Source organism: Atractosteus spatula, chromosome 3 (assembly GCF_055471065.1).
Source record: "Atractosteus spatula isolate fAtrSpa1 chromosome 3, fAtrSpa1.hap1, whole genome shotgun sequence".
In the NCBI taxonomy this organism is placed as follows: domain Eukaryota; kingdom Metazoa; phylum Chordata; class Actinopteri; order Semionotiformes; family Lepisosteidae; genus Atractosteus; species Atractosteus spatula.
Genome location: NC_142708.1, coordinates 16,966,537 through 17,038,625, shown reverse-complemented (window position 1 = coordinate 17,038,625; position 72,089 = coordinate 16,966,537). Strand labels below are relative to the sequence as shown.

The 72,089-nt window shown below is 35.7% G+C and overlaps 3 protein-coding genes across 3 annotated transcripts in view; 2 read left to right on the top strand and 1 right to left on the bottom strand.

Moving 5' to 3' along the window:
• tmc1 (transmembrane channel-like 1) overlaps nt 1–12,176 on the top strand; it is a 19,310-nt gene extending 7,134 nt beyond the window's left edge. Inside the window, exons 8-17 of the mRNA XM_088911506.1 lie at nt 742–936; nt 2,838–3,017; nt 3,475–3,627; nt 5,190–5,318; nt 7,119–7,186; nt 7,687–7,926; nt 9,297–9,422; nt 9,871–9,949; nt 11,144–11,267; nt 11,947–12,176. Coding sequence (XP_088767632.1) covers nt 742–936; nt 2,838–3,017; nt 3,475–3,627; nt 5,190–5,318; nt 7,119–7,186; nt 7,687–7,926; nt 9,297–9,422; nt 9,871–9,949; nt 11,144–11,267; nt 11,947–12,176 — 1,524 coding nt within the window. The remainder of the gene's footprint in view (nt 1–741; nt 937–2,837; nt 3,018–3,474; nt 3,628–5,189; nt 5,319–7,118; nt 7,187–7,686; nt 7,927–9,296; nt 9,423–9,870; nt 9,950–11,143; nt 11,268–11,946) is intronic.
• A 6,078-nt stretch (nt 12,177–18,254) lies between these two features.
• tmc2b (transmembrane channel-like 2b) lies at nt 18,255–38,312 on the top strand. Its single transcript, XM_088911379.1, has 20 exons — nt 18,255–18,300; nt 18,948–18,989; nt 21,144–21,492; nt 21,815–21,967; nt 26,030–26,120; nt 26,216–26,297; nt 27,173–27,279; nt 27,896–27,994; nt 28,310–28,452; nt 29,053–29,200; nt 29,405–29,593; nt 30,949–31,128; nt 31,630–31,782; nt 32,991–33,119; nt 33,496–33,563; nt 34,699–34,938; nt 35,825–35,950; nt 36,643–36,721; nt 36,837–36,963; nt 38,059–38,312. The coding sequence occupies exons 1-20, from the start codon at nt 18,255–18,257 to the stop codon at nt 38,310–38,312; spliced, it is 2,805 nt and encodes a 934-aa protein (XP_088767505.1).
• Nucleotides 38,313–40,026: 1,714 nt separating this feature from the next.
• LOC148837497 (aldehyde dehydrogenase 1A1-like) lies at nt 40,027–71,084 on the bottom strand. The gene is made up of 14 exons (XM_088910164.1): nt 71,030–71,084; nt 63,234–63,358; nt 57,859–57,963; nt 55,846–55,986; nt 55,421–55,550; nt 55,214–55,275; nt 53,881–54,009; nt 53,588–53,701; nt 53,005–53,107; nt 52,145–52,329; nt 49,188–49,352; nt 48,721–48,878; nt 46,582–46,656; nt 40,027–41,661 (listed from the first exon to the last, which is right to left on the bottom strand). The coding sequence occupies exons 1-14, from the start codon at nt 71,082–71,084 to the stop codon at nt 41,589–41,591; spliced, it is 1,620 nt and encodes a 539-aa protein (XP_088766290.1). The 3' UTR covers nt 40,027–41,588.
• Nucleotides 71,085–72,089: the final 1,005 nt, after the last annotated feature.

Here is a 72,089-nt window from a genome sequence, read left to right as displayed (position 1 = left end):
TACTTACTTCAGAGTCAGGGCTGGTACTGTATATTTCAAAACTATAAAGTGTGTGACATGCCCTTACCTATTCAGAGTCATTATACATTAACCATAAAATGTTCTTATGTTTTCTGTGAGCATCAATGAGTTTTATCTGTCACTACCTTTGCTCTATATTATAGAATTTGCAATTAGAGCTTACACATAACTATTTTAGAAATGTGCTTCATTTAAAGCCCAATTTCTTTTGTAATCTTTAAATCAGTAACTGCATGCATGTTACTAGTAGTTCATAGTGCATAGAAAAAAAATCACTTATATATTCAAGAAATATGATAATAAAATACAATAGAAACCTTTGGAATTGTTTTTGAATTGTTCTTAAAGATTAACTGAATTTGAATTGAACACAAATATGGACAAGGTGAGACTTGGGAGATGAAGAAAGTGTTAACTTTATTTTGAGGAGAAAAAGTAAGGTGACAGATGAATTCAAAGAACCTGTATTGGATTTGACTGTGACTATATTGGGATTAAATGTCTAGTCTTTTAGGTTCCAAAGTTTAGACAGAACTGGCACCTCAGTACCACCTAAAGCAGACTACATTTCAGCTTTGAGTGCATTCTCCTTATATTCACTGGTTTGTCTTTTTGTGCTGTGTAAAAGCTGCCACTGTTAATGCCGACTGCCACTGTTTTTGCTTCAGAGAAGGGCACAGGCCTCTTTAAAATCTGAAATGGCTTTTCTTTTCCTCACAGGAATCCATTGTTGAAGAGCAGGAAAGCCGTAAAGAAGAAAACATTCATTTAACTCGCTTCCTGCGAGTGCTTGCTAACTTTCTCGTACTCTGCTGCCTCGCTGGGAGTGGATACCTCATCTATTTTGTGGTGAGGAGGTCTCAGAAGTTTGCTCTGGAAGGCCTGGAGAACTACGGCTGGTGGGAAAGGAATGAAGTAAGTTGAAACTCATGATGAATACTAGCCATCAAAGTCAAACGTGAATGGATTTTTGTGGGGGTTGTGGCCCTGGCATACTCAGGTAACAGAGATCCTTTAATAGGCAGGGCTTGGGGAAACGATACACACAAATGCAGCTATCATGTCAAAAAGTGTTCTTAAAAGTGCAAGAAAAAATTAAGCAAAAAGAAGAGTCTAGCTCTGTCTCAGCTCTAACTAAACCTTTTCACTCTATGAATGCAGCTGGGCAGCTGAACTGCTTCACAGCTCCAACACAAATCTCTCTCAGAAACATAGGTGAACTGGGCAACTGATGTTGTTGAGGGCCCCCTCAAGTCACTATAGTGACACTTTCTGTTGTCGCTGTGAATTATCCTAATGGAAGACCAGTCGACAAATGACCAGTCTTAACTGAGGACATAATATGTTTCTGAAGTGCAGAAAAAAAGACCAGGATAAGTGGTTTCAAAACAGAGGTATGCTCCAGTCTTTGTAATAATGCATAATATGCATATTAATGTTATTTGCATTTCATTTGGTTTTGAGTCCATCAGATCCATGTAATTAGACATGTCACATTTTCAAGCTGGACACATAGCCTACTTGAGGTGTTTTACTGGAAGTTAGCAGATTCAAGTATCCTGCCATTGTACATATGCTGTGTGGGTCCCCTGGCTAAATATTGGCGCTTCTTGGCCAAGCAAAAGCATGAAAGCAAATGAACAGTAAAAAAAGACTGTTCAGTGATTATACATAACCAGCATTGAAATTCATTGTTTTCCTTGCGGGTTCTCTGTATTTTATTAAATGGGGGTAAATGTACCCCTTCGGATTGCAGTCGCTCTCCCAGTGACAGTGGCAGGAGCAGGCAGGAGGTTCTTGATGTTGATAAAACATACCTGAGGTCAGCCATGGCATAAGACCACCATAGTGGACTCTCCATCATGAGCATCAATCCTGCAGTGTGTCGACTACTATCATGAAGACGTAATTGATCTAGGCAAACTTATTTATAGAATGTTTTTTTATAAAACTTTCCCATATGGTTAGACATTCTGATCTCACCTTTTACTGAGTGCACTTAGCTAATTAAATACCTGTATCAATTTCTACAATTCCTTTCTACAAAGGTTTCAGTGCAGTGATTTGTAAGCTATGATTTGCTATAATTTTCCTATTTATTACTTTCTATGTTACAATACATGTTATCCTTGTAAAATTTGTGCTTCTTGTTCTTGTTTGTAACGCATTTTTTATGTGTTCTTCAAATCTGGTTAATAAAGGTTTTCTAATTATATAATTAAATTATTTATTGTATGCACAAATTGTGATCTGGAGGGGCCCCTTTCCAAGATTTTGCCTAAGGCCTCAAAAAAGCTAGGGCCAGCCCTGCTCAGACACCTTCAAATAATTTCTCTCAAATAAAAAAACTCACAACACATCCTGGGGTCTGTCAGTCCTTCAGTCACTTCCTTGTTCATATGTATTCTCAGAGTATCTCAGAGGCTCTGCTCACCTCCTGAGTAGCATAGGTCAATGGCCAGCCCAGAAGCTTTCTGCTTCCTGGTTTTTAACTGTTACACAACCAATGGTCTTCCTCCAATTGGTCAGAAGACAGAAGATGGCAGGTCATTCCCCCACTGCTTTCTGGGAAATGTAGTTCTAACAAAAATTTACATCTTGTCTTCATCTGCCACCCTATGACAAAGCATGAATTCCACAACATTTATATCTACTCATTATTACAATACCTCCTCCAACATTCCACAAAAGGAGAAGTAAATTGTTCTTCACTTTTTTTTAATCTTGAGGACTTTTATAAAATTGACTTTCGACAGAAATGATTTAAATGCTTCAGACACGTAAAGGATTGTGTTGTGTTGTGTTTCCTTTGTCAGGTGAATATGGTGATGTCATTGTTAGGAATGTTCTGTCCAACATTATTCGATGTCATCAGTGCTTTGGAGAACTACCACCCTCGAATCGCTCTGCAGTGGCAGCTCGGACGCATCTTTGCCCTTTTTCTAGGAAACCTGTACACCTTCATTATTGCTCTCATGGATGAGATCAATCTTAAAGTGAGTCTAATATTTTACATGTTGTTAAAGATTTCCATAGTTTTACCATGTAGTTATACATTTCCATTTTTTTATATGTAGTTAAAGATTTCAATGCAATCTTTAGACTATATAGTAATGATAAGCATTTGCACGAGGTAATATTACTGATACCCCTTCGTTCTCTTATGCAGATTGAATCAGATCATTACACTGCTAATGTCCGAGTCCATATCATCAGAATTAGAATTATATGGTAAATATATATATTTTAATGAAAGATGAAAACCAAAAAAATGAAAAAAATTGTAACCACTGGCTGGAAAGATCCCAAATGAATGTTTTAGAGAGGCTTATAATATGGCTTACAGTAGGCTGTTGTTTTAATATATCATGACATGATACAGCAGAGAGAGAGAGAAAGATCTTTCTGACTACTGTGATAAATGATGCATTGCTTTATTTTCATGTTCTGTAGCGAGAAGAGGAGGAAATAGTCAAGTTCAATATGACAATATGGGAAGCGGGTCTTTACAATGGGACTTCAACTGGCAATGCTACTGCCCGCCCGATACAAGTGGATCCTGCTGACGTGCCAAGGGGTCCGTGCTGGGAAACCATGGTGGGGCAGGTAACAGACGACTCTAAATATAACACTGCTTTCTACAGCAGGTCATGAGGATCAACTGACTGACATGGTTTCAGGCTTTTATTGAGATGTCTTTATCTGGGTGTTCTGTTAAGTGAAGACACAAACCCTGCAATACTACTACTTATGACTTTGTATGACAATGCATATATTGTTTAACACAACCCCCTTGTACAGAAAAACATTGCAAAGAGTGATCATGTTACTACAGCAAAGACTGCTTTTCTTTGATAAGGAGACAAGCATTTACAGCTCCATTACTTTGATGTGATAATACATTTACAGCTTCATTAGCAACAACATCAATAGATCATCACTGATCTGGAGTTGTTTCGTCGTTGTAGAGTATTCTAGCTAGGTGGGTGATCTATTAATTTAGTTAAAATACAAAATGCCTAGGTGGTAATCTCCCTTCATGTAAAACAAATTAAATTTAGCAAAGAAAGCTCCAATACAAACATTGGAATTACAGGGTATATTAAATCACCGGTAGCTATTTTAATCAATCAATTTAATTCATATGCAATACCTTTCTATTAGAGAATTCTCAAGGCACTCTACTCTCCTATAACACAACACAATGCAAAAATTATGAAAGAAAGGCATATGTTAGGTATTGAAGGCCATTGAATAGAAGTAAGTCTTGAACTGAGATTGAAAAACATACAGTACGCAAAGGATGCTGTGTTAGTATCGTTCAGCAGAGAAGACAGACTGTTGTAGCTTTGGATAACAAGAGCATTTTAAAGAAACTGGTAGCCAGTGTAGCTTTTTCAGCACAGGAGAAATACAGTATGTTTGGATTTTTTAGATTTGGTCAGCACTTGAGCAGTACATTTCTGGACATATTGTAGTTCCTGGAGTTATTTCTGAAGATCCAGGTAGCAAAACATAACAGTAGTCTAGTCTTAAGGAAATGAGGGACTGAACTAGTTTCTCAGCATCAATAAGAGAAAGAATTGGTCTTAAACGGGATATGTTTTGTAAATAGAAGAAGAATGCACTACAGACTTACATGTGACTCAGGAGACAGGGAAGGGTCAACAATCACCCCTACGTTTTCAATAGAATTTGGGGGAATCATTTCTGTATTGAGTTTCAGACAGTCTAAGTTTGTGACTTGATGGGAAAAATGTCCCTAAATCTTTGTCCCATAGTTATTTGTTAGGTGGGAGACAAGAAGTCATACTTCATTAATGCTGCTCTCTAAGCAATAATCAGATCAGTCCAGAATGCTGTTTTACACTGATATATCTGTGTCTCATTTCTGTGGAATTTATTCTAAATTCTGTGTTTCACAGTATCAGTTTAAAAGAATAAACAAGAAATTAAAAAAGTCTTCACATAATGATGTAAAGTTGTCTTCCACATCTAAGAATCTGATCTGTAACACAATAAATAATATACCCTCCTACCTGAAATGAGTTTGTATTTTTAAGGGGAACATGTTGTCGACTCATTATAAACCATAATAAACATGATCTTCGGAAAAGGTCGATTTATTTTTTATGTTTTATCAAATCTTTTTTTCAATGTGTTGATAGGAATTTGTGCGGCTCACCATTTCTGACACTATGACCACATATATAACACTCCTGATCGGAGACTTTCTAAGAGCTGTCTTTGTACGATTCCTCAATTACTGCTGGTGCTGGGACTTGGAGTATGGTTTTGTAAGTATCTCTTTTTGTGGTGTCTAGAGCCTGTTTAATGTGTTTTTTAAATAAGATGTACTATAGTATACCACAAAGAGAAAAATACTCTTCCACTCGCTCCATTAACATTTTATGAACATGAAAAACAGGTTGAGGCTTTCTTTGTAATACTGTCACAAAAGCCAATAAAACATTTTTTATTCAATTCAAAAATGTGCCACAAAAATCAGTGCCTTAAGTGCATGTCCAGACAGGTACAGTACTGTAGAAGGCAATGTAAATACAAATTCTTAAGAGCATAAAAAAAGACTGCAAGTGAGATGAAGTCATTTGGCTCATCTTATTCATTTGGTTCTTAGAAACTATTAAATCCAAGGATCACACATTGCTGTTTCTTGAAAGAAGGTAGGACATCTACTTCAACAACAAGACTGGGTAGCTTCTCCCAAGCTCACAATACCTTTTGTATGAAGAAGAAAGACCTTTTCTTCTTTAGTGCACTTCAGTCTTTTAAATGCACTACACTTTAGTTTCCATTTGTGTCCACTATTGGGTTGACTTTGGCAATGCCCTTTTCAATTTCGAATACTGGAATCAAATCCCCTTGAAGTTCAGGGTTCAGAAAAATTATTTTATTTTGTCAGCGTAGGACTTTCCTTTAAATCCAGGAATGCATCTGGTTGCTTATCTCTGCACTGATTCCAGAACAGCCATTTCTTTTTTGGACTATGGTGACCAAAATACACAGTGATGCTGTACACAGTATTTTACAGGATTGCCAGTGCATTGTACAACTGTACAATCTCTTGATTTGCATTTTCCACTTTTCAGTATATATCCAAAGATTCTGTTTGCTTTCCTTCATTGTCCATATAGAAGATGAAAATGAGGTGGCAATATAAAATCTTTTTCTTAAGCAGCTTCAAGGTTTCTCATCTTATGTTTATACAGCCTGTATGTAACACTATGCACTTGACTACATTTTTCCAGTTTACACCATCTCAATTCATTTACAAATCATTTTGAACTTCCTTTTGCAGTTTTGTAGTCTTTGCTAAACCTCTTGTTTTCCTATCATCAACAAACATGACTAATTTACCAAGTACATGTATAACAGAATTTAGACAACATGAATTAAGAAGATTGGTGTACTTAATACATATCCATGTTATGGTGAATGATATTAAAAGTCTTATGACCCTCTACTTTAGATGTAATAATCCCAACCCCAACCTTTCAAGTAAAAGCATCAAGATGTACTGACATATAATTACTTCAGTTTTGTTACCTTTTTATGGGTGGGTGCTCCATTAGCAATTTGACAGGCAAACTCTTGATATTGTATAATAAATTGTAGTTTAATGCCTTTAAGAAGTGGAAAACATTATTCCAAAGCTCTGTTCATTCCAAAAGGTAGGGATGTTTCATTATGACTAATTTACTAATTATGCTATAGTATTATTAATTTATACTTATTATGATAATATACTTAATTATATTAAAAAGTAACATAAATTAATACACACATAATTTATATGAAAAACAGAGAACATAGGAATATGTAAACCTGTATTTCTGAATAGTCATTGTTTGGCAAATTGTGAAAACACCATTTAGGATTTAGACCAGAAGATGCAGATCAAAAGATTAAAAACACCATAGTTAAGTCATGTTAAACATAATCTGGGGGATACAACTATTAATCTAATTATCTGTTCTATTAAATTCTATTAAACAGTTCCCTTTAACTTAGAAATGAATTTATATTGCATCGCATATTCTCAATTTTCTCATTATTTTCTTTTTTCTCAATTAAAGCCATCCTACTCGGAGTTTGATATCAGTGGGAATGTACTTGGTCTGATTTTCAATCAAGGAATGATATGGTATGAAATCAATGATTTTGTATCACAGTACCACAGATGACAGACTAGTAAGCACTAGCATGTCCTCTATACAGGATAATATATGGACAGCCTAACATCCGTGACAGTAAAAACTCTACGAATAGGTTTATCCTTAACATATGTTACAAATGTGTAAAATTAGCAAGGGAAAGGTAGCGTAAGATACCATATATATCTAATATGTCTATGTATACTGTTTAAGCAATATTTAAATATATATTATATAAAGAAGCAAACACTTAAATCAATAGAATGTAATAATTTTAGTTTTTCAGTATGGGTCCTGAAAAAATAATGGAATTAACTTTATCCTCATGTGTATGTAAGTACAAATATCATATCAAATACTGCATATATGTGTAAACATATTTGATGATAAGATATACAAGTAGTTAACAATCTGAGGACAACTTCATTGAAATCATGTGGATTAAGTACTGCGTCGTTAACTGTCGGCTGTGTTCACCGTTTCTCGTTAGGATGGGCGCCTTTTACGCTCCCTGCCTCCCGGCCATCAATGTCCTGCGGCTGCATGTGTCCATGTACCTGCAGTGCTGGGCTGTAATGTGCTGCAACGTTCCTCAGGAGCGAGTGTTCAAAGCCTCTGGGTCGAACAACTTCTACATGGCCATGCTGCTCGTCATCCTCTTCCTGTCAACACTGCCCACCGTGTACACCATCGTTTCCATCCCGCCTTCCTTCGACTGCGGGCCCTTCAGGTGAGCTTCAGCAGAAAAGCGGATCTCCTGATCTGAATGACGAAGGTCAAGTGGGAAGCTTCTGGTTCACCCCTGAAAAAAACTCTACAGCAGAAACAGCTGCGTTTCTTCTTACTGCTTTCCTGTTATACTGTACTTTTACCATTGTGTGACTGATACAATGCAACTCCACTAGAGGGCACTGTAAGATAGGTCTACAGTGCTCTTGAGCTCTGACCGGCACCTACATCTTCTGAAACAGCTCAGCGAAGTCCATTTCCAGCACACAACCACACTCACTCCTACTAATAAGTAAATGTTGTAAGGAAACAGTGTATAAAGGAATTTGCCTGTGCAAAATGAGTATGTTGCCCAGTTTATCGTGTGTTATCATTGCTTTCCCTTTTAATTTTTTTTTTATTTTCCCCTTCAAGGGTTGATACAAACTTGTGCAACCCCTGAGTGCTTAAGAGCACATTCCACAACATCCCAACATGTCTTTGTATAATGACCCATGAAAACATTATTTACTTAATGTTAACACAAAAGATTACTTGGGAGTTCTTTACTATAATAAAACTTTTTTTAACTATTAACTTTACTCTTCTATCATAATCCACATATTTTATAACCTCTATTGTTAAATTATTTGACTGTTCTTACTTATTTACCAACCCAACACCAAGGCTAAGGGATTTAGGCATAATTGCTTCTTAAAAAGACTCCAATACCAGAGAAATGCTCATCACGCACGTATAGCGCTTTTATTCAAATTGACACCAAAACCCACTGCTGTTCTAAGCATGAGGGTCAAGCTGAAAGTTTTGAAAGCTTTCCAGGTTATTCAGTTACTCTAGTCTGTCTGTGACTGCTGAAGCAGTAGGAGGGTTCTTCTGTATAACTGTAGTCTACAGTAGTTTTGCTTTTCTGTTTTTTTGGGGGGTTTTACCACACTTTCTTCATTTTATGATTTTTACCTATGGATGGAAGAATTGAAAAAAATGCCTTTTATCAAGTAAAAAGGTAATAGTTTCAGCTGACTTGCCACTGGAAGTCGTTTAGGCCTCTATTGTTTGTAGGTTCGCATGTAATGAGTTAATTGATGAATTAGATAATTGGTGAAGGGCTGAGAGCCTCATTCTAAGAGCCTCACATTCACATCGGTTTAACTTAGACTAGTGTGGTATATAAAGGGATTCATTATGATAGTTTTTGTTGTTGTGTAGAAGACAGTTTGGGAGACTAAAGTCTCCCAGCACAAATATTTTATCTGTCCATTGTGATTGTCCTCAAATCTCGTGAGCTACAGTACCTGTGGAGAGGTAGGCCTGTCATAAGCACATTTTTAAAAAGTATGGTAAATAAAGTCCTACAATTATCCCTTTTTTCAGTGGGAAAAACAGGATGTTTGATGTCATTCAAGAGACACTAGAAAATGATTTTCCAGCCTGGTTTGGGAAAGTCTTCAGCTATGTATCAAACCCTGGATTAATTCTACCATTCATACTGCTCATGGTGTAAGTCAATCTTTGATGTATACCTTAATCACACTTCTGACTTTAACACACATGATTGAGGTAGTTGTTAGCCCTTTATAAAAGGAACCAATTAGCTTCTGACTACCAGATTGCTAACCTTAGCAGTTTCAGTGAATTTGGTACAAGGTCATTTGGAAAAAGGATACTGACATGGTAGACTAAAGTCCTGTATTTATACCCTAGAGTACAGGTGATTGATTAGAGGATTGGTCTGTATCTTACCCTTTCCTTACAGTTTCAACCAAACATTCCAGCTACAAAACCACTTGTAAATAATTTTGCTTTCAGAGTTTCTTAGCAAATACATGAAAGTGCCATTATCTTACAACTGATTTATCCTTGTTCTGTTTTATTTTAACCAGCACTTAAAACAGATTTTATATAATATAGTTTTATATAAAATGTTAATATTTTTTTGTTATCAAAGATTGGCAATCTATTATCTGCAGTCAACATCTAAGGCATACAAGGCTGCCAACCTTGATTTAAAAAAGAAACTTCAGACGGTAAGTACTCTATACTGAATGTTGCTGAATTATTTTAGAATTACATTTCACACAAAATGAGACATGTTAATAACTGGACATTTTGCCCTGTTTTTCTACATTTTAAAGCCAATTTAAAACCTGATTGAGGAGCTTTGTCACAGCTTTCAAGATATGAATTTTTCACAATGCACATAAAGTAACTAGTCATTGAGGGGGTAATTACTACTCTGATTTGATTATAGAAGGGGAGTGTGAACTGTGGTAGCCATGCTATCAACCTGTAGGCCCGATCTTGTTAGATCTGAGAGGCAGGACATGTTCGGTACTGGGAGGGGTGATTTCCAAGGAAAGCCAGTTGGAGTTAGCAAGTGATGCTAATGGGACATTAGGTAGTATCGCTCTGTCAGCCGCAGTATGCTGACTAGGAACACCGTGCTGTCTTTCTGATGAAACATTAAACCTGCGTGATCATTAAAGATTGCCATGGTACTTTTTGAAAGGTTTGAATATTTACCTGGCTAAATTCCATCCTAGGCATCTACCACCTGCTCTCCCTAAAGCTACTAATTCATTCAATCGGTGAAGTCATTTCTCACTTGTTCAGCTGACCTGCTGGGTGGGGAAGCAGCTAGTGGATCACAGCTGGCTCACCTCCCGCGGGTGGGTGCAGCACATCAGTAGTGGATGAAATGGAGACTGATCTCGATGTGAAAGGATCTGCTCTGGGAACCTTTGGGATCAATAGCGCAATAGACAATATTTGTATGCTTCTTTATACTGAGAACTGTGCTAGCTATGTAACATCAGGAGTATCCCACTAGCTTGAATCTCATTTTTTCCTTAATACAAAAACTCACCAATACCTTGGAGCACAGTTGTTGCTATCAGAGGGTGAGAACTGAATCAATTGAACTAATCAGTCATCTATAGTAAGGGATGTATAAAAAGCTTATGAAGAATAAAATACCTAATTATATTTATAATCCCATACTGCATTTTTTCCCCTTTATAAAGATGAGTTTTACATTGATCTATGTATTTTGATATTCTGAGGGAACAGAATTTCTGAGAGAGAGGCGTGCAATCCAGCTTGCAGCACATATGTGACATTCTGCATCGTGCATTCCAATATCGTTATCCAAGAGTATGTTTCCAGTTCATAAAAAGCAGATGTGGTTGTCTTAATTATACTTTCTGTGGCTTTTAATGTAGCAAAATGAAGAAAATAAAAAGAAGAACAAAAAAGCTGCTTTAAAGGCAGCTAGTGATTTAGAAGAAGCTAAAAAAGCAGCTCAAAACAAACCGGACAGCAACACATCACAGAACAGCATGAAAGGTAAGGTGTTCTCATACTGTAGGATACAAAGTTATATTTTTTGTAACATTTCCGTATTAAGTGTTGATCTACTGTAGTTTGAGATAAAGACAGAGACTGGGTGATATAAATGTTCACACTATTAAAAAGGATCTTCTTTAATATAAAAAACCGCACACATGCAAATTTCATTAATTCTCTCAGAATAAGATTTTATTAGAGCCCTAATCCTTCTAAATGAAAATATTAAGTTATATATATCTTATATATTTATATATACAGTATATTTATTTAAATATAAATATTTTCAAGGGATAGACCCTAGTCAAATAATTATTAACTTTTCAGATTTGAACACTAATATTTACAGTACTTTTAAAAGTATTTCATATGATCTAAATAGTTTAAAGAATCCCATTAGAAGACTTGTTATCTAAGGCATTGTCAGTCAATACTGAAATATGAGTATCGTATTAACATCTTTGGTTAATTAATTAATTAATTAATTAATTAATTAATTAATTAATCACTGTCCTTAAATCGCCATATTCGGTCATCCTTTGAGAATTTTGAGTCCAATCATCTTTCTATTCCCTTTTCTGTATGCAAAAAAGAAAGAAAATAAGTTTTTCTTTTGTGTTCCCATTCTTTGCTGATGAGGTGATCAATGATACTGGGGACCACTTCTTTGTTTTGTCAGAGAAGAAAGTAGCAAGCAGAGAAGGGGAAAGATCCTGTCCTGGACAGAACAACGGACAACTGCACCCTCCAAAAGGAAGAGGAATGCGCCACGCAGGGCTCCCACCACCCCGTATTGCTTTGACGCGACCGCCAGTGTCTAGGGGACAAGGAATGTCGGGGTATTTACCTGGAAACCCAAGATACGCGGGTCCTAGAATGCCAAGATCTCCAAATACATACCGGTATTGAAATGGTTTACATGGACATGCACTACAACGAGTCACATCATTTCCTTGGTACAGCAGGGTCTTGACTAACATTTGCAAATTCGCGATTCATTCTGGCAGATGGGCTCTTGCGTGGCAGAAGAGCAGAGCAGAATAAAACCGAGCCAAAAGTTTTTTAACCGCAGTTTTCAAATTAGCAGTTTAACAGACTAGGCTCGTGAGACAAATCCAGCTAGTGAGTGAGTTTCTCCCTGGTTCCACATCTACAGTGGTCTTGTTTTTATACCGTAAAGAACAGTCCCGTTCCTGTGTCGGTGGCATGGGGGATGACAGGCTGGAGATGACTTTACAGGCAGTTTTGTTGCCCTTTTCATTACTTTTCGTTTTCATTAATCACGGAGGCAGAAGGAGAAAATGCAGCCATCTGCCGGTCGCAGGGATGCATGGTTTTTATTTGAGCAGATTCCTGCCATTTCTATTGTGATTCCTGTTGTTTTAGTTGATCAACGTTATTTTAATGAACTTAAAGCCAATACATCACCACTTTAATTATCATATACGGGATTACCTATTTCTTTTAACCACAGGTGCTATATACTGTAGTAGATTATGCGAAGGTATATAGTGTTGGACATAGTCTGCCTATTTGTGCCTGTTCTCTGTTCCGGACCCTCACGAATGTTGGGACCCTTTTTTACTTACAAATTGAGATGCACTTGAGATGAATAAAAAGTGAAATCCCACTCAGTGTGAATAAGAAACTTTTTTTAAAAGGACATATATAGTCCAACCTTTTTGGAAGCTTTTTAAATGTTCTAACTTATTTCTATGTTTTATTTACACAGGAAGCATAGACTATTAACACTTCTCTGCTAGACTTTTCCTCACTTTCCCATGTAATTTTGCCTATAACAGGACATGGAGGTTATCAGGGTAATATACAATGTAAAAAAAAAAGTTAATTATTTGTAAATATTTTTTCACCTGGAGAACTGGATTTTCTGAGCATATGAGAGTGGAGGTATAACTGCTTTTTCAAAAATAAGATAAGATTACTTTATTGGCCATATACAGTTTCTTGTATTAGGAATTTGTCTTTTTGCATAACCCAACTTGCTCTCCATGAGACACACAGACAGAAAGAGAAGCTTGGGATAAGAGCACAGGGTCAGCCATTTATATGGCACCCCTGGAGCAGTTGGGGTTAAGCGCCTTGCTCAGTGGCCCAACAGCGTAGGATTCCTCTGCCAGCCACGGGATACAAACCGGCAACCTTCCAGCCACAGGCACAGATCCTTAGCAACAGACCCACTGCACCGCCGAAATAAGTCTTAATTTCACAGTCAAAATGACATTGTTTTTCAGCAGAGAGCAGTGTTATATTCAAACCGAGAAAGGTTGAAAAAAGCCTGCGAGTGAGGAGGGCCTGATACTCTTGAGTAAATCAGATCATTGGTTAGGCAGGCTCATTACAAGCAAATGAAAGATTAGCGCTTACTCTGTTCAAAAGATTAGTGAACACCAGCGTCTTGAGAACGATCATGCTCGTGGGGACCCATGACTGTTAGCTGATCAACACAAACTTGACTGATTTGACGCGTGCCATTATTTGGGGCGACACTGTGGTGTGGAAAGGGATGCATTCGACATCTGTCAAGTTTACCATTCTGGCTTGACATGTTGACCAATGGACAATCGTCTCTGTTTGTGATCACAAAATCATTACTTTTTAAAAAAATACCCTTTTAACTTAACAGCTTAGGGCTTCAAAATCATTTTAACCCTTTATAATAAAATGTTCATATTTAATACTGCTATGCTTCATTTTACAACTTTTATTAATTTGCATGAGGCTGAAAAAGGTAACCACTGTTTCCATAAAATTACAGCCTGTTGAAAAAATAATGTACGGAAATACAACAGCAAGTAAAGCAGGCATCAAAATCATCCCAAAAGTTGAATCTTCCATTTGCAGGTTTTCTGTATTTTTCAAGCTAAAGCTAAACACAGCCAAGCCACAGCTTCTAAGATACTATCCTTATTAAATAAATGGGACTGAAAATATTTTGTTTCTGATTCTCTACCCTCTCTTCTTCTCTCACCATATGGCAGCCCATAACCAGGCCTTGCTGAGCCTGAACCAAATCCATACGTGCTTCTCGTCTGGACCTTACTATGGTTGGCCAGAGACTTTGAAGCATTTTTCATGTTTAAATTTTCATGTCAGATTCACTTTTTCCTAATCCCTAATTTACATTTTACACTTGCTATGTTTCTATATTCTAACAGGTGCATTCATTGCATATGCACTGCAGGTTCCTAAGGTAGCCACAGAGACAAAAGAAAAGTTACAAAAGAGAGGAGGCCTATTTTAGTTACTAGTCGATTAGTATTGTTTACAGATTCGAAGGGAACAAGTTCACCTTTAATGGGCACTTTGTTCCAGACACCGGCCACTCTTTGCACCTGCCTTTGTTTCTACCTGGAGCTCATTATGCCTTTTCCACTGTGGTCAAGAAACCACAGAGAAGCCACAGTTTTGGCAATGTAACAATCATGTTCTGATCAAATAGGTCATCTCCCGCCTTCCCTGGCATGGCCACACTTCAAAATAGAGGATATTTGTTTAACCGCACATATCTGCTGATTGCTGAAGCAGAGCTTCTTAATTTACGAGCAGCTTCTCTGACAGACATGAAGCCTTCAATAATGGGGAGATCAACACACTTAATTGAGGCATTATCAAACTCGGATTAATGCACATCGTCCTCCTTTCTTCACACATGAGTGAAAATCATATTGTTCTTGGCTGTATACACAATCACAGTGCAATGCATTTGAGGGATTTCTATACTGCTTAACACAGACTGGTCCAATTTTTGCTAATCATGTGACAGTACCTAAAAGTCAATTCCAAGACAACAATTTCCCTAAAAAGAGGTTTTGTCAGCTCTTGTAGATAGTAATGATTGACATAAATCTTTGACATACCCTTTAGTCTTCACACTTTTGAGGACCACAGTGTGCATGTCCTCAGAAATGCAAGTGATTCTGTTTATGAGGAAGGGAAAGCAGAAATTAGGGAACAAAGCAATGCAGGATATTGTAATTTAACATACTTGAAATGTTATAACAGCTTCAAATAACGTTCGTCTTTCACCTTTCAATACTTTATTGTCATAACAACTCGTTGCATGGAATTTGGTTCCATAGTAAAGACATATGACATAACATAAAGCCAATAACAGAATGCATCCACCCAACAAGCTCACTCACCATCCTAAACACAAGCCAGTATTAATACATAATACTATAGATCGGAATCGGCTGATTTCTGTTCTAAATATGTGATCGGCGATCGGCTGATGTTCCTTTCATTTGGCTGATACTGAGAGCAGTGTTTTAAAATATCTGATCCATATCAAATCAATGCTATTTGCAATGTTTGTAAAACTAATGTGTCTCGTGGGGGGAGCAACACAATGAATTTTAATACAACTAACCTGATACGACACTAAGAGCACATCACCCGCCCGAGTACAGTGAGTATAAGAAACTAGCAGAGCTAGCAAAGACGGATAAAACTACACCGACGTTAAGACAACTGTCAGTGCAGACGGCATTTGAGAGATACCAAAAGTACGACAGCAATAGCCCGAAAGCAAAAGGAATCACGACCAAAATAATGGTATTTATTGCGCTACATAACCAACCATTTTCGTTTGTTGAACATGAAGGATTCTGCCGCTTGATATCTCACCTAGAGCCGCGCTATGCCATTCCTGGTCGGAAATACTTTTCGTATTATGACGTTTGGTCATCTTCATTAGATAAAAGAACTGTTAGACTGCAGCTTGTTACTTCATGTGAGTTGGTTGATACAATCGTTGTCTTACTTGTTAATAAAACAATTTTAGCTTATACTATGTTTTGTGTCTTTGGCTGGATAGTAACACACCAGCCGATCCGGCTGACAGAAAGTCCTCGATCGGTATGGGGCCTGACAAAACCTTGATCGGTCCACCTCTACTTTGAAGAATTTTAAACCAGTTTTTAATTTTTCAAATTGAAAACCTTTTGTCAAAATTAACACCGCACAAAGAAAAACACAGACTGCTTAAAACAAACATTTCTGACAAGTCAAAAAATCTGAATCTCTGGCAGCCTTTCCTGTTGTCAATATACATGTAGATAATTACATTAACATTTAAATAGTTATGTAAAATTTATGGCCTGTGAACATTAAGAATTTATTTTCTGTCATTTGACTCCTATACAGGCTAGCAAGTTCGTGCTATTCATGCGGAGTCTGCCCTTGCTGTAATTCCAAATATGCTAAACTGTTTTAAAGCTTCATTAAAAGGTAGTTGTGATAAACATTTAAGGGTTTCATATTTTATTACTAATTTTTCATAAAATGAGAACATGATATTTTCGACTACACTTCTTATATACTGTAAATAATGACATGTAAATAGACTGATGTTTATTTTATATCTTCTATACATTTTATACAAGATTGTAGTTATTTCAAAATGTCAAGGAATGAGTATTATTATTATTTAGATTTCCATCTTCAAATTTTTCTTAACTGTTTGAAACCTTGAACCTTTGAAAGCCTTTTTATTGTAATCACAAGGAACTGAATCCATTGAATTTTATACAATTATAAAAATATTATGAAGGAGTTTACAAATAATACATTTTTAAACAAAATACACTGAGGAAAAGTTATACTTAGACAATTACTATTTTCGTTATTACATTTTATAAGGTTTGCATCTGAACAACATAAGCTGTACAACACAAACACATACTTGAAAAGATCTCAAAGTCGTCCTCGAGCAGCGTCTAACATGAGAGCTAGTGCATGTGCTCATGTTCTTCTGCATTATTCAGCAGAGGCTGCCTGAGCCTTGCTGACCATATGAAACAGTTGTGTTAATTCCAGAGGGCAGGGTCTGTGTTCATATGTTTTTGCGTCATTATCTTATTTGTTTTTATATTATATGTCAGGGATCAAATTAATTATGTTAATATCAGCCTTTCCCACATCCCTCCCGATTTTAAAATAATACTTATTGACTCAGAAGTTGGTTTAATCTGATGCATAAGGTAACATAAAACGTCATTAAATCTTTAAGACTTGATTCTTGGACTATGCTGTCACGGTGTTGTATTTCCAGATAATGACATCAAGGAGAAGAGTGGGAAATTTCCAGAAGCACAGGTGGCAGGAATGCTTTAGAATTTTAGTTTCATTTTGAGCAAAAAACAAATCCAATTTCAATGATAAACAAGACATTTTTACCGATTTCTATGGAAAATATAAACCAATTTTGTATATTTTGTTTTATATAAAAATATAAAACCATTTTAGACTTGTATATAGATATGTAAGATGTATTTGGTCATGGTCATGTTTGTCAGTTAGAAACCAATTTTAACTTTTGGTATCCATAACATACATTTGGCAGACATTTCTAAAAAAAATAGAATTGTGGTAAATTATAAAAAAAAGGTTTCTGTGCCCTGTATGCAGCACTGAAAATTACATGTTGGAAGAATGCTTCCTCAATGAAAAGTATTCTGACTTAAAAACAATAGATTAAAATATTTAGAATAATGTTTTAAACATAAGTATAATTTCAAAGCTCAGCAGAAGATGTTGTAACACTGCAATAAGCATTTATCTTGCGTATAGACACAATTCAAGAGTCTAGAATTATTCAAGTCAAGAGTTACTTAATGTATAAGTTGTTTAAATTTATCAAACCATTTAAGATATTACTAGACTTTGTAAGAAAAAAACATAGTATCTGAGTAAGATTTCTAAACATATTGTTTACATTTTTAGTTGAATTTTTAAGCCCATTGCTGTATTTTTTCCTTGAACTTCAAAGTCTTGGGTCATCGTGTGTTGTGGGCCATCACTGGCAGTTGCCATGGAGACAGCTGGGCTGTAGCTCCAGCTCTCCCCGGACTTTGCAACAGCCATTTTATCACATGAGCAAGGTGATCATTTGTGACTACCGTGCAATTAATCCCAAACTGAATAGGGACCTTGCGGACAAATTGTTTATCAGAAAATTATTCAAACATGCCTAGGAGAACCAAAAGTGACATAGAAATCACAATGGAAGATGGTAAGTACAACTTTATTTTTAACTTTTTAACCTGTAGTTTCTTGGGTGCTTTTAATATACCAGTGTTTCAAAAATATTTTATAGACAACTTTTATTTTTCAGTGTTCTTTTGTGATATGATTTATTTTAGAATAGTGAAAAAAAGCCAAATTGCTAAAAGTAACACAAGTAATAAAAAATGATAAGTATACAGTTTACTGTATTTACATTACATACTGTAGTTAATGTAGTATTTTTACATAACCGTTTGTGTGTTAACAGTTCTGTTTTATTAAAAAAATAAAATAAATTCTAAAACATTTAATTTTTAACACATAATGTAACCATGTAAGCTTCTAGTTTGATTTAGTTTCTAGTACTTACTAAACATTACAATAGAATATGTCTGTTAATGTAATAATAATAATAATGGTGATGTTTGGCCCTGTAGAAGTAATGGAATTGAAAGCAATGAGTTGTAAGTGATAATGAAGTCACAGACACACTTGTTTGTGTTTATTACTGTGGACCTCACTTTCACTCGCATTTTATTTTTACTTACTTTAAAATAACATTCCGCATTCCGTTTGTAACTATTTTGTCTCTTTTAAATAGAAAAAGATCTGTATATTTAAAAAAAAAACTCCATGTTTGTATTTTTATCATAGTGGGAATCGAAATTGATGGACACGTGGACAGTGACAGTGATGGTAAGTAACAATATGTCTGTTTTCTTCTAATGTATGTTTATTGGCTTACTAAGATTACAATTAAATTGCTGTGTTTTATTACACTTTATCTGATTCATATTTCTTGTTGATATAAAAAATGGTAGATTTTTCCAGTCAGAGCTGTTCAGTTATTTTTATCGCTTGAAATGTTTGCTTTTGAAGACCTGACAGGTCTAGCTGCCAGCTCATATTACAAATGTGCTGTAAGTGACATTCAAAATACTCTTTCAGGCAGATGAGGAGTAAAACAGACAACAGAAGGTTATAGTTTCATGCTTGTTTTTTGCGGTACATTACCTAGTACAGTACATAGGTATTGTCAAACGTGTAAAATTAGAAGCAATTTACTTCACTTTTTGTAAATCTCAACCACTTCTTAATCACATAGTAGCCAAAGAGTAAATTTAGGCTATGGACAATTTTATTAGTGTATTAAGTGACAAAAAGAAGAAAAGGTTCAGAGAAGAATTCTCGCTGTCTAATTGATGTACCTACTGTTCATAAGAATGCTAGGAATGTTTTTGCTAGGAATGCTAGGGATGAGAGGTTTTTTTGAGGGTCAAAATGCCATTGGATAAACCCTAATTCAATTATATGTGTTAGCTACGTATGTGAGCTACATTCACAAACCAGAACTAGTAGAATAGTTTCAATTTGTGCAAAAGCTACAATTTTGTCATATTCTCCCTGTGCTTTAAATGATCCCATCATTACTGTGTGCAGCTTACAGTCAAAATGTGTTATGTATTTATCTTAGTATGCAAGTGCCTTGTGTGTGATTTGTGTACTTTTATGCTATACTAATGCTTGTTTCACAGAGAAAACCCTGTTTGTGTGCACTCATTAATTGGACCGATTGAACTAATTGGCCAGATATTGGGTGTCCATTACATTGTTTGTGTAGATCAATTTTTGAAACATTTGTCCAGCAAAACTGCCGCATTAAGATTAAAAAAATCACTAAACCAGCATCATAATAATAATAATAATAATAATACACTTATTTTGTGCTTTTCTGGATAATCCAAACAAAGTGCTTTACAGATAATGGGGACTCCCCTCCACCACCAATGTGCAGCCCCCACCTGGATGATGCGACAGCAGCCATTGTGCACCAGTATGCTCACCACACATCAGCTATCAGTGGGGAGGAGAGCAGAGTAATGAAACCAATTCATAGATGGGGATTATAAGGAGGCCGTGATTGGTAAAGGTCAATGGACGATTTGGCCAGGATGCCGGGGTAACACCCCTACTCTTTTCGAGAATGCCCTGGGATTTTTAATGACCACAGAGGGTCAGGATCTTGGTTTTACATCTCATCCAGAGGAGGCACCTTTTTACAGTATAGTGTCCCCATCACTATACTGGGGCATTAGGACCCACACATTAAGACCGCCCCGTACTGTACCGCTCTAACACCACTTCCGGCAGCAACCTTTGCTTTCCCAGGAGGTCTCCCATCCAGGTACTGGCCAGGCTCACACCCACTGAGCTCACTGGGTTGTCAGTCTTGGTGTTAGTGGAGCCAGTAGAGGAAGTTCACTCTGCAGCCTGTGTGAGTCCAAGTATATTGATTGCCCCAATATATTGATTGGCACATTATACTGTATAAAATGTGCCATCTTTCAGATGAGAAGTAAAACTAAGGTCGTGACTCTCCCTGATCATTACAAATTGCAGGACGCTTCTCAAAAAGAGTAAGGGTCTTAACCCCAATTTCCCCTTTACCAATCATGGCCTCCTATTAATTCCTATCTATGAACTTGCTTCATCACTCTGTTCTCCTCCCCACTGAGAGCTGATGTGTGCTGAGCGTTCTGGCGCACTATGGCTGCCGTCGCATCATCCATGTGGGGGCTGCACATTGGTGGTGGTGGAGGGGAGTCCCCATGAACTGTAAAGCTCTTTGAGTGGAGCGTCCAGAAAAGCGCTATACTGTATAAGTATCAGGGATTATTCATTATTATTGCAATAAATTTCAGTGAAAACAGAAAGAGGAAAACATTAAACATTTTGTTTTTTATTCAGCAATGTCTGTAATTTGTGGCTTAGAGCTGTGTTGTTTTTATTTCCTTTCCCATATCCTTGTGTCTATGTCAGGGTGTTTGGTTTCTCTGTTTTCCTTCACAGAAGACACAGGGAGGCCTGGGCGACGGGGCAACAGGCGGCAGCAGAGGCCTAACAACAACAGAAACAATGGCCGAGCCAGGAGAGCGGCCAGCGATAATGAAAGCGAGGAGGAGGAGGAGGAGGAGGAAACTCCTAGAAAGAGGAGAGTGAACAGGAAGAAGCCAGCGAAGGTAGAGGACAGCGATGAGGACAGCGAAGAGGAGCAGACGAGCAAGAGGAACAACAGAAAGGCTGGAAACAAGAAACAGAAGGAAGAGTTGAACAAAAAAGAGAAGAAAGCAGATGCAAAGGGAAAAGACAAGAACAAAGACAATGAAAAGAACAAGAAAAAGAAAAAGAACAACAGTAGGTATGTACTGCAGTAACTTCTTTCATTAATGGATACAGTTTGCCTTTTAAATATATTTTTGAGATATATTGTTATATATTATATATACATTGTTGCTTAGACCAGACCTTAAATGTATCTGAAGTAAAATTAAACGACAAATGTATTTTTGTAGGAAGAAGGATTAGGGTTAGGACCCTTAGGTTAATAAATGCCAAAAGCAAGTGAGCAATACCAAACTGACCCATTTATCAAGCGTACAGATAATGGCAGATTTGTATACCACTGGAAATCTCTGCCGGTATTTGAACTGTGTGACTCAGTTCTCTCTGATGTCTTCCAGCTCCTCCTCTTCCTCATCTGACTCATCTGAAGAAGAGTCTATGTCTGAGGGGGAAATGGCCAGGCTCATGGAGGAGGTGGAAGAGAAGAAGAAACTCATCTCCAACATGAGGAACAAACCCTGGAGAATGAAGAGACGACTGGCGGCATTAAAGTAAAAGCATCAAGTTTTTAATGGCAACTACTCATGTTCAGTGTACTCATGACTGTGAATTAAAGGAAAAGGGGTGCTAAGCTTTTTGTGTGTTTTTTAACAACTAATCTTTTCCTTAGACCTTGCCAGTTAAAAAATTTAGTTCAAATGAGATAAGCTCCCACTTAACATATTACTGTATATGAGCAACATTTTATGTCTGAAATTAAATTGCAGAATTTACCACACAGCAGTTTACATTTGTTTAAACCAGACATGTAAGTGCAAGTTACATTCATATTACAGTATGATTTGTAACAAGCTTCAAAAAAGATATCTTGAATATCATGTGGCAACCACAAATTGTAAAAAGCAAACGGCTAGCAGATGTATAGCCAGCAGCCATATCACCCTGCAACTCACAACTACAGCCTACTGAAGCTCAGCAGGTGTGAGCCTGGTCAGTACCTGGATGGGAGACCTCCTGGGAAAAACTAAGGTCCCTGCTGAAAGAGGTGTTAGTGGGGCCAGTAGGGGGTGCTCACCCTGCAGTCTGTGTGGGTGCTAATGCCCCAGTATAGTGACAGGGTCACACCTGCTAAGCTTCAGTAGTGACACTATATAAAAAGGTGCCAGCCTGCGGATGAGACATAAAACCGGGGTCCTGACTCTCTGCGGTCATTAAAAATCGCAGAGAGTTTAGGGTTGTTACCCTGGCATCCTGGCCTTTACCATTCATGGCCTCTTAATAATCCCCATCTATGAATTGGCTTCATAGCTGATGTGTGGTGAGCATACTGGCGCACTATAGCTGCCATTGCATCATTCAGGTGTGTGCTGCACATTGGTGGTGATATTATTATTTTGTATGGTATAAGAACATGTCAGAAATCTTTTGATTCACACTGGTGAAAGTCCATGTCTTTGCTGTGTACCTCACTGTATGTTTTTAATAAGCCACCTCTTGGTTCTCTCTGACAATTGTTTTCCAAAGCACAGGACTTCTGCTGTGTATTTTGAAGTGAATGATCAGCATGCTGGATGTTTAATCCAAAATAACTTGTTACTTAACCTACAAGGTTGGTTGCAACACACCATTTTGTTGGCACTGGCACTGACTGAAGTTGCTACAGCTTGTATCTGGATTTCAGTGCCTGTGATGGTGGTGTTCTGGCAGCGTGTGCTGAACTTCCAAGTCTTATCCTTCACAGTGTTGAATAATCTGGAGTCAACTCTGAAAAGAGGTTGACTCATTATTGTTAAAAAAAGTCCACTGAGGCTCAATGATTGGGTATTTCACTGCACCTTTTCGTTATTATAAGATCAGTCATCTAACTGTAGCCGCATGCATATTTACAGGCAAGAAATGTTTTCTAAATTATTTTCCTGGTCCAAAGCCTTGAAACTCATGATGTATCTACTGCTAGCATTAATAACCTAATCCCCATTTAAGATCTGTTTTTCCAGTACTCTACAATTAATTATGGAATTTCCTACATCAAACTAGATGTTCAAAATGAATGGCTTACTGAAGATTATACTTCCAATGTAATTCAGTATTTTCCCTTCAATCCGCACCTCTGAAATATTATTGGATTTCACTGGCGTGGCTGCTACAGCTTTGCTGTCACATTAACTTAGTAGTCCTAATATGTTTGACTCTATGTCTATGGACTGCTATTGGATACTCTTCTTCTAGCTTCTCTCTGCTCAAAGTAACACTCCAAACTGCTAATCCAACTCTTTTTAAACTTCATAATTAATTGCTTATGTTTGTACAGTTTTTTTTTTAGCCAAAAGAATCCCCCAAAATGTTAAATATAAAAAGGGACTCATTTCTCTCACTTCATCCACCACTGAAGTTTAGCACCTATCTGAGAGATGTGTGCCAAACACTATGCACCAACAGCACACTACACAGTTACAGAAGTCAGAAATGACTTCACCAATATTATTAAGGGTGAACTTTAGGAAGATCAGCATGGAGTAGAATTTAACTAGGACAGCAGGGTTAACACCCTTGTTCTTACATACAGTGCCACAGGATCTTTAAACCAGAACTTTGGTTTAAAGACAGCTAAAGGAATCTGGAGGATTACACCTCCTCCAACATAGACAGTGTTCCAGGGCTCTTATAGGATGATGGTGTGGACATTCTGCTCCAAGGGGAACAGTGCAAGCCACCTACTTAATCATCAACGCCACTTCCAGCTACAACTTGGTTTCTCTTAGGTCTCCCATTGCAGTGCTGGTCAAGACCAGTTTTGCTTAGCTTCTGACATCAGATTAGAAGATAGCAATGCTGCTTTTATGCTCCAACTATACAATTATCTATTTTCATTCTAATCATGGCCATTTGATCACATGTGGATTGTGCAGGGTCAGTTCATCAAGAGGAAAGACTAGAAAAGGCCTCTCCCAGTTGTTCCACATCTCATGAGGCTTTCCTAATGCAGCCAGTTCATAATCCAATCCTCATGCATTACACAGTACATACATTCAATAGCCAACTCTCTTTTGCTTTCATTTTCTGATAGGAAGGAGCTTCAGCGCCCACTCTATCGTCTCCTTATTCAGACAGGATATTCATATGAATAATAAACCGCACCCCTTCCTTATTCAAGTTCAGAAATCCATTCTGTACAGAATTGCATACTACTGTGAAGAAAAGTGTAATTTGCCATAAAGTACTGTTTTGCATCATTTATCTCCTAACCCAATCAGAGTCTTCAATTCTGGTTATATTAGCTCTGATCATATAACGTACGTGGCATTTTTTATTTCACAAACAGTTACATACAATATCTTTCCCTGCTCTTATTCTCAGCTAAGCATGCTGCTTAAAGGGTCTCAAAAATCAATTTCAGGAGTGCTTACATTTTCAACCTTGATTAGTTCTTTCTTTAATCCAGATTATCCAACATCACAATCTTTCTGCCCTTTCATTTACTTTTTAAATCTTAATAATCTGCCCTTATGAGCCCACAAATTCATTCTACCTGTGTTGTCTAGCTAGAGGTTTCACTCTAAGCAATTCTTTATTCATCAACAAGAATTCAACAGTAGGTACACATCACTGGCTGCTCCATGAATGCCGTGGGGTTTTGAAAAAAGTGAGTGTTGCAGCTCATTTCTTAGGCCACTCATTCAAATGTACAAGAGCTCCAAGAGAAATCCCTGATGAGGTTATCAAAAGGTTTTGCTGCTTGACTTAAGGAATGTACACGCTGTACTGTACTTTATGTCTAAACAGATCTGAACAGTGTTAAACAAACACACTAAACTCATCTTTAGAATATTATGCATATGAATCCCTGGATTTGTGGGTTCCAATTCCTTGGCCATACTGCATTCCATCAACCAAGCAAGATAAGGCCACACACTTTTCCCACTTCCCACTATAAACCAGGATTCATTAAATGACGTTTATTGGTCTTCGTTGGTGGGATCACTTTTACCCCGGTTCCAATGTTCAAATATGACCCTAAAGGTTATTAAGGTCTTATCTGTATCATGTTGGTTATATTATGCCTGCATATGGGACTTATTTTATTACTTTAATGCTGGAAGAATTCTTTATGGAATAACACTCACATCCTACATTTTGCCTGAAGTGCCATTTTGATTCCTATTTTTTCTCCGCATTCTAGTCTTGCTGGTGGTCGCTCTATTAGCGCACTGTCTGTCTTGGATTTTCCAGATGTTTTAAATATCATTTCCTGCTATGAAATCTGACACTTATTTTAGGTTATAAGTTTGACCACTTTTGTTGATGAGGGCGTTTTTTCTTATTCTGTCATTTTAGACCTTTTAAGCGGATTGTGGTTCGAGACATGGTGGTGGGTACTGCAATTTAAACTGGTCAGTTCACCACAACAAAAAGACTTTGTGTCAGATAAAATTAGAGTTATACTGTGATGGCCTTTAGAAAATATTGCTTATATGGTAATTATTTTGAGGTAAATAGAATGTGTTTCCCTTCCCCAAATTGGTAGCTGATGAAAAATTAAAGGATCCCAGCTGCATTCACCACTTCCTTATTTTCCTGCTTAAAAAAGTCTCTGCCTTAATTTTTCCTTTTAGAGAAGCCCAGCAATTTGTGGAAAAATTTGAAGGAGCTCTGGGAAAGGGCAAAGGAAGAAAACTGTATGCTTATAAAGTGATGATGACCAAGGCAAGTGATATCAGTCAATGCATATGGCTGTTTTGTATCTCTTTGATACTGGAATTCTGAACATTACAAATTTCTGTAATAACTTCTTTCCCCAGAAATGGATCAAGTTTAAAAGAGATTTTGATAATTTTAAGACTGCATGCATACCTTGGGAAAGGAAGATTAAAGAAGTTGAAAGTAAGTAGCAGCCTCTATCAGCTCTTATTGCACTTATCTGAATTTAAAAATCAAGTGCATTTTAATAGTTAATATCACATAATAGTAAATAAGCCTTCTTATTCTTGAATAAGATTTTACAAAACAGATGAAAAACAGTTTTCTGACTTAGTCCAGCCTCAAGCATACTAATAGCACAAAGGCAAGGTGCTCTTGTTAAATGGCGCATATTGGTTTCTTTGTGTGATTTTCACCAAGCTTGTGATTCAACGTTAAATCATGTGTACCCAAGTCTCTCAGAAATGGGGTGATTTAGTGCTTATGCAACATTCAAAAGTCACTTGGATGTATCACAGTCAGTCATGAATGATCAATTAATCAAAGTGATGCCAAAAATATTTAATGTTTTCAAAACCTGTATTCTTTATTTTCCTAATAGCCATACATGTGCAGTATAAATAAACTGATACTGTATGTAAACAGTGGCTTCAGTCAGAAATATTCACTCCCCTTGCACTTTTTCACATTTTATTGAGTAACAGTAGGGAATCATAATGTATTTAAATGGCATCAATTAAATATCAAAGAAGTTTGTAATTTCTGCCAAAGGTTCCTCTACATTATATTGACCCCAGGGAGGGGGGGAGGAGGTCAAAACCTATGCCACCAGTTATCATCTTTTTTAGATTTAAATGTATTTATAAAAGAATTAACATTTATATTTAGATGTGAAATGTATTATCAAGAAAAAGCCTTTTTCAGTATCACCTTTAAATGACTGGAACACTGATCTCACCCCAGCAATCCTTTTAATGTTTGTTTCTATATTTGTTTAATTGAAGGATGATTTCTGTATTAGTGCTTTAGGAGTTCTCTTCTTTTAATATTTTGTACAGGTCACTTTGGGTCCTCCGTAGCCTCGTACTTCATATTTCTGAGGTGGATGTATGGGATGAATTTAGTCCTCTTTGGATTTACATTTGGACTGGTGGTAATTCCTGAGGTTAGAAGGATTCTTATGCTATTTTTTCATTTTATGAACTGATAGCCCTGTATGAGTATGTATCAGATTATTTTCAGTTTTTTAAGTTGAGACTAGGGCTTGTTTAAATAACTGCATGATTCATGTAGGAAGGAAAAATCTGAATCATTCTGTTGTTCTCGAAAGTAAGGGAAGTACTTGTTATAAGTGTGCTGGATCTTTGATTTCTTCCTGCTGACTCAACCTGACAGTTCCAGCTCTGGGGCGTAAATCAGTCCTGTGATATGCCCATGTAGAGGGCTCCAAATATACCACATTTGAGACTTGCAAAATGTTACTACAGATAACATTTAGTTGACTCATAGCAAGTCTTTTAAAGTGGGCACTGTTCGCTACTTACAAACACACCTCACCATATGCAGTGCAGACATCATTGTAAAACTGACAGCTCTGAAAGCAGCCAATCGATAAAACATCCTACGTTCTTTGGCAATTAAATCCTTTCAGAAAGCAGTGGACCTTTATGTGCCTAACTGTTTTAAAAATAGGACTTTTCTTCTATGGATTAATATTCGTTCAGTAGTAATAAGGAATATCTTGAGAAATGATACAATATTGTTAACTTTTGCTGATACAGGTCTTGATGGGACTGCCTTATGGAAGTATTCCCCGAAAAACTGTGCCAAGAGCTGAACAACCTACTGCTATGGACTTTTCTGTCCTTTGGGATTTCAATGTAAGTCGAGGAATGAATATAGATGAATACAGTTTTGTAACTCTGACTTTCTTTTCTTTTAAATGGTTTTGAATTAGTGTATGGTAATCGTTTGACTTGCAGGTGACGGAAATGTATCTAGGATATCCCGTCAGATACCAGAAATATTCAGGGTAAAAACATGAACAGTAGTTAACCTAATGTATTCACTTAGTTTTATACAATCTGACTGTAAATTCTCCTTCTTTCTAAAATAATGTGTTTAGTTCTATTATTTAATTATAATATTTTTTAAGTTTATTTTTTGCTCCATTGAGATTGTTTTTTTTTCTACAGGGCTATGCTAAGTACTCTGTTCTTTTCTACGGTTATTACAACAATCAGCGGACAATTGGATTCCTGAAATTCAGACTGCCTTTGTCATATCTGATGGTCGGGGTTGGTACTTTTGGGTACAGTCTTATGGTTGTGATACGAACGTAAGTTCAAATTCTCTGTGACATTGTTGCCATTTACACTTACATTGTAGGATCATGGTTTGATAGACTTTCAGGTCCAGGCCCGAATAAACTCAAGATCATGTTTTATCTGACTAAAAGGGTATTTTCTGCCATGTGAAATTTCTGTCCAATGTATTTATTAGTTGGTTCACATATTTTTAACATTTGGTAATAAGTTCTAGTTTTAGGCAGCATGTTTCAAGTTAAGCTAATTACAGTATTTCAACAAGAACAGATCAAATCAGAGCTCTTTAACAAAAGAGAGCTACATCTTGCCATTGTCTTGATTTTTTTAAAAAGAACTGTATTCGAGTTACAATCATTTAAAGATGTTAATAACGATGACCTACAAAGAATGCAGTGCATTTTCTTGATCTTATAATGTGAAAACAAAAAAAATATGATTTGTAACCTTATTAATGTATTTTGCCCACATTACTGTAGAACATGCTCATTCAAATTCTGTTGTAAAAACCTTAGTGAATTTTAATCACTTTATTAATAAAACAGAAGATCTGTTTTCAATCTGGACTTGCTACACTTTATGCCTACCCCTGTTTACACAGCTTAATTCTACAGGATGGCCAAGAATGCCAATGAAAGTGGAGGGGATGGTGAAGAGGGAGAATTCAATTTCTCCTGGAAGATGTTCACCAGCTGGGATTACCTGATTGGCAACTCAGAAACAGCTGACAACAAGTTTGCATCCATCACTACAAGCTTTAAGGTGAGAAAGAGAAACATGCACATTTTTAAAAGGCTTAAAATGATCTTTTGCTTTTATTTTTCTTGAATTTGGATAATGCCTAATTTAACTTGGTAATTACTGTTTATTTGATGCATTTAACTGAATTACGCCTGAGCCCTGAAATAAAATTTAGAAATGAAACGTTTCCTTTTGAATTAACCTCTTAATTTTGCATACTTTTAGGAATCTATTGTGGATGAAGAGGAGAATCAGAAAGATGAAAACATCCATTTGAGAAGATTCCTTCGCGTTTTAGCAAATGTCCTTATCTTATGTAGTCTAGGAGGAAGTGGTTATCTGATTTATTTTGTTGTCAAGCGCTCACAGGAGTTTGCTAAAATGGACAACGTAGGGTGGTATGAAAAAAATGAGGTAATGACAACTTTTGTTCCCCAAAAATGTGTTTAGGTTTAGGAAAATTAATATATTTCAAATAAACAGAAACATAATATATACATTAAACCACAAAAAAACTACAAAAAGTCACACCTAGTAGTACTGCTACACATCTAGTAGACCTTTGGATATATAGACTTTGGGACCGTGGAAATTAGTTTGTGATCTTTTACAAGATGGTGTGAGAGATTTCCCTTTGAGTCTCAGGACAGTATGTTACATTGCCTCTTTCTTAGTGTTTAGCTCTCTGATTCCACTCTATGTGTACAGATTAGGAAGCACTCCCAGCCTTTTATACCTAAACAAGTTAAGAACTAGAGTCGTGCAAAAGTGATGCTTAAAAAGTAATCCATGGCAGTTACAAGTTCAATGTGAAAGAGATTTGTCCTATAAATTAACAAAGATGAGGGGTGGGGGGTAGTGGAAACACTTTTAAGAGGTAAAATATTACATTACATACTGTAGTACTGTAATTAAACATGACATAGATCACTATAACCAATGACTTTTTTTCCCAGCTAGTTTTTAATTTAAAAAGAAATCCCTTACACAAGTAATTTATAACTGAAATGGCATACCTTTTAAAAGTAACATTCCTCCACTGTGTTTAGCACCATTTGAAACAAGCTATTTCATCCCTGTACTTCTGACGATATCTTTCTTGTTTTTATATTATATCAATATAATCACCACAGATGGACACACTGGATCAATTGAAATTTATTTCACTTTTAAAAAAAACTCCTGTGGTTGTACTTCATTAAAGCTAGCAAATCTGCGTCTTATATTCTGAGACTATGGAGAATGATGTTTTAGGAAATATAAGCATAAGATTAAATACAAATGTTGTCTCTTTGATATGCAAAAGCTCATGTTTTGTTTTGGTTCGAGTTTCCCAGGATGCACAAACAGAAAAAAAAAAGATACAGTATTTGAGATTCTGGCAGCAAGTGAAATCAGCAAGTTTAAGGGAATGTGCAATAAAGTAAAACCAGAGACGTTTAAGGGAATGTGCAATAAAGTAAAACCAGAGACAGTTAAACATGGAGAGCTCTTAACTGCAGCAAGAAATGAAATATAGTGTAAGACAAGATAGATATATTTACTCAGAAACAGGGAATTACAAGCTGGAGTTTGCTCTTGGTGAATGAAATTTCAAAATGTTCTAAGTCCAGAATATGGTGGGAGGACATTATGAAGTGGTCTCTTCTTTTATTTGCTATCTATACAATATACAGTATAATGGAGGTCACTTTGACGAACAGATGAGATTGTAAAACAGTAAAACTGGGCTGGAGACAGCTAACCGGTTTTTCATTTTTAATCACCAGGTTGAAATTGTGATGTCACTACTAGGACTGGTCTGTCCTCCACTCTTCGAAAGCATTGCTGAGCTAGAAGACTACCACCCACGCATTGCACTGAAGTGGCAACTAGGCCGAATATTTGCCCTTTTCCTTGGAAACTTGTATACCTTTCTTTTTGCATTGTTCGATGAGGTGAATCAAAAGGTAATGCTTAACTAATAGAGAAATAATAAAAACCCAGAATAACTGCAAATAATATGCTACTGAAAGACAATACAATATGTTCTGTCACGTTAAGTAATAATATAACAACATCATAATGTTCCTATTTGTTAATCACATTTTGATGTATGTTTTAAATGTTTTCTGTTTTACGCAAAAACATTTGTATACAATACAGTATTAAATCTGAGTTAGAAAGTATTCCTGTTTAGACAAATATGCAGCCTTCTTGTTTTTCACAGAACAATTACATTTGATTAAGGTATCTTTATTGTTGGAACCGATTCTTTTTACTGCAGTTTTGAGGAGATGCCTACATTTGGAGCTCTGTTTATTAATAGTTTCTGACTAAAAAACGAAGAAACTGAAGTTCATACTGCTGGACTGAGCAACTGAGGTTCAAGACTAGACTAGACTAGAGTGCAAGATTAAGAAACTGGTAGTTTGAAATGACAAGTGATGGTTTGTTCTTTTGTATTTCAGCTAGACGAGGAGGAGTCCATAAAGAATGCCACTATCTGGGCGACAAACATGTATTACAGCAATTACACTGGAAACTCAACTGCAGTGACTCCCCCGCCCATTAACCCTGCAGATGTCATCAGAGGACCATGTTGGGAGACCACTGTTGGAATTGTAACTCCTTTTTTTCAGTGTTTTCTCTTCCTTTAGATTGTAGGTTTTTATATATAAGTGTAAGGAATTATTATTATAAGATATTATAATATACAGCACCTAGACAAAAGCTTTAAGAAACAAATCCCTTATATAAAACCATTTTGCTCTTAAATATCCTTTGCTTCCTTTGTGGATGTACATGCCAAAGAGTTTTAAATGTAAGGGCAGTAATGCTTTTGCCCTTTTCTCACTGGAAATCTTACCTGCATTTTCCCAGATGCCTGTAATTTGAGACTAAAATGCATCCCCCAATCCACCCATGACCCATGGTGCTTTATTGGTGTAGTAAAGATGGGAAATTTAAAGTTAAATATTTTTAAAGGGTTATTTGCACAGGATGGAATATAACTTGGAGGCAAAGCTGACACTGAGTGTTTCAGCTCAGTCACTTACAGTACATGATATTGCTGCATTAAACAGCAATGGTATATTTGAACAAATATTGTATATATGACTTAAACATGGTATGTTAAAAACATACTTTGTCATTTGCAATGTTGTTTATCCTCCCATAATTCAGTGCGTATGGATATGGAAGTAGTTCATTTAAATACATTTACTCTTATTTAAGATTGGTAAATGTATGTCAAAGTTTAGTGGAAGGACCATTTTTGAAGCTATTAATATTGGTTGGAAAGTAATACAACAACAACAACAATAATAATACATATCAAAGGATGAAAAGCAGTTCACATACAGTATAAAGGGGTATTTAGCTCATCTACCACAGGAATAGAGGACCCACACACAGCAGTCATTAGGTGGCAGCAGCCACATTACTCAGAGGGGCAGGTGGACAAATGAGAATCACCAATTAAGTGGGGTCTTTAGTGTAAACTAAACTCTGCTCTTGTGAAAAATACCATGGTATGTTTAGTGACCAAGTTGTCAGGATCTTGGCTTAATATCTTATTGGTAAGACGTCTCCTACTGCACACACTGGCACCAGTTACCATACTGGGATGCAGTGTTTCAGAGATTCCAGGATGTTGCTGTAAGTGGTGTTAATGGATCAGACAATACTTTCCTCTTGATTAAAATTTCCAAACCAATGACTGTTTATGATTCTAACCGAAAACACTAATTCTGTGGAGAAAATTGTTTTTGGAAGACTGTAAATGTCAAAATGAACGATTCACAAATCCATTTCTCCTTATTTCCGACAGGAGTTTGTCAAGCTCACTGTTTCTGACATACAAGTGACGTATATAACGATCTTGGTTGGAGATTTCCTAAGGGCTGTGATTGTGAGATTCCTGAATTACTGCTGGTGCTGGGACCTGGAGGCTGGCTTTGTAAGTGTTTGTTAGCTTCCTGTCATTCTATACTGTCAATGACATCAGCAAGGTGAGATCATGTTGCCACGATAACATGCCAACGCATGACCCAGATCAGTTACAGTTACCTAGTCTGAAGACTAAGATGAGGCTAATGTATCACTCATTTTTATCAAACCAAAGTTCAGCCAGCACTGTTTTAAATAAATAACATTAAATTATATACTATAAGTTTTTTCAGATGTTTTAAAATATTTAAAGTGTAAAAAAACATTTTATTACACATAATTAAATAATTGGTCAAATTGTTCACTTTATTTTCTTTCTTGTATCAAATAAAATATATATATATATTTCTGCTGTGATTACCTTGTAAATTGCTTATCTTCCTCAGCCATCTTATGGAGAGTTTGATATAAGTGGGAATGTGTTGGGGCTCGTCTTCAACCAAGGAATGATCTGGTAAGAATACACCTGGAGATATTTATTCTTGATATTTCTCTCCCATTTTACAGGACAAAATAAAATCGGCAAGACGTCTACTGCAAAATACAACATTCAATTTTTATATACAGGCTCTAAAAGATTAGCCAGTGCTCAGACACATTCTCCCAACATTTGTACAGGGTTTTTTCCACTTAGGTGGGCCATTACCTCTCTTATGAACTCTGTGGCTCTGTGACTTCACACACTGCATTGAAAAAATAACAGTCTTCTTCTCATGCTTTGGTTATATGATTGTGCAACTCCAAAACAGTTATTCTGTGGATTCAATGTTAAAGTATCAAATTGATTTAATGACCTCTGCCAGCACATGAGTTTTGTTTTATTTTTTGACAAGATGATTGATCATCAGATAACAAAATAAAATGCCTGTTGCTATATTCTAAATAAACTTTTTCTCAAGTAATTTTGAAAAATATATTTGTAGTTTCTGTCTGTGACAGGTTTGAAAACATTTTCTTGCATTACACAGTGTCTTGAAACTAGATGCTTTCTTGTTTTGTAGACATATGTAAATATCAACACACAATTAAACAGACAAAGTCAAAAACGTGTAAACAAGGTTTGACTTGTTTAATAGTAAAAATAATAGTTAATAGTTAAATTAGTGATCCATTAAGGGTACTAAACAAGCTGATAAAATGTTTTATTGAACCACTCAATATGTACTATCACCAGCCTTTTTTGTTATATCAGCTTTATATCTAAGATGGTGTTTTCTATAAACTTCCATGTAAGAAACTAAGAGAAACTAAAATATACATGTCAATATGAAATACTGACAGACAACTTTTGTATCTTGGTTTGTGAATGCAATGAAAAACATGCTTCTTCAGGAAAAACAATAAAGGACAAATTAAGTTGTTTGTGGTTCCGGAATTGTGATATGCTAAACAGAAGCTGCAAAAAAAAAAACTTCCTTTTGGATGCACAAAAGAGTACAAATCGGTTAACAATCATGTGTGAACTTCCTTGCACATTTTGAAAAAGTCCCTCAAGGAATTAGCTGATCCAAATAAATCATTTGCATCCTCTTATGGAATCAGAAACAGTTGATTTCTGCTTTTATTCTGTTTTTATTGATGTTTTTCAGGATGGGAGCCTTCTATGCCCCAGGACTTGTTGGAATCAATGTGCTCCGACTGCTAACTTCCATGTACTACCAATGCTGGGCTGTTATGAGCTGTAATGTTCCTCATGAACGGGTCTTTAAGGCATCGAAATCTAATAATTTTTACATGGGACTATTGTTGCTCATTTTATTCCTAAGTTTGCTACCAGTGGTTTACACGATAATGACCTTGCCACCGTCATTTGACTGTGGACCTTTCAGGTAAGAGATGCAAACAGTACTGTATCTACAGTATGCAGAAAGACCCCATGTTAGCAGTTGAATACTTGGGTGTCCTTATCATACCAGGACTCTGCATTACTTATATTAAACAGGAGTTTTTGCTTTAAAAAATATGACATTTGTTTGTGAAATTTATCCCAAAATAATATAATAAAAAGAATCTTGCATGATATTCAAGCTCATTTGGAAGCAGGTGTAGGCAACACTGGTTCTCTAGTGACAGGTTTCTGCAGGTTTTAAAGATATTTTCCACTTAGCATGTAAATAAGACCTGGAAAATACGGCTGTTTTTTTTTCTTATCCATTTAATTGGTTCAATTAAATCCTCAATGTCTTATGCGGAATGAAAACTAAAAATACAATGCATCAAATGCTATCTGTCAAAAAGTAAACACTAATTTTCCCAGGCTCCAACTCTTTTCATATTGTGCGACTTTAAACTAACTGATACATGTATGGAAATCTTTATATATATTCTAACACATATGCAAGAGCCTCTCTCCTCTATACTACATTTATGATAACTGAGAGAGGTGGTCTAGCATTAGAGAGAGATTGGGTAGGGAGTATTAGAGGAAAATGCACTTTTGTATGTTCCTGTTTGTTCTCAGGAAATGTTTTTTTTAACAAATTTAAACTTGAAACCTTTACTGAACTGCAATGTCACGTCTTACAACTCTACAGTTATTCAAAAGTTATTACTTTTCTGAGGAGTGTATTGTCCCAATTTTCACAATTTTACGGATGCTAATTTATAGTTCTCTGAAAGGAAGCCTGAGTTAATTTGCAATGCTGCCTTCATTAGTATGTACTACCGGGGGGATACTTTGTACAATAAACTATTCACTTCTTTATTCACAAACAGTGGGAAGAAAAAAATGTTTGATGTGATTACGGATACTATTGAATTAGACTTCCCTGCTTTCATGGGTAAGCTCTTCAGCTATGCAGCCAACCCAGGACTGATAATCCCTGCTGTTTTGCTCATGGTGTAAGTACAGGAGATTCATTCTACCTTCTTCAACAGCAAAATAATCAGAGCAACAAAAAGACGTTATTGGATATGGAAGCTTGCTTTAGTTTATTTACTGTTTATTGTGAGGTCTCTTGAAAGTATTGTTGAAGAGTAACATTATTACAAAATGTTCTAAACAGATATTGAATATCATTAATAATAAAAAGTGTATTTATCTATTTGAAGTGCATAGATACTTGATTGTTGAGTCCTGTTTCCCAGTGTTGTTCCCTCAAACCTATGAGGAAGAAAATATCGATCTTGCCCATCTTGTCTTTGTTCTTCTTCCTATATAGCCAAGAATTTGCAAAGTTAATTTTTATAATAACTGGCAAGTCGAATTAGAGTTATTGTGTTTAATATAAATAGTAGCCTATTTTAAGAAACAACAACAACAACAACAACAACAACAACAATCCCAGACAGAAAATAAAGCAACAAGAAATAAATACAACATGTAACTAATAACTTTCCATTGCTCATGATGAGAGTTAATTTGTCATCATTCCTTAAACAAAAAAGAGAAACTCTGCATCTGTCTTGATACTTACTCAGCCCCACATAAAAAACCCTATGTTTGTTATCCCATGTGATTTAATCTTTGAAATAATCTAATCATAATAACTTGGTAGGCATTAATAAATTGAGCTCTGTATTCTCATTCACAGACTGGCTATTTATTATTTGAATTCTGTTTCAAAAGCATATCAGAATTCGAATATTGAGCTTAAAAAGAAGATGCAAATGGTATGTATCCTGTGTTGCTGAAAATGTTGTGTATCAATCTGAAAATTATCCTACCACTTTATGGAATAAATATGTATTTTTTAACTTATGGGTATTTATTGTGTATCTTAAATAGCAAAGAGATGAAGAGAAGAACAGAAGGAACAACAAAGACAGTACAAATTCAGTAATGAAAGATCTGGAAGACCTGTTACCTAATAAGTCTATGATTGCAAATAAAGCACCGGATAACAGTGCAATAGGTGAGTGCTACTAAAATAAAGTATAATTTAATTTGTGTATAGAAATAATTTTAAAAATTTGTATTTACTGCATCATAAAAGAGTTGTTACAAGAATCTAAATATCCTGCCAATGGCTAGATTTCACTAAGTTAACTTTCTTTTTACTTTATAATTTTTAAAGACATGCACAGCATACAAGGTGGATGTCAGAACTTTGACGTTTCTGTATATTAAGCACAAAATGTGCACAATTATTCTTAATCGTTTGGGGCTTTAATCACCAGTACGAAAACAACATAAATCAACAGATTCTGGCTCTTACTAGATTGGCTCAGCCAGTGACGGTGGTCTTTCCGAGTACAGGGGAACATTCAAAAAGCAGAACATTCCAGAATATAATATATCATATTTCACTGAGTGCTCTTTTCTCACAGCTTTTCATATTCCCAGCTAACAGCCTGTGGAGCTGCTTTATTGAGCACTCTCAGTTTTAACATTTTTCGTTACAAATATGCCAAAACAATTACTTCTGAAATTTTCCATAATCATGTTTATTTTGCTCTATTTCATGTAAATATTTTAAAATATCCACTGCTTTTGCTAAAGCTGTCGCATCTCTGCCTGCATCTCTGCATAATCCTTTATATTTGTTTCATCTCAAAAAACTCCCTGTCTCTAAAATTATTGGAAGAGAAAACAACAATCTGAAAGCACCATAGCAGAGCACTCTGGTTAAACCCTTAAAACCAGGTTAAATCCTATAGCCTAAGTAACAAGCCTGGAAATTACATTAGCTGACTGTGACAAAGATTTCCCAAGCAGTGATGAAATGCATCTTGGGTGGAAGGGCTTTAAGTCAGATCGGGCGTCTTTGTAACGCCACACAGCAGCACATCCGGGAATTGCGTGACATCTTCGAGCTTGCAGGTTTGAGAGCACAGAGACCAACATTTCTTGGCCAATCAATTCTAGCTCTCCCATAAAGCACTGTGGAACCCGTGTCAAATGGAGCTGACTTACGTCAGTTTCATAGGGAAGCTCATTCTGGTCATAGTCCCTATACCTTACGACTGCAATGACTCACTGTCTCTTTTTTTGTTTTTGTTTCCTAAAGATAACAAGAAAGACCAAGGAAAGTCTCAGAAAGTGACAGGCAGACCAGGAGCAGCGGCCCCTAAGGGAGCTGGTGTGAACTTACAAAAGGAGGTGTCTCTTGCAGCTCCAAACCCACGCATAGCCATTACAAGGCCGCCTGGTCCTCGGCCTCCTAGACCTCTTCCTGGAAATCCTCGACTCCCTGCCCCCGGGCCATATGGCAGAGGCCCCCCACCACCGAGAATGGGCAGAGGCCAGCCCAGAAGGCAATAACTAGACCAGTGCTGCTCACGGGGGTTTAAGAGCTGTTTTCTAATTGTGTATTTAACACAGCTTTCAGATATGATCCTACTAAATTCTCCTGCATCTCCACGCAAGTGAACGTAAGGGCCTTCCTTCCTCTGTGTGGAATGTAAAACGATTTCTTTTAGAAAGAAAAATGATCCCATTATCACCAAGGAAGCTTTGATATTTGTGCCCTGTATACCTCAATTCTTCTCAGTGCCTGGTTGTTTTCAGTAACTTGAAGGACTAACAAGTAAAAGGTTTGAATTTGGAGTTGTACAGGAAAAAAAACCTGGAAATAACTTAAACAACAACAAAATGCTCATTCTTTTTCAATCAGCAACCTTACCTTATGTGTTATGATATGGCTTCATAGTTTTAAAACATGTCTTGTAGGAAATAAAATGATTTGTAACAGGTAATAATAATAATAATTGCTTACACTTATATAGCACTTTTCTGGACACTCCACTCACTCTGGATGATGCGACGGCAGCCAGAACGCTCACCCCACATCAGCTATCAGTGGGGAGGAGAGCAGAGTAATGAAGCCAATTCATAGATGGGGATTATTAGGAGGCCATGATTGGTAAGGGCCAATGGGAAATTTGGCCAGGATGCCAGGGTAACACCCATACTCTTTTCAAGAAGCACCCTGGGATTTATAATGACCATAGAGAGTCAGGACCTCAGTTTTACATCTCATCCGAAGGACAGCACCTGTTTACAGTATAGTGTCTCCATCACTATACTGGGGCATTAGGACCCACATGGACCGCAGGGTGAGCGCCCCCTGCTGGCCCCACTAACACCTCTTCCAGCAGCAACCTAAGTATTTCCCAGGAGGTCTCCCATCCAGGTACTGACCAGGCTCACATCTGCTTAGCTTCAGTGGGTTGCCAGTTGTGAGTTGCAGGGTGATATGGCTGCTGGCTAGTTCTCAAATATTTTTTCAAACACATTTCATTTATTACAGCATGGGTACATAATAAATAATTCAGAACTAAAGGTGTAAAGAAGATGTTCAAAATAATAGTGTTATGAATCATAGCATAAATCAGGATGATGTACAAACATGGATTTTTCATATGTAATGTTTAAAAGGTGATATCCTGATGAACACTTGCGATATTCTGGTGAAAACATCATTAAGTTTTTTTTTTCTTAGATATTGTGTATTCAACATTGCCTAAGATTATATTGTATACTGCACTTCTGAACTCAGTTATGTTTCTCTTTGGTTACTCTTAGTAGTCTCTATTTACTATATGTGAATTTTAACAGTCATGTCTCAAAATATATCTTAAAAACTTGTAAAATGATCTCTATAGAGAACCTCAAAGGGTTTTGAAGACACCTTTAGATAATTATATCCTGTTTTGAGAATCAGAGGTACAGTAATATTACAGGAGGAATTACAGAAATATAAAAAGTTAAATTTCTGCCTGTCTCCATGCTTATAAAGCAATCAAGACAGTCTTCATGACTATAAATTGCAGGTTGCAAATGAAAAACATTTTTCAGGATATGACTACCGCTATGTATAATGATATCCTTCTGTGTCATTTATTAAAATACACATTTTGTTGCATTTAAACATTTTGTTTCCAACTTTGTTTGGAGACAGGACAAACTCATTTGCAGCCCACCGAGTCATATTTAAATACTTGCTTGAGAATGAATGAATTATTTGACAGATAAATGCAGGTGAAAGATTTTGTTTATTTGCACACAGTAAACATTGAGATAATGCAATTATATTACAGTACAGCAGAGAACCAACAGTATTCTAGGAACATTAAACTCCAAGAAGGAACCAAAATATTCTTCATTAGGAGCACCCACTGCCTAAGCCCACAACATACACTTAATCACCAGCACAGGGCACAGCCCACAGTGTCTCACTCAATGAACAAAGGAAAAGGTTGGCCATAGCTGTCTTGCAATACATAAAAAGACTCATCAGCTACAGGCACAGGGACGGGCAGATTTTCAGGGAAACACAGGGTACACTGGGATAACACAAAGGGAGAACAAACAACAACAATGCAAACAAAACTTTGTATAGTGGTATTGTTGCATCCTAGTGACCCTAGTACTCAGAGTCTCCAAATAAACATGCAGTTAACACATTCCCATTGTTCATAGTGATGTTGCAGCCACTGTTTCTCAAGGGCTAGACAGTTCTATACTATATTCAGAGTGGGCAACTAATGGCACACATATTGATGCACATTTTTATTGTCTTTAGGTTGTCATTCACTCTAGATGTTTACCTTTTGCCAGTGGATTAAGTAATTCAAAACTACTTCCCCTTTTGGAATTTAACTTCATTTATGGCAAGCCAAATTATTATTTAGAGGTATCTTAAAATCATTTAGAGATATCTGAATTAATTTAGACATTTCAAATATTTTTCAGAGATTGCTAAAATATATTTATAAAGATATTTGTAAATCAAATTTAAGACTTTAGAAAGCAGGTTTTCCAAGATTTCTCAGTAATTTTGTTCAGAATAATATGTCCAAAATATAATTTATCTCCAAATGTCTTCCTTTTATTTTGACTCAAGCTACACTTGAGTCACAAGCACATGGTCTGCCAGGACATGTTGTAACTGGTTGGACAAAAAAATCAGAATCAAACATTGATCATAGGCAAATGAAAAAATTATTATTACGAAATTAACCAACAAATAATTAAATACTGTTATTTATCTCAAAATATCTTTCTACCTTTATTTTGCCAGTGAACAGGAAGTTTTTTCAAGCTGTCTCAGAATAATTTAGCAGTATTTCAAATGAGCAGGAAGTCATTTTAAAAATAGATTGTTATGGATTAAAATAACATGAATAATTTAAAAGGAAGCCATCTGAGCATTGAGACAGAGAGAGATGTGTCTATATTATTTCTTTAGAGTAAAAGGGTCTAATTCTGAGATCTATCAATATCAGTTCTAGATATCTTAAATGTTCTTAAAATATTTCCGAAATGTAAGCATCATTTAAATTATATTTTGAAATGCATTTCTGTATATATCTCGATGATAAATTGGGTTGCCATAATTGTTTGATCCTAGTTTGGACTGATACTCTTGAACTGTACTGTCAAAAGCCAAATACATCTGGTTCTTTTCTGTAGGCTTTGTATAGTCAAAGCATTGCAAATAATAATAATGAATCACATTCACTGTTGAAGCTACTACAATGAAGCCATTGGTGCAATACTGTATGTTGGCATGCTTTGTCTTCTTACACTGTGACCTTAGGAATTCTTCTGTGGAATTTTGATTGTAATAGTCTTTATCTCAGTGTACTCTTGAAGACCATATTCTCCCCTATAGAAGGAAACGAATAACACAATATGTTAATGGTTTTAAATAATACAAGTACAGACCTTCGCTCTGAAAAAACTGAAATTTGAAATCATATATTGGTGTACCTTCTCTTGATATACATGGTGGTCAAAATGTACCTTTAAAAACTCCTGGTATGAAATAATGGTGGGATGGGCATTATATTTTTGGGTTGGGAAGTACATGTGCATGAAAGCAAAATTAAGTCATAGACCCTAAAGCACAAATATCAGTGGAGAAAAAAGTAATCTGTATTATAATGGGATTCAAAGTGTTTAACTGTGGCTGCCTGGCCTAAGAAGAGATGGTAATAACAACTAACCTGCCACTAGAGACTGCCAAAAGGCCTCTAAATACTGTAAATAGATACATTGGGTGTCACTTATTTATTAGATTGTTGGTGATGGGTGAAAAATCTAACATTTTCAGATGCAATTTAATTAGTGTGGCATTGCGTGGTGCTAGCAGTGGTTAGGGTTTTGTAGAAGAAGCAGACTAGAAAGCCTGCGAAGGGTCTGTCTGTGAAATTCCGAAATAAAGGCTCCTGAATTCTGAAATGTCCTGCCATTGTGAGTTTGTTTGTGTAGAGATCCCTGGAACCTCTCTTACCAAGTTTGAAGTATGTCACAAACATACAGTACGTCCAGTATAACTAACATTTGTTCTAAAACAAATGCATAACACAATGTAAAATTTGTGACCCATGATTTAGAGTCAAATGTCTTAGTGAGGTCTGAGAATGATTGCTATGTAGAGGGGTTGATGTTGCTGTTGACATTTTTCTTGTAATTGCCAAACTGTAAAAATCATGTCATCTCACACTGGAATTCTGGGAGAAACTCAACAGCAAGGAGAATGAGAGGAAAATTCAGGATAACTTTTGCAAGATCTTGTCTGTGATAAACAACAGAGACGCCTCTATAATTTCCATAGTTGCATTGTTCGCTTTCTTCAAGATAAGAGCATCCTTAAGATCAGTCAGGATTACCGTCCAGATTACTGTAAGATGAAGGTGTGGGGGTATAGTTCCTCTCCACTGTACGTAAAAACGTCAGTGGGAATTCCAGCACATCCTGCTAGTTTGTTGTTGTCTCAATAAAAGTTATCTTTCCAAGCTCATCTCTGATTGGGGTTGTGGGTTATAATTGAATAAATTGTTGATTATAGTGAATCCTTGATTGACCAGATCTTCCAGATTGATTCTTCCAATGTATTTTGATAGACTCTCTTTTCTTGAACATCCTTCTCCCTTACATAGGGCTCTAAGGGGCTAGTCCTTGGGTACATGGACTGTAAAGTGTCTTTGTGACTATGAAGAATTTTTATTTTTTGGATATTGCTTATGTAATTCTTATTAATCCCTTACCTACATTAGCTAATCCAAAATAACTATCAAAATACGTATGTAGTGATCCTCTGTAATGGATTCCTAATAGAGCCCCTTGAATTTCATTGAAGAGTGAAATAAGAGTTCAGCAAAATATTTTCAGTATTTCTGAGCACCATTTTTAAATTACTAAGGTAATTTAATTGTTGCATTATAATTTAATATTAATATTTAATATTTATTTATTTGATGGTATTTTAATATATTTTTAAATGAGTATTATTTCCCAGATGAAATTGTACTCATATTTTAGTACGTGAAATGTGGGAATATAGAAGAGATATGCTCCATATACAGTATCTGCTGTAGGAAAGAAGTGATGATATGGCATATTATCATATGTATAGTTTATGTGTCTTTTGTATGCCATTGTGGATGTGGAAAACATGTTTGTGGAAACAAGTCAGTGTTGCTTAATATGCTCCATAGCTTACTAGGGAAGTATTACAATATGTATTGAAACTTATGCAATAGGCTTTCACATCTCATTTTCTCTCCATTTTGATAAAATTCTTTTAAAAGCACATACACTTTTAGTGACTGCTCAAGAGACTGAAATGGAAATTACAGATAGACTTCAGAAAGTGAACTTCTGTGAACTTAAGTGCTGTCAAACCATCTGGAGACCTATTGTATATAATCAAAGTAGTACACCATAACAAGGCAGGCTTTATTAAAAGCTGTCTTGCATCTGATAACGTTTGCTGCCTCTTTCACATTATACACACTGCTACCCCTTGCACTACTTGTTCACAGGAGAAAGTTTTTCATCAGCTTGAGTGGGGATATTCATGGTCAGTGTAAGATGGTATGAGTTTGAGATCAGGTTTCGTTGATATGATTAAAGCTCTACACACTAATCCTACACCAAAAGAGCTAACAGAAAACAGGTGTTTGTCTTAGTTTGTTATTTCTGAGGGCACTAGCTTAACATTTCCACTCCAGTCCACATCTATTCCTGTGTTTCTATTAAAAATAATCAATATTGCATATTAGTATACGTTGATAAAGTACTCTTAGATGTAGACATTTTTCCTGTTACTGTCGCTTCTGTTAACGGCATCGTCTTTTAATAGATTTTCCCTATCAATTCTTTATCTGTTCACAATATTCCCACTGTCATGAAGCTGATTTTCAGAATGGACAATAAATTAATATATCCCTAACAACTCTGGGCCAAAACTACAACCATGGAGACATAAGTTATTGAACTCTGGTACACTGATCTATATTAATAGCATAATGTTGTGAAAACTAAGTGTAGCTACTGTATATTATAATTTCAATGCACTAATGGGATGTAAAATCAGCATTATCTATCATGTATTTTCTAACACCTTTATCCAATACAGATATTGTACAAATTTGCATTCATGTAGTTAACATTTTAAATGGATAAAGCTAGGCTACCTTTAATTTGTGTTGCTGCTTAAACTTTTAAAATACTTTAGAATACTTTACGACAGAAAGGTAGAGACCGTGTACTAACGTCTAACTCTGGAGTATGACAAGTCTGCAGAGAACTGGTTTCACTTCCTTTGTCTTGCAATTACAGACAGTTGGGTATAATCCTGACTTCTATATCTTGGTGTCCATTTGAAGAAAGTCTAGCCCCTCCATATAGCCTTCAAGATTGAATACATACTAGTGTTCCATTCAGACCAAGTTTTTGGTCTTGTCTTTACATGCTTAATTACAGTATAAAAACTCAAGAAATCCAAGAATCTGTGGCAAACATTTTGGCAGATATTTTCGATTAGAATGCTCTCTATTTCTTCCTGGCCTTGTGAACTTAATATGAGCTACCTATGTCTTCTTTCTTTATGTGAGCAGTCTAACAGTAGTCCAATTCCCTGGGGATTAAGGTTGTCTAAAAACCTAATACATAATCTGTTTGTTAAAGACAGGTTTCCATCCCAAAGTTTTAGAGGCTTCATATAAGACTTTATTAGCTGTCTCTAATTGAAATCTATTTGGAATAGGGATTTGAATATTACATTTGAACAAATTTCCTCAGCCAGTCTTGATTGCAGTATTGATTGAGCTTCCAAAAAATCAAAATCCTCAAAATTCTTAAAACTTGTCCCTACTAGTATACTCTAGGCTGCAAAGGAACAAGTAATGGGTTTATTCCATGCTGAAAAGAGAAGAAAAAGGCTTCGAAGGCTCCATGTCCAAAACGTTTTCTTTGTTTGTGTTTTCTTTCTTCTCTTTTCAGCATGGAATAAACCTATTACCTGTTACTCTGTCTGTAGGTCTCTAAAGACACCTTCATACACATGTTTTAGGAGTGTCCAGATGTGGTTTTTGCACAGGTCTTCTGTGTGTGTATTCTAGACAGAAATATTTCTTGCTAGAATCTGGTGCTGTTGTTAAATGATGACTCAAATTTTGATGACTAAGAACAACTAAGATGATTTTGCTGGCTGACCACACTACAGGTAAAGAGCTGTTCCTTTTCCCATACCATTTGATCTTGGCCTTTCTAAACATTATTTGGAGGTGGATTTTTCCACCCAGTCTCATGGTGGGTGAAAGGGCAGTAGAGAAATGAAATACTCTGGAATGGAACCGTGAAGTCTGTATCACATTATATTTTTACTACATTTTTGTGATTTCACTTTTGAGTCTTTTGATGAGAGAGGTAGGTGTGGGCTGAGTTTCTTTTGCATTCAGTATATTCATGTAATTCCCACTGCTAAAATCCATTTTTTTAATTGTCATGTTCACTATCCATGAACATTTCTTTTCTTTTTGTGTGTGTGAACTGATCACTGTTTTAGTTAACTGCAAGTAAGTGGCACGAGTAAGGCTGCTTTTCACCCAAGCAGGTGGGTGTCAGTTTAAAGTGAGTATAACAGCAAATGTCACACTGTGGTGGAGTTCAGCAGCTTGACTTATCAGTCTTTGTAAATTCACTGATGTACAGAAACCTAAATAAATGTGTTGTGCCTGAGTGGACACGTATTCTTCATTCCTGAAGTGCACTATTCACATGAAAAGTGAAGTTTAATTGAATGAAATCAAACGTCAGTGTGGATGAATAGGTCCTTCTCCCATACAAATATTGCTTTGGGATCCTAAAAGGGATCCCCTTTTAGATTGGGATCCAATCTAAAAATCCAAGGAATTATAACTAAAAATAAACATTCCATAGAACGGATAGCTACTGTAGATGGCCCAAGTGCATGAACAGAATTAATGTCTACGTCTTGTGAATTGTGAGACAGAACTTCCAAAAACATCAATATTGTCTCTTTTAAAAGATTGGTGATTGCCCAGGTGGTCAGCTTACTGTTAGATGTCCCAGTAAGAATGTAAAAATTCTCAAATTATTAGGCGTCATGATCAGAAGATTAACCCAGCCCAGGCAAACTACAAAGTCAATTGGCAAGACAATCCAGATTCACAAATATGTGAAATGTCTAGGAACGCTGAATAATATATTTTCAATCAATGGATGAAAAGAAAGATGTAGAATAAGAATACCTTACGACATTAGTAATGGTACTCACATTTCTCTTCCATTCCCAGACATTTTAAAACCTCCAAAAGGACTCTGAGAACTCATTGCGTTGTAGCAGTTAACCCTGTGAATGTAGAATACAATCATAATGTAAATAATTGTAAAGCAGTGCATAGCTGACTATATCTTTACTGATACAGGCTATATGTATCTTGCATACTTTAAACATATGCATACTGCCTATATGTATCAGCTGTTTGTTCATGCCTGTATAGGTGCCCCATGACTCCTTCGCAACTCACCCACTTTGCTCCAGCTCTTGTCATTGTGCTGAAGATCTTTTTTCTGCTATCTCTTTTGCCACTGTGATGTTGCACCTCTCACAAAACTGTATTTGTAAAATAATTAATTCTTTCCTTTTTCAGTCTTTCATAATCTAAGTATACCATATTCCATGCCTTTTTGTGTTTTTTTGCATTGATTTGGCAATCATGGTTGATTTTTTTTACTATTACTACAGTGCACACTGCCCAACACTTTTTGCTCAATTTCTCAAAGCAATTGTGATATATTTTAATTATTTTACACAACATAATATAATAGCCTATTGACTGATGTACCTGTCAGGCCTGAATTTCACTGCATATTAAGATACCACTAGTGCACACTTATCATACGGTGTGTCATTAAATAGAGTCATTGTATGTCACAATATATATATATACATTCTTCAATCAATAAAGAAAGTAAAAATAACAAAACAAACATAAATATAGCTTTAACATAGCTTTTTTCATTGCAGCTAATAGTTTAACATCGGCACCTTTCTTGTCATGTACATAATTGCTCACAGGATTCATTCATTCAACCAGTTTAAGAGTAAAAACCAATGTCTTTGGAGCCATCATAAAATGTAGACTTCTATGGTGTTCACTTGCTAAAGATCAATCGGACTAGATTTTCTAAATAGCCTTGAGCTGATTTATCACAGTGATGGAAATAAGAAAACTTTACTTCAAAGAAGGACGCAGATGCTGGGGACCAACCGGTTAATTGCCACGCAGGAATCAAGCTGTTCGAATGTGACAGCATGTTTGTTGTCGAGTACTTGAGAGATATGCAATTATGAAGTGGCAAGAGAGCAGTCTGGGGGCTGCGATGTGTATTAAACATGGCATTAAGAAAAAGGAGCTGCTTATGTTGTAAAGATCCCTGCGGGATGGTGGGCACACTGAAGCAAGTTTTCTCTTGCCCTGGTAACACATTAAAAATCAATTATCCACGGTGCCTCACTAGGGGTTCTATCAGTTTTTTTTTCTTTATTGAGTTTGAATATTATGGCAGCACAGGCAGACGTTGACCATCTTATAGCTTCAGGTCTTAAACAGCTGTTCTTGTGCCGAATTTCAGGAAAATTAAAAACAAAAGGAAAAAACTTCTAAAGAAAAACACATTGTATGACAAGTGTTGAACAATCAGGATTTTCAGTTTGTTATAATTTTTCTTTTCATGAAATCGGAAAGAGGAAAATATTTCTCTAAGCACAGTACTCCATGAACATGAATGGGGAAGAATGCTGCTATCACTATTTTGTCTAATAAATGACTATTTTAACTGAATACAATAATATTAGCACTTAATTTGAATGGGGCCTTCAAAATTGTATGTGTTTGAATATTTTGTATTTTTGTATTTTCTTTTTTGGGAAAACAAATTACCCTTACATTAAGTTCTGTAGACAAACAGGTCTACAGGTGCTGTTAGGTGGTTAGAAAAGCTGAATACATGTTCTATACATCCAAACCTTTCTTGAAGGAACCGGGTCCAGCTGTTATTGCAGCTTGAGATAAAGAATGAAATGTCCTGCCTTAGAGATGCAAGCTTTTTCAGCACATGGGAAGCAAGGGAGACATTGTAATACTTGATAGTGTTGCTTTAGTATTATACACCTTGACAGATAGGGGGATCAGTTCTGCCAGTTTTAACCATGGCATCCCGAACTGTGTTGATCATGAAGAACCACTACTTGAGGCTGATAACATGACTGCTGATGTTTTGAATGTAGTACTCAAAACCTAGGCATTTTTCTATTAATTTTTTTAATCCATGACTTTGTGCACACTATTTTAAAAACGTTGTAGAGCACAATAAAACACTGAAATGCTGTATGATAAAATTACTTTCCTACCAAACAGTCCCGGCTTGCAGGGCTGATGCAATATAGAGTGCTTTGTTCATGTCCCGGGTAAAGACGCCAGCTACCAGACCATAATGGGTGTTGTTAGCTCTCTTGATAACTTCATCCATGGTTTTAAACTTCATAATTTGTTGGACTGGTCCGAATATCTAAAAAGTAATTGGAAGAATACAATCAGAACAAGGACTTGGACCCAGTCTAAACTTGCAATCACTGCAAAGTTTGCAAATGTAATGCTAATGAAAACTACTAATAATAGAAGAATCACACAGCAGATAACAAAAGACATACACACCCACATGGAACTATACAGGTCATAATCCAATCCTATGGTGACCACAACTTTCAATCCAATTCCTTTTAAAATGTTCAAAGTTACATCATTAACTGGTTACATATATATAAACTGATTGTAAAATTGTATTTGTGTTAATGCATAGTAAAGTGTATTTATTTACCTCTTCTTTGGCAATGCGCATGTCATCAGTTACATCAGAAAAAACAGTTGGCTGAATGAAAAAGCCTTTCTCTCCCCAGAACGATCCACCACATTCTAAATTGGCTCCCTCCTTCTTCCCACTTTCAATCAGTTCCAGGATTTTTTCAAACTGCTTTTTGTCAATCTAAAAACAACAAAATTCAGCCTTGTTTTTTTTACCAATTCCTCCTTCTAAAATAGGCCTTGTGATTCTTATGTCCATCTTTCCACTATATTCAGTCAGCTAAAATTATTCTTTGCAAAAAACAAGAAGAAAGAATATCTGGACACCAGAAAACTGATATACCATATACATACTGTATACTACATACTATAAACTGATATAATATATACAATTATTATTATTATTACAATTATTCTGGACTTTTTGTCATATTTAATACTGATAGTTTTACAGTTTTTAATTTTTAAATTATTTAGGGAACAAATGAATGTATACTTCCATTTTATCACGCTAAAACCAGTTATATTGTAGAACAACTTTCAAATCCATTGTGTATACAGTTTGTGTCTGTATTTAATCTGCCAATGGAAATAACTGTAGATAACTCCACATGTTGCTCATGGATGTGTGCAATCACATTCTGTTATTTGTCCTCCTGTCTTATTTTTCATAATGTATATGAGATGAAGAGAACTCTTGATAAAATAGAATATTCACGTACTTCCTCTGCAGATAAGAAGAAACTTAAACAAGTTGTGCCACATGAACTAGTTAAAACGGGCAATCTGTTTATGCTGTCAACTAAAACTGAAATGGTTGCAGTGAGTTTATGGATGGCCAAGGTAGGTGTGACTTTAAACTCCCAGATGACTTCTGTTCATCAACTCTGGAGCTGGAATCAGGTGAACAATGGGAATAGAACCCAGAGAGTTTGCAGCAGCTAGAAGACCACTTCCACTGTAATAACATCAAGTCTTCCAAAGAAAATCAAGTAAGGTGTTCTTGTTGGATTCTTGGAAGAAAAATAATTCATTTATGACTTACAGCTTTAGCACAGTGGATCTGGGCATGGAGAGAGCACATAGAATCTATGGAATCTGCTGTTCTGGAAGTCACAACAAGCCCTGTGTTTATTTTCTCGACTACAGATAATTGCTTCTGAAACCAGGGAATTTGGCTGTTTGGACAGATAATGACTTTAAACTCCATTGTATTGTAGATCTAGACAGTACAGTACGTCCTGTCTTGACAAACTGTCTTCTTACAATCTGCATATAGCACAGGAGTTACATTTTTGTTATACATTTTCCTAAGGCTCTTTACATTTTAAGAATCAATTTACTTATTAGATTTCCATTTCACTAGCAATCGCCCAGATGAGATACAAGAGTTGTTGTTTTTTGAGTAAAAGGTGGTTGGTGTACAATCTTTTTATTGTACCAAAAGATGGCAAAAGACCTCCATGCTGGAGGATATAGTCCACTTAATTTTGGTCAAATTAAACAGAGGAGTTCATTAGATCTGTCAGACTCATCTCATCAGACATGATGGAATAACAACACTCTTTTTTCTAGGAGACTAATATTTTCTGTATAATTTGTTAGAATAGTGCATGTGGGTAATATCAAACTCAGGTTTCTTTTTGTGTTATATTTGCTAATTGTGATGGGACTTTTAGATGCTTAGGGTGGTGTCAGATGAAGTATTTTTACATTACAGCAGTGTTCACTGAAAATAGCAATATCATTGACCTTTTATCTACATTTAATTTTTCATCCAAACTGACACTAACCTCTAATTTTTTTTCTGATACTGTTTCACTACTCATTTCCTTCATAATATTTATGAAATTAAGAAGGTTTTTCTAGTGGTTTGGAAGTCTGGTATTTTTCATTTCTCTTTCTTTGTTGGCAAATAGCAGTTCATGTGTATAAATGTAACCCTGCTATCTTTTTGCAAGTTATGAGCAGGGTGGGGACATTGCTATATGTACTTTGTGTTGTACTGGAATAAATTTTATAGTTCTGACATTGTTGTGACAAGAGGAGGGATTCCCAGTTGGAATTCCCTCCTTTTCTCTTAGGGTTTAGGCTTTCTGCTTCCAATGTTGATTGGGTTGGTAATGAAAGGTTGGTGGTTGTTAGCAAGCAAGGCTATGAACTACATTACTGTCTTTGTTATTCTGCTTCAGCACTTTGTTTGGCAATGTCTATGTATATTTTATGCATTCTTCAATTCATGACATTATTTATTGAAGCTGATATAGATGTAGATTTATGATATTCACTTTGGCCTATATTCTCCTAGCAGATATAGAGCCTGAGTTCTTTTTCTATGTCTACTTTTCCAGAAACAAATATTTTTTTACTCATTCCTGGTGGTCTTGCTTAAGGATGATTTCCATTTTGGTTTTTCACAGTATCAAGATCAGATTTGGTTGGCTGGCTTCAGTGCAACTAAAAAGGTGCCTCTTTATATATGGTGCCAAGGGGAGGATGTAGGTATGATGGGATGTATGGGACTAATAATAATCAATTTGAGTCTTTTTTGTACTCCATTACTGGGCATGAAAGCTATGTAGCAAACACAGAAATGTTGTCTGGTTTTGGAATTTGGAAGTACCCATTTTTTCTAATGTTAGAATGGTTTTGATATCACAATGTGTTATTAATGCTTAAGAAACAAAACGCTATTTTTTAACACAGACTGCCCACAGAACTGAGTATGCAATGAATATTTGGAATGATGGAAAGTAAAGGAGAGATACACCCCTAGCACAGTTATAAATTAAAAACATATTAGAATGTTTTATATCATTTTTTCACATATAAATTAAGAAATGTTCTATCTTAACTCACACAGAAATACACACAGCCTTTTGCTGCCAATGTAGATGAACAACTTCAAAAACAAATACTACGAATGTCAGACATTTGGGAGCGATGAAGGTTAGAAAAGCTGAAAGACACTACCTGTGGCCCCTGATCTACTCCAGGGACTAAAGGGTTTCCCAGAACACGGTTTTTGGCTCTCTCTACACTCTTAAGTACAAATTCTTCATAAATCGACTCCTCTACAAAGACTCTGGATCCAGCTAGGCAGCACTGGCCCTGATTGAAAAACAGACCGTGGTGTGCTTGTTCAACCGCGTGGTCCACTGCATTAACAGAAAACAAAACACGTCTTAAAAAAACTCTAACAAAACCTTTCTTTCTTAGTTTGATCCCACACTCCAGCATCCTAAAAAGCAAGCATCTAGCAAGCCTTTCCACACAGGATCATGTGTTACATGGTGTGCATGAGATACACTCTCTAAGTGACAAAATTAACTTAGTACTATTAATCGTAGTAAATATAGCAATTATTGAGGGTGAAACCAATATGTTTTCAACTAATATAAGACATCAAATGACATGTGAAAGACATTTGGTGTACTATGGCATTCTATAATAACCATGAACTATGTGAACTCTGTAAGGAGCTCTAACAAGATAAGAACATTCTAAGTTCAAAGGTCTTACATAGTAAACACATGAGCCTGATCAAGATCAGTGTAAAGTAACATTGTGCCAGATAAATAATTTTACTGGTTTCAAAGAAGAAGATTTTTGAAAATCCCACAGATTAAAAAAACATATATGACCCAAAATCATCTGACCTATTGGTGTAATTTTTAAACTCTGACTCAACTTATCATTGCTTTCACAATTCCGCCAAATTGAATGTGTTTTTGTACAGGGCGTGTATTTTACAGACATTTAAAAGTTCTGGTAGAAACAAATCTAGATATTAACAATAAGCAAAATTAATAACAAGCACACCAACAACTTACAGTCAGCATCTGCAAACACAATGTTAGGATTTTTGCCTCCCAGTTCCAGTGTCACTCGTTTTAAGTTACTGTTCCCCGCAGCTGTTTTAATGATCTTGCCAACCTGCAACATAAATATAAGGAGTATTTTCTCAACAGAATTTACAGCTCAATATGAAATATTTTCATCATGATTACACATTTAAACTTTGAATTACAAAGTCATGTTTCAAAGTGTTTTTTTCCCCAAAACTGAGCTCCACTATTAAGTACACGTTTTGGGATAAGACTTGAAAGTTAAATGCGCTGCCCTTTTTTATGGTGGTGCCCAATATACAAATTGACATTTTTCACTGGTGAAGAAATATTTCCATATGTACATAAATATAAATGAACTGCATGACTGCACAAGACTGAAAATACAAATTTAAGCGATATCACACACAAGAAGGCAACAACTAACAACTAGTTTTTTGTGTGTGGATTCACATGGTTTGTGTGTACTGCCAAACGTGAATGTTGATTTTATGTAACCACACTGAGCAGCAAACTACAGAACCTTTTGCCAAAGTTAAAAAAAGGGAAAGAAAAGTGAATTATGTACCTCAGTTGAACCAGTAAATGCCACTTTGTCTATTTCCATGTGGTTGGCTATTGCAGCTCCTGCTGTAGGCCCATACCCCGGCACAATATTTACTACACCTTGAGGAAAACCAGCCTGCATTCAAACACATTTTAACCAAAAAAGACATTGGAACACAGTTTTTAACATCTGTTCAAATTGTACAATATAAAAATAGGTTTTAGAGCTACGGATTTAGCAACACAACAGAAACAAATATTGGGAAGCACACTGTTTTAGTTTATTTCATTAAAAAAGAAAAACACACTCTTCACCTCTTTAATTAATGCTGCCATGTGCAGAGCAGAGAGTGGAGTTTGTTCTGCTGGCTTCATGATAATTGTATTACCGCAACACAGAGCAGGAGCGATCTTCCATGCAAACATCAACAGAGGGAAGTTCCACTGCAAAAAGAGAACACCCTACTTCAAAGAGACCTCAGACTTCATTATTATCATCCCCTGGGGGGAATTTGAGTCCAGCACAACAGCACAACATAATGGTCATCACGAACAAATAGGTCAGGACAGACAATATATCAGTAACATATCCTATGAAAACCATAATAATATAAAAGACTAAATGATTTTACATTATTCAAAAGTGAGAAAAGCAGAGAGCATTAAGGAATTCCTAGACCTACAGTATTACTCTTAATACTTAAGCCTCCCAAATGGGAGAGATGGAGGTGGTGGAGGTGCCATGCTCTCCATAATTCTGATGGCTCTCTTTAGAAACCTTTGCTTATAGAGTGAATTTATGTTGATCTGATTTACCCCAATGTTTTTGTTACTTATGCTCATTATTTTACCCAACTTATTACAACTTTCAGTACTGATGTTATCAAACCAAAAGTTAGACCTGTATGTCAAGACACTTTCAATTAAAAATTTACAGGACAAAAATATATAGGTTCTGTCCATTTAAAAGATGATACACTTCCTTAAAAAAGAGTTCCCTATTTTAAAGAGCCATTTTTAGCCATTGTTACTAACAGTGTTAGCCATTTTCTGGAATATTAAATTTTTATTTATGACCAGTCTGAAATACTTGTAATTCAACAACATTTACAGTCTGGCCAGTGTGTTGGAGGAGGACTACATTTTCCCCAAAATCAGTCGTGAGTTCTGAAAATCAGAAATCAGTCATGAGAACAGCATCCTGACTGAAAGAATAAGGGTGATGGAACCTCACTATTGTGAAGAATGACCTAGGGAGCTGCTACAAGGGTGGTGGGAGGGGTACAGGAGAGGTGAGCAAAGTGAAGTTTTGGAGAGATATGTACAGTATACAGTATATAGCTAGGAGAGTGGACAAGATTAAAATCATCTTCCTCCTGAACGGCTGTTAAAAACTCCATGTTTTGAATTCAGAGCCTTAACCTGAACCTGAAGCCTACTAGGCAATGGCTGTCTGCTAAAATAACGTATTTTGTATGGATGGCAATATTAGAATACATTCTGTATAATACAGTATATAGTTTTATGAATATTTTCTACACTCATACACTACACTAATTCAGGTAATTCTAATGACTTTGAATTTCCTTCATTTGTCATTGAGCATTAAATATGTAATAAAAAACGTTAACAAAATATTATTACTTACTGGTATGATCTGACCACATACTCCGATTGGTTCATGTCTAGTAAAAGTAAAATAATCTCCATCTACAAAAAAGAGCATTAATTCAGGACTACAGAAACTTCAGATGGGGAAAAAACAATTTTCTGATATACTATCTTTAACTTTGGAATTCTTTAACCTTTACTTTATAAAACTAATTCTTTAAATGTGCACACAGACAGTACTCACCTACTGGAATAGTTTGGCCATGGATTTTGTCAGCCCATCCCCCGTAGTAGCGCAATGTTTTAATAGCAGCAGTCAAATCCACAAAGTAAGCAACCAGGAAAACTTTTCCAGAGTCAATGGCCTCCAAAGTCTATTAACAACAAGAATCTCAATAATTCCAAACAAAAATAATTAAGAATCCGTTTTTCATGTGTCGACTCCAGGAAGAAATCAAGATCCCTCTACAAATAGGCAAGTTTTATAGTTTAACCTTCCACTGACAATTGTGTTAAAAAAGTGTTTTTAACTCACCAATGCATTTATGTTATGGTTTTTACAAATTCAAGACAGTGAAGTGAATTTATCCAATTAAACGGGATACAATTTAAAATTAAAAAGCTATTGTGAGCAGTTGTTTAAATGGGCTCCAGTACAGTGTTTCTTACAGCCAATATCTGACGGTCTCGTTCAACTAAATCAGCCAGCTTGTTCAACAGCCGCCCTCTTTCTGAAGCATCCATTCGGCGCCATGGCGACCCCAGCTGAAATGCCTCTTTAGCAGCTTTCACAGCTTTGTCAATGTCTTCCTGGGAACAAAGCAGGATCCACCAGTTTAAACGAGCCAGTGGGACATACAGCAAATGAAATAAGCTGCACCAATCCATCTTTCAGGTATACCCAAATTATTAGTAACTGCACTCAAATGAAGACATTAATATTATGCTTTATTAGGTGAGATATTTCCATGTTAATGCGCTAAAGAGAGTATCCCATTTAAATTAGTTTTGAGTGTGAAAAGGCAGTTTTTAAAACACAGATTTGTTTAACAATTTTATTCTTTCCATGTCGTTTTTAGAAACAACCACACATATTTCCTTAAGTATAGTTACATACACAAATATACATACAGCAAGCCCCCTGTTTTACAAACTTTGCTTTAACTGATTTCGGATTTAACAGACAAAATCTGCTACAAGGGAATGTGTAAAATCAGAAATACCGGACTTCCACTGCGTTCATGGACACAGTAAAGTGCAAAAATAAAACAATAAAAAATTAAAACACTATTAAACATTTTTTTCTACAAAATACCTTTAAATAAGTCTAAAAAACAAAGATGCCGTATAGTGAAGGCCAATAGGTAAAGGGTTATGATGGGTGTTGTCTGTGTAACAATATAACTCTGTAAAATGCATAAATAATAAAACAGGGTAAAAATAAATATTACATACAGTAGGATTAAAATTCAAGAATATCAATAATGCCAAATAGGGTTAGGATAATTACATGCAGGTATATGTTTGTGTTTCGTATCCTTTCGCTAATATTATACAGTATATTTATGATAAATGAAATAAATGGTTTGTGTGCTTTATAAAACGTGATATGATAAAAGTATAAAGATGATTTCCCCACTATTAGTCTGTTAAACCGATGGTGTACTGTTTTTTAAACACATTGCCAAGAAAAGAAGCTGAAACTCAATGTGTTCTTTTCCTGTTTTAAATAAGTGTTTCTAAATGTTTCATATTAATATTAATATATCTGTATATCGGTGTATTGGTGTTGAAGTAAATTAGCTCAATGGCACAATTTAGGCAGACTTTCAAACTGTCAAAGTGCAAGGCATCAGGCTGAAGATCCTAAAAGGAAAAAAAGTTATTTTTTACAGCATCAAAAAAAAAACTAAAAAGAAACAAGATAAGAGTAGTTCCAAATGCATTGAATTCAATTTTTGATGCCGTGTAACCTGAGTGGAGCAGATTAATTCATTTAATGTATGGGAGAATGAACACCTGCCTAACCTTTGAGTTAATGCAGGTATGATTAAGGTAATTCAGTTATATGACTTTGATTGATTAAACCTCTCCTACAGTTAACTCGTGGGTAATTAGTTTTGAACGCCAATGTCTGTGAATATTTAGGCCATAGGTTTATCTTACCTTATGTGTAAGCCTTCAGTATGCTTCTGGTGATGAGAATAAGTAAATAAACTGATTATTCTTATAAAACATAAAAATATTTTGTTTTCCTTTCCACCCTTACTATTTACTAGGAAAAAAACTGAAATTAACATTGATATCATTTTTTATATGTTCGTCATCTGAGGATACAGTATAAAAAAAGCATCTACCACTTATTACTTTGTTTTAAAATCACTTGATTCTGTTTGTACTCACAAATACAATAAGTACTACTGTAATCAATCGACATGACATATTGAAAATCAAAATAATGTTCTTCTTGGAAAACAGTACAACATGTTTTCTTTAAAAGACAATGTATATACATTTTGTATGTATAATATACATATATAATAGTAATCTATACAGTATATAATTTCAATGAAAATGTAATGCTTCTTTATTAAGCCAGAAAAGTATCGCCCGTTTTTTAAATGTACTGAATATTTAATACACAACGATAAAGCAAATTTGTTTAATGTGTTTATAACTAACCTTATCTCCTTCTTCCACTTCACATATCTTTTCTCCGGTTGCAGGATTATACACCTGGATTTTCCTGTTACAGCTGGACTCATGCCATTCATTGTTTATAAATATCTACAGAGCCAAAGACAGAAGATATAAAAAAACAGTGTTGTGCAAATCATCTTCAGTGCTTCCAGATATAACACCAGAAAACTTTGTGCACATGTAAAAAACAACTGTTGAAGTTTCACTATCCTTTTGTATAGTGTCCTTGTTGAATCATTTGTTTGTATGAAATATTTGTTGCTCTGATGTGAACTCAGACTTTATTGCACAGGATAGATCTTTTGTCCACCAAACTAAATATCATAATCCATAAGTAAATAAGTAGATTTTTTTACTAGCTATATATATATAACTGGAAAATATAACTGGAAAGAGCAGCAGAGTTGGAATACTCTACATATTGTACAGTTGACAATGCCAGAAGTGAACAAAATGACACCAGACAAAAGTGAAAATATATTTGCCTTTAGAATGACTATCGGCATAAAAATAATTAAAATACTGCAATTTGTACTGCATCTATTCTGCACATAGAAATCATGCTGTCCACAAAATCTAAATTTCAGTACAGGAACAGAAATTTACATGTACTGCTAAGAAGTGTTTATTTAATGTTTAAATTTAAATCATAGATTCTAAATCAAATTTAGAACTATTATATAATTTATATTCTGTTGTAACATTGTTTCTGATCTATGCATTGCAGTGCTCCCAGTTTCTTAATTGCATTCAATTACTGAACACGAAATACAACTAAATTTACAAGCAATGAATAACATACTTTTATTTAAATTATTCTCACACCTTCACACGCTAAGCACTACCTGGTAAAGGAACACCAACAGGAGAGGTCATGACCTTTAGAATACCTTCTGCTTTGAGACTTGAATCTAATAAAGAAGCTTCCTATTAGCCATTGTACTGCTGTGCAGATAACGGAGATCTCCAAATACTCCCTGATTACTCCCTGTCGTCCTCCAAGGACGAAGAAGGCTCCACAGCTGAAACGTTGTGTTTTCCCTCTTCTCTTTTCAGCCTGGAATAAACCTATTACTTGGTCCTTTTCAGCCTACGCATGCTGACGCAGCTACCCACCTGAACTAATAAAAATAGACTAGAATGTGTGAATCTATCAGTCCAAATCCACACATTTTACTGAATGACTACTGAGTACAATTTGTCTTTTATGCCAAATTTACTAAAAGCCTTCTGAAAATCTAAATACATAAAATCACATAATATCTTAGTTTGTTATTATAAAATATTAGTGCTGTAGCTTGTTCAAAGAAGCTTGTTTTTTATGCAAGACAATTGACGATTAATTGTTTCTTTAGATCTTATTTCTATATACTGTAGGTGATCCTATATTTATGTTATAATTATTGTTTCCATCATCTAACATGCAATGGTAGTCTTACTTATTTGTCTAAATAAGTTTTGATGGATGACTAAACTGAATTAAGTAATTTGAGATTCTCCAACCCCTGGGTAAGGCCTCTGTTTTGAGGAACTATTGGAAGAGTTGTGTCAATGGGTTATAAATTACATTTCTTGTTTCCTTAAGTGTAGTCTACAAGATACCTGGAACATGCCTTTTTAATAATTTTATGCATTATTAAAAACAAGAATTGTTTCAATATTAGGTTGCTTCAGAGGACTACTGAAAAAACATTTATGTCATTTCTATAGGCAGGAAAAATATTTATATCCATCCATAAACCAATCAAAACTATATACAGTGTATATACTCATAAAATAAAATAATGCTACCTCTAAACTTTTAAATGAGTCAATAGTAGTTATGAATGATTTTTTTAAATTTAAGATTACATAGTTACATTCCACTGTTTATAAACATAATGTTACAGTACAATGTACTAAAATAGCAGTCTATCCAAAAGGATGAATCTAACCATGTGGGGTTTTCAAAACACAAGATCTTGTAGGGTGTGGACAAACTGAGTACGTTGATAAAAGCTCTGCTTGAACAAGAGGTTAGGTGTGTCAACCACTACTTCAGGAACAGCATTACACAGCAGACAATAAATAATAATGTCTTGCAAACATTTACAGGTAATGGGGACTCCCCTCCACCACCACCAATGGACAGCCCCCACCTGGATGATGTGACGGCAGTCATAGTGCGCCAGTATGCTCACCACACATCAGCTATCAGTGGGGTGGAGAACACAGTGATGAAGCCAATTCACAGATGGGGATTATTAGGAGGCCATGACTGGTCAAAACCAATGGAAAATTTGTCCAGGACGTCAGGGCAACACCCCTACTCTTTTCAAGAAACACCCTGGGATTTTTAATGACCACAGAGAGTAGGACCTTGGTTAGATGGAGCAAAGTAGTGGCAAGTGTTAAGGGGAAACCTGCTTCAGATCAAAAACTGGGACAAAAGTTCACATTTCAGATGGAAGATGATTGAAAGCACAAGGCCAAAGCTACACTGGAATGCCTTAAGAATAAGAAAGTGCATGTCCTTTAGTGTCACTGTCCCTGTGAGATGATGTGGAGGGACTTTCACCTGTAAAGCTGTCCCAGTACCCCACAGGAGGTGCGCTTTTTCACACTAAGAGCTGAGAGAAAAGCCAAAAATAAAATAGCGTCTTTTATATTGTGCACATTCAGTGATGGCTTCTTATTTCAGATTTTATTTGAAGAACAAAAAAGAGGAATAGGCAAAAACACAAAACAAAACAGATAAGAAAATAAGTCAAGTTAACAGCCTTTTGAAGTATTAAAAATAACTACCAGGCTTATCATTTTGGTGTAAAGTGACCTGGGGATTACAGAGACAATCAGATGTAACTCACTTCAATCTCCCCTATAAACTAAACAGGAGAATTTAAATCCCATGAGCCCCAGTGTCGGTGATACTAAAGTACCCTGCAATGCGGGAACACAGAACCAGAGCATTAACTCATTCATAAACATATCTTGCATGAAATGAAAGAAAGACAACCAGTAAAACACACACACAATGCCAAAGAATTATCACATGAAAAAGTTTACAGTCTGGGAGATCTCTTGAATAATTCAGATAACCTGGGTCAAGATAAACACCTCTTACCCTGTGAACATGTTATCATCAACAACCGCACCTTGTGACCTTGTGAAGCTGAGAAAACCCCAAAACAAAACCAAAAGGCTTCCAGGTTAAGAGTACCCAACCAAACATCAAGGTAAGAACATAAGTGTTTGAAATCTGCTTTGAAAATACAAACAACACAATAACAAGGACATGTTACAGTACAACCAACAAAATTAAACCGAAGTACAGTAGGTCAGGTATTTTACAGATGACACAGGGATGAGCATTCATGTGTTACAGTGGCCCAGTCTGGCCACTGACTTTAGTTCTGACTTTAATCTTATTGAGAATCTGTGGAAGAACTTGAAAACTGCTGTGCATGAACAATCCCCAAGTACCTTGAGAAAGCTTAATGTGCCAAAAAAGAATGGGCAAACATTACACCAAGCCCCAGTGTGCAAAGCAGGTACTGACTTATCCAACAAGACTTGAGTCTGTAATTGCTGTAAAAGGCGTTTCAACTAAATATTGACTTCAAGAGTCTGAATCCTTCTGCAATCAACATATTTTCCGTTTTTTATCTTTAGTTTTTGCTGACATCTTTTGTAACTTATCTCACCCTTATAAGTCTTTTGTTTGAGCATTCAGGTTTTGAACTCAACTGTTAATAAACAGTGAGCTCTTTGTTAATGTCTGTATGGTCCTTGGTTACTGTTTGGTCTGGATAGACAGGACTGGTTATAACAAGAACACATGCAGATTCCACACATACATGTGCTGAAGGCCATAATACCACTGTAATACCCCTTTGCTACAGTACAAATGGTGAATGTCCTTGTGCAAAAAATATAACACTGCAGTTGCAGATTTTGGATTTTTGATGAAAACACAAACTACAGTATATTTAAAGATGACCTACACAATTAGCTGGAATCCCCATTCAATACAAGGATATAAAGGTTATCACAAATCTGACAAAATCCTAAATCTTGTCTAATTAGTCCAGTGTAGGGTTAATATATTTTCAGAGTGATTAATAGGAGACAAAGTTGTGTCTAAATAACTGCCACTTCCTACATACAGACCAGTACTTTTTAAATTAACACATACTGTACATAATCTGTTTTAAAACATAACACTGCAACATATTTAAATTTGCATGTGCATTGTTCTCCACAGATTTGTTTTACTTTAATAAAGTATTGCATAGTTTAAAATGTAATTATCTAAGCATCTCAAATCCAGTAACTTTGTCTGGAAATCAACTGATTTTATAGGAAATGTTTCTGGAAGCACTTTCATACAAAAGCAGTGAAACTACTGAAATCAACAAAGGTTTCAACTTATTCTAAGCACTAGACTGCATGAGGTCAAGTATGTGTAATGGCCTATTTAAGGGCAAACACGTTTGTTTCCAAACTGAATAAACATGCTGAACATGAGCTCAGATTACTGCAAAAACACAAGTAAAGTTCAGTAGTTTTTCTTTCTGATTGGATCGGGAAACAAGCTGAACAACATAGATGTCCCAGGTTTTGCGAATGACAGGAAAATCCATTTTATTGTAACATCATAATTTGAAGAAAATTGAAATAATCATTTAAAATAAGAGCATAACATATTGTAAAGTATATCCCACATACAGTAAATCAAATATTTGTATTAATCATCATAGTGTAAGTTGAAAATGAAATAAGAATGGTTTCTCAATAAAATCTAATTAATATTCAGATAAATCTACAAGAAACAAGATATTTAAATTGATAAGGCCATTTAATAATTTAATACATATACAAAATTATATGCAAGGTATGATGTTAAGTATACTTCCCTACATTTAAAAAAATTGTTGATAATTATTTTTGAATTAATTAAAACAAAATTGCTTAGACTCTTTTCCAAAGTTTTCTTACGTCTGAAGTTTTAATGCATTTAATTGATTTCTTTCTATATAGGTGCATTGATGCTGATAAGAAATTGGTACAGGCAAGCATGTACTTGTATGAAACAGAAACTACAAGGTCAGGCTGTGATTTCTGCAATGCAGAAAATAATTTTTAGTTGTGATAATTACTTGTTACAAATCCAATGATATAGTGAAGAGTAATAATTGATGTGGATGTTGACAGTTTTAAAAGACTTCTCTTTTGGAAAATTTCTGTGTGAAATGACTTTAATATCCTTTTGCCTCTACAACAGGAATAACTGAAACAAAAGCCAAACAACGAGTACAATGAATCAAACTCAAAGCACCCATGTTCCCTTCAAAGTATGTTCATGGGCTCATACTGACCTTAGTATACTTGATTTCCAGATCATGAACAGGCAAGGGAAACCCTGAATCCTGTTGAGCTGCTCCAGAGCTGGGTTCATGATTCTGGCTATCTCCAGGTGCAGTAGTCATGTTGTGTTTATTTCCTGAAATACAGGTGAAGCTGAAAGTGTTAGACTTGTAAGTCTTGCTAGAGCTGCTCGGGACAGTAACCCAAGGTAAGCACACCAGCTACAAAGGTCTATTTGCATAAGCATACCTGATTGGACAGGACTGTAGACCTAATGGAACTTTGCACTTTACTATCAGAGATCTTAATTAAATCACTGCAGTTCAACGGGTGGGAAGCTTGTAAACTTTTAGAAACAAAATTCAATTATCGTCCGTTATCTATTTTACTATTTTTAATGATAACATTTATTTTTTAGCAATATAATTAATACACTTGTTTGTTGTTATTATTTGGAAAAAAAACAAGATAAGCAACCAGAAAATCTTGCTGGTGGAGCACTTTTTGTTGTCTGCTTATAAAACCACCTGTACTTTTGCTGAATTTGTCAAGGCCCATTGTTTAGAGAAGTGAGGAGGTCAGCAGAAATTGCAAAAATACAATTCAGAATAATGATGCCAGTTGGGGAAGATACCAACATGGAACCATTGTATTTCTGCATCACTGCAGGTTAAAAAAATGTTTACTGCTTTGCTGACTGTTGTGAGAGATTAAGAATACATTACTAAATTTAGAAAACTGTGCATTTTTGCCCATGGTATATTACATTAATGCAACTCCAGTCACAACAGCATTAGGTGTCAGTACTGTAAACACTTCAGTAAACTGTATTAGTTTGAGGTTCAGTTGGACATATTGTGAGATCACATAGGCCATTAACCTGTACTGTATATATTGTAGTATTTTTGTAAGTGGTCTGAAAAGAAGGAAATTATTCCAAATGAAATTGTAGTACCTAAAGATTCAGTTTGTACTGGTAAGGTATTCAAGATATGTAGAAATGTCAGGCAGATTGAGAAGCCTTGGTTTTCATCAATCTAACGGAACATGATAGCTACCTGAATCATGATTTCAATAGACTTCTCATTGGAAAGTTGAATCGCCTGCAGTTTTCAGTTGTAAGGATTTCATAATTTAGAGCCTTAGAGCCACGGTCACTGCCTAATCATCCACCACTCCCTGATAAAACTCAAAAGCTCTGCCACTCCTTTATTTACATGTCAAACTTTGACTTACTTTAAAAACTGTGAATGGACTCAAGGTCAGAACCATTGAATATAACTTCAAAGGCATTCCTAAATCACAAAGTGACCCATTAATTTGTGAACTACTCTGAATGACCTACATTTACAGAAGTGTATTATTCTGGAAGTGAAAGAATGCTCTTTGAAAGTTAACAATTTAAGAGATTTGAAACTGTATCTACAGTCTCAAAGGTATACTGTTATAAAACCCAAGGTGTATTTCAAGATAAGGGTAGAAGCTGGTTTTCTGACGAGTTAGCAAGAATGAAAACTGGAGCACAGGACCTACAACACTGTACATTTTAAGGTTGGTTTATATGGTTTAAATATTTTGCAGTAATGGGAATTACAAATGTAGTTTAATGACCTTATTAGTTTTTTGTTTTATATGGACAAACGCTGTCTGAGCTACAACAAAAAAGTGAATAATTTAATGTAAAACAGATCAGAAAATGAGAATATTCAGTCTATGTCTGTGGCATTTTTGAGACAAAGAGTCTCACTAGGCATCCAAGACATATTGTGCCGTTGTTAGGTACTTGCAATCACACTTTATTGTTACCTTCAGTGGCGCCTTAACCTTTAGTGGATTTCTAATAATTGAGGCACAATCTGTAATTAGGGTACAGCAGTTTAATGGTCAGCTGAAACTAACTAATATTGCTTAGCAAGTAGAATAATATAAATAACTCAGGTAGTATTAAGGATAACAAAAAATTACACTGCCATTATGATCACCAGGTAGTACCTGAAAGAACCTATTACTGAGACTATATGACTGAATATAGAATCAGATCACTTTGAATCTGAAAATGTTATTGACATCATTTACAGATTTTTTTAATTTTTTGGAATGATACTGGTAATGTCTCTGTGATGTATGCCGACCCACAGACCACCAAATGCAGCCCTGAGTCAACAAATTTCTTGTCCATATATGCACGTATCACGATGTTTTGGTGTGTGGAAGCCCTCTGGGCTCCTAGGATGTATCGGTGGTCCTCTTGCAGAGGAGCCACAGTCTTAAAATCAATGAATCTCACAACGGTAATATTTACACAGTCACTTCAGTTCCTTTTCCTCTCCTTCGGATTGATTCTTCAGTCTTCAGTATGATCATCAGGAGGGCCAGAATGTGTAAATTCCTTTTCAGCACTGCAAAAGTCTCCACTTTCCTTCTCTTACTCTGGAACATCCTGACATGCTTAACCATGTATGGCCAGGCTTCCTCTTTAACTGGAATAAATATGTTCAATGTCTCCTTGGAGACCCTTTGCTGTGCCTTTCTCAGCTTCGCCTTTTTAATGCCCAGATGTTCACCTACAATACAGTAATCAACATCCCTATTGAGACTCTGGAGCTTTAAAACTAATTTCAGGAATTTCAGTGAATGAGCTATAATCCACCATGGAACCATCTTTCATTAATAATATCGAATCTTTGAACAACTTGCAACTTGTTTTCTTTAACATTCCCAATTCTTTAAACCTTTACTGACACTGCAAGGCTATCTGCTGATGGAACAGAAGTCAGAAAACTCCTGTGCTATCTAAACTCACTAGAGTCCGTGCTTCCTATCTCCCCGAACTGCAGGAGCTTAGATGCAGACTTGATCATGTACAGTACATCTGACTGCTAACATACACTGTTTGCTAATCCTTTGGAATGTTCAGTTCCCCACAGGGCCAATCAAATGAGCCCTTTTCCGCTTGTGGAATTTCATTCCACAGGATACAAATCAATCAATTAAGACAGATGTATCCTATTTGCATTTCAGCAGGAGTTTAACCAAAGCCTCGGCTTACACCACCACATTCCCTACTCTGTCCCTCTTACTTCACTCAAATGTTTCTGAGTGACACTGGAGTGAAAGGTTGGACTTTCAGATTTGACATACTGTACCACCAAGGTACGCGTATCCCACTACTAACACCATTAATGTGAGGTTGGTGCTCCCCAACAGTTGTGATGGGAGACTGTGCCAAAAACAGAGACGTAAACCCTGCAAATTTATGTTGGGAGGGAAAAATTAGTTTAAAAAATTGTAAGGGAAACAGCGTAGACAAAAAGGTACAGGAAAGATTCTTCAAAATCTGGACCTTGGGTCTACCCTTAGTCAAAAAATATTGTGGTAAAAAGTACTGAAAAAAATGGTTTAAAAAATGCCAAGAATGATAAACAGGCAATGGAATAACTGTTAACAAAAGTTCAAATGTCATCTGGAAAGGAATTACAGATGTCTAGGTTTAACTTTCAAGGAGCGAGGGAGTTAGCAGAATAAAGTTTAGTTCTCATGCTACTATCATAACATGAATGTCCACAGATGTGGGGTTTAAATCCCCTTTTTAATCATGTGAAAGATACTAAGGTATTTCTCATGGCGAAGCTGTAGTACCACAACAACATGTGGAATAGCTCTGCAGTAATAAGATTAAGCTGTACATATAAAATACAAAGGAAGGTATAACAAATGAATAATGCACAATTATGGCAAAAACATAATGAACTTAACTAATACACAGAGTGTGATTTATAGGTTATGGATACGATACGATATGGTTATGGTGGTGTCCACATGAGAAACTGCAACCAGGTGAATGTGAGCATAAAAAAATCCTGGAATTTGGTTTTCCTGAGGGCATCCCAGACCAAACCACAAGGTAAGCAAATAAATATGTGTATGTCCAAATATCCAGGGACATGTGCCACCTCATCATAGTCTCCTGAACTAAATGAAATAATACAGTATGCACAAAGAAATACAGAATTAATCCTATATATTCTAGTGTGGTGCCATACTTTTGATTTCTTCATACTGGAAAGTTATTTTTTAAATTTCCATTAAATAATTTTGATAGTTGCTAGGACTGAAATTGCATTATGCTTATGGCATAAAAGCATTCATATCTTGTGAATGGAGCCATTTTGATCAGTTTTTGTGATCAGTTGAGTGGCTTTGCATTTTACCAATATCTGATAGTGTGCAGGAAAATAACTGTGGACAAGCAAAACTGAGAGAATAATAGTGTGCTGTAGCCAAGTACATGAAAAATTCATGTTACCTGGTATTTATAGTTATAGATTACAGTATAGGATTTTTGTGGATTATGCAGTGCAGCACTTGAAATAGTTTTTAAGACACAACCAGTTGAGATTTATTATTTGTAATTATTTAGACTTTATTGTGAATAGTCCATTTCAAAACACATTATGAAGTGAAAGATGGACAACATTCCTCTCAGCTTGTGCATAAGAAGTAATTCATTAAGTAGCCAAGAACATTTAAATCACAGCCATAAAGGGGGCTTGTGTTTCATCTCTTTCTGCAACATGTGCTAGTACAGACTCTACAGGAACAATACTTATAGCCTGACCCTCTGTCTAAGGCAGTGCCTAACTGCAGTTCTGGTCCAGCGTCAACCTGTGGTGATCTAACTTTGTAGAATCTGCACATCACAAACCAATGGTTAAAATTATGGAAAAAGCAATGAAGGAAGAAAGTACCGTAAGCTTTTGATTTTGCAGTGCAAAAATGTGTCAGGTTTTAGTTTCAGTTATGCATTGTCATTCCATTGTCAGGGTTTGTAAATTTCCGCTGTTAGCTGACTGAACATTTAAACAAAGGGTATGATCAGTTTTGGAAATTATAAAAAAAACAAAGAGCCTTCCCAACTACAACAATAAAACTGGCGATATCTCAGATTTTTTTACTGCTGTAGGTGGATTGTAAACACTGCTGGCTTTGTGCAATGGTAATGGTGGGGGGTGGATTTGTCACTTATCTAGAACTCCTCATGTCTAGGCTATATGAGTCTGTTCCTGAGATAAGTTTATCTAATTCTTTGTGGGGAAAAGATGAGTTTTTGTAACAGGTGTTATGAGAACTCTTTGGACAAGCAGGTAAACATTAATGTCTTTTTTTGATAACTGGGGACAACATCAGCCCCTGTTCTACTGAACAAAACCTTAAAACTAATTTTGTGGATAACCTTTCTGAGCTGCTGTATTGTTGTATTGGATAAAGATTAAATTAATGTAAATTAGTGAAAATGTAATTGTTGAAGATTACACTCAAAATGTTGTCCACTCAACAAAAATGTTATCCAACATTGAATGAAATTAATTGAAACAAAAACATAATTTGAAATGTTTAACTGTCATGGATAATAAGGTTGCATTTAACATACAGTATACTGTACAACAAGAGTACATTTTCCTTCAAAAGCAGAGAAAAACATGCTCTTCAAAATTACAGGTTTCTGTTCTTAGTCCATCAAATAATTGATGATGCCAAATGTTAGGCTGTCTCTTTTTAATTACTTCAGAAATAACAACTTTGTAACATACACTGGTCTGTTCCCATTTTATTTCAGTTGCTAAATTAGCAAATTTACAGGAAACTTCAGAGATTAAGATATAATATACATTAGATATATTAAGATTTATTTTTTTAGTTCTTTTTGTTGTATTGTCATCAGGTCATTTGGTATCTATCTGACCAGATTACATCAATTATGATTAACAAATCGACAGAATCTCATGTTATTTTTCTTGTGATAGAAAATTGTATATTATTCAGATATGATGTAATTGTTTAATATGTATGATTTAGTACTACAGGCAGCATGGGGGCACAGTTGTTAGAATTGCTGTCTTGAGGCACTGAGGCCCTTAGTTTCAGTCCTGGGGTGCTGTCTGTGAAGAGTTTGTTTGTTCTCCCTATTTTTCCTAAACATGTTCCTGTTTCCTCTCAAATTCTAAAAACGTACTGATAAGTTAATTGGCTTCTGGGAAAACCGGCCGGGGTGTCAGTGTGTGTACAATATGCCTATGTTTGTGCCTGTGTGTGCCCTGCAATTGAGAGTGGAAATATCTATTTTGATTTTAAAGAAAAATGCAGTAAAGATGCCAGAAAGTATTAGTGGCTAAAATAATGCCATGTGCCCTGTGCATCATTAAACTTAGCATTCCATTTTACTGTAGTACTATGGTAATTACAAAACACACAGATAGAACATAACAGCTATATGTTGACAATTACCAATCATCTGAGTTAAATCCTCCACAAATGTTATCACGCATTGTGTATGTATTTTTTGGTGGATTGTGAAAAAGTGGTGCCTGCCAGGAAAAACTTGGGAAAAGGTTTGCAGGATAATAACAATAATTCATCCAAAGCTAAAAATATCAAGTCATTTGCACTTTGTAATAGGAGCCGAAGGGAGACACTAACCACTAACACAGTGTACATGAATACTTACCTGTGCCTCAGATTTTCTAGTCTTATTTTGTTAAAATATCTATTATCTTTTACTTTGTTTTGTTGTTGCACTGCAGTTTTTTTGCTTTGTTCTTTGTTACTTCATGTTGCATAGTTGTTTGGCTAACATTTTGGCTAAAATCTTATTGACTGCTTTTTCAAAATCAAGAACTCTGAACATGAATCAGCAAAGTAAACAGCAGGAAAAGTGTGTATTCTTCTGTGTCAGTGGTGCTGCACATGCTGGCTTCTTCATTGTTTTTTCCAAGTGCCAAAATATGGGAGGCCGGTTTAAATTAACAGATTGTGACAGAGATGACTCTGTTGATGAACCTTGAAAGGTTTCTACTTTTTCTTGCATTTTTTACAAGAGAATGCTAGTATAGTTAATGTATGTTAATATTTCATAAACTTTTAGATTGAAATGCCTTTTATTAGCCCATGTTTATCAATTTAAAAAAAACTTAATTTCTTAAGTTCATCATTGTGAAACATTTTGATGTTTCAAGCACATTTTAAGAATATATTTATTACAACCAGTTTTTGTTACACGAAGAACTTTTTGTTGAATTGCATTACAAAGTATTTTAAGAAAGACTTTCATTTAAAAAAGAAAAGTTGAGTTAATTTAGCATTCTACCAGGCAGGTGAATGGGTAACCCGAGTACTATTTTACCTTCAGTATAAAATTGCTACCTAAAGCTAAAGGTTTTACACTTAAAGGTAAAGATAAAGGTGTCACCCTTCTCTTAAAGAATCTTCACTGTAAATTGCAAACTTTATTCAACAGATTTTCTAACACTTTAGGATATCTTTATGTATGTCACATACTGTATGTAATTTGTCCTCCAAAGTGGAAAGGACAGGACCTATGAATGAATATTACAAATACAAAAGATTCTGAGTACGATGTTTCATTCAAAAAACATTTTTAACTTTTTCTTACAGTGTTGCACAATAACCTGACTTTATGTTGAGACACTTTGAACTTACATTTAAATTGCATAGGATTAAAAATAAAAATTGATTGAAATATGTTCTTTGTCTTGAACAATCTTCCGCAGTTTAAACGTATTCTCTTACAGTTTGGAATTTCTAATTATTTTGTAACAGTACCCTGTTTCAATAATGTCATTTTAAGAATAACACAATGCTAAACCAATTCCAGGAATCCACTTAAAAAGTTGTAAAACAATACTCGGACTTTCTGGTGTTCAACTATTTCAGCGATTCTCTGAAACATGAAAACCGCTTATGTTCTGTTAGACAAAGACAACTCACTAAACAAGTATAAAACTCTTACCTTTGCAAGCAGAAGTTTTCCTGGTTCTATTGTTTTCCACTTCAATTGCTGACATAGCTCTGAGGTCTGTGTGACACTAAAAAAATACACCCATGTTAAATCCCTATATATACACTTGGTAAGGAGTCCACTTCTTACTTCAAGCTAACTTTATCAAGTGGTGTTACTCATAGACGCAGATGCTTCAAGCAAACACTTAATCTGCATTGAATTGGAACCAATTCACATGATTCACTTGAAAAGGAAGCTTATTGTACATAGCTAATGAAAATACCCGCAGCTATTGCACGTACCATTTATTTCTCTGACCATGTAATATGTATTGTCGTTTTGACGTGTGGGCCATTTCTTTTCTTCCAGCACCTCCACATCAATCTAATCCACTTATTTTTGCCAAAAGGGAAATTTAAAAAGGAAGGTTTTTACACTACATCAGAATTTGCACGCCAGTTGCAAGACAGTAAAACTAATAATTGGGAAGATGTTAGCTTTGATAAGGGAGCCCCACTGGTTTTCCGTCTCCCTAAAACAATAAGAACACATAGTTACGTCTGGTCCTCTCCTGTTTCGGGTTGTGCTGCCTGAAACATTGGAGTCTTTTCAAATGTATTCACAGACTAGGGCAACATAACCTTCATAATTAACCCTAGTTAAAATAATGAACTGCTCCTCTGTGTGATGTTTTAGAATTCTGTAATATAAAACAAAAGACATGCCTGTTTGTTGGGGCTGCTTGTCTTTTAGTTATGATATACCTTTCTGTGATGAAGAAAATATTCATTTGTTCTAGGTAACTTGTTAGTTTTTACTTTCTAGCTACTGTATCTTTTAATTTTATGGTTGGCAAGCAGACTGTGTGTGATGAAAATTAAACAATGTTGGAATACACAAGTCGCAGATTAAAGCTTTGGCTACAGAAACAAGAGGAAAACTCCTAACCTTTATTGTAATGTGGATAACAAGGATTTATGTCAGTTTCTCTGATGATCCCTATTAGTTTTACAAAAGATATAGTTATTTGCAATTAATGATGAGTACTATAATCTCATGTTTTCTTAGG

Excerpts from the sequence above, each read along its gene's own strand:
- LOC148837497 (XM_088910164.1), bottom strand. The coding sequence starts at position 71,084 with ATGTCAGCAATTGAAGTGGAAAACAATAGAACCAGGAAAACTTCTGCT. Across the intron at positions 55,551-55,845 it reads GAGACCGTCAGATATTGGCT|ACTTTGGAGGCCATTGACTC; the intron begins GTAAGAAACACT and ends TGTTGTTAATAG. Across the intron at positions 55,276-55,420 it reads TGGCCAAACTATTCCAGTAG|ATGGAGATTATTTTACTTTT; the intron begins GTGAGTACTGTC and ends TCTTTTTTGTAG.
- tmc2b (XM_088911379.1), top strand. The coding sequence starts at position 18,255 with ATGCCTAGGAGAACCAAAAGTGACATAGAAATCACAATGGAAGATG. Across the intron at positions 21,968-26,029 it reads AGACGACTGGCGGCATTAAA|AGAAGCCCAGCAATTTGTGG; the intron begins GTAAAAGCATCA and ends TTTTCCTTTTAG. Across the intron at positions 26,121-26,215 it reads ATAAAGTGATGATGACCAAG|AAATGGATCAAGTTTAAAAG; the intron begins GCAAGTGATATC and ends TTCTTTCCCCAG.